General features: G+C 45.9%; 4 protein-coding genes across 4 annotated transcripts; 1 reads left to right on the top strand and 3 right to left on the bottom strand.

Moving 5' to 3' along the window:
* Positions 1–34,006: 34,006 nt before the first annotated feature.
* On the top strand, positions 34,007–36,165 carry LOC124689699 (leucine-rich repeat extensin-like protein 4). Its single transcript, XM_047223186.1, has one exon. It carries the CDS (start codon positions 34,066–34,068, stop codon positions 36,163–36,165), a length of 2,100 nt encoding a protein of 699 aa, XP_047079142.1. The 5' UTR covers positions 34,007–34,065.
* Positions 36,166–39,052: 2,887 nt separating this feature from the next.
* Positions 39,053–42,824, bottom strand: LOC124686397 (delta-aminolevulinic acid dehydratase, chloroplastic-like). Its single transcript, XM_047220347.1, has 11 exons — positions 42,567–42,824; positions 42,272–42,457; positions 41,907–41,975; positions 41,737–41,820; positions 41,579–41,648; positions 40,808–40,863; positions 40,600–40,721; positions 40,413–40,484; positions 40,232–40,313; positions 40,058–40,135; positions 39,053–39,404 (listed from the first exon to the last, which is right to left on the bottom strand). The coding sequence occupies exons 1-11, from the start codon at positions 42,822–42,824 to the stop codon at positions 39,231–39,233; spliced, it is 1,251 nt and encodes a 416-aa protein (XP_047076303.1). The 3' UTR covers positions 39,053–39,230.
* A 171-nt stretch (positions 42,825–42,995) lies between these two features.
* On the bottom strand, positions 42,996–47,621 carry LOC124686396 (guanine nucleotide-binding protein subunit gamma 2-like). Its single transcript, XM_047220346.1, has 4 exons — positions 47,269–47,621; positions 43,692–43,744; positions 43,559–43,603; positions 42,996–43,460 (listed from the first exon to the last, which is right to left on the bottom strand). The coding sequence occupies exons 1-4, from the start codon at positions 47,473–47,475 to the stop codon at positions 43,358–43,360; spliced, it is 408 nt and encodes a 135-aa protein (XP_047076302.1). The 5' UTR covers positions 47,476–47,621; the 3' UTR covers positions 42,996–43,357.
* Positions 47,622–55,706: 8,085 nt separating this feature from the next.
* Positions 55,707–57,080, bottom strand: LOC124689698. The gene has a single exon (XM_047223185.1). The coding sequence runs from the start codon at positions 57,078–57,080 to the stop codon at positions 55,707–55,709; it is 1,374 nt and encodes a 457-aa protein (XP_047079141.1).
* Positions 57,081–72,089: the final 15,009 nt, after the last annotated feature.

Genomic DNA, 72,089 nt, shown 5'->3' with positions numbered 1-72,089 from the left:
CAAACACATTGCAATCATAAAGAGATATAAATAAGCACCTCACTATGCCATTCAACAGTGAATAAGTATTCCGTGAAATATAGCCTAAGAGACCCACACGGTGCACACACTTGTCACCTTTACACACGTGGGACAAGGAGTCTCCGGAGATCACATAAGTAAAACTCACTTGACTAGCATAGTGACATCTAGATTACAAGCATCATCATATGAATCTCAATCATGTAAGGCAGCTCATGAGATTATTGTATTGAAGTACATAGGAGAGAGATGAACCACATAGCTACCGGTACAGCCCCGAGCCTCGATGGAGAACTACTCCCTCCTCATGGAAGCAGCAGCGGTGATGAAGATGGCGGTGGAGATGGCAGCGGTGTCGATGGAGAAGCCTTCCGGGGGCACTTCCCCGCTCCGGCAGGGTGCCGGAACAGAGACTCCTGTCCCCCAGATCTTGGCTTCGCGATGGCGGCGGCTCTGGAAGGTTTTCCGTATCGTGGTTCTTCGCATCAGGGTTTTCGATCCAGGGGCTTTATATAGGCGAAGAGGCGGCGCAGGAGGGTCGAAGGGGTGGCCACACCATAGGGCGGCGCGGCCGGGGCCTCGGGCCGCGCCGGCCTATGGTCCGGGGGCCCGATGCCCCCCTCCGGTCCTTCCGGGTGTTCCGGATGCTTCCGGTGAAAATAGGAACCCGGGTCTTGATTTCGTCCGATTCCGAGAATATTTCGTTACTAGGATTTCGAAACCAAAAACAGCAGAAAACGAGAACCGGCACTTCGGCATCTTGTTAATAGGTTAGTTCCGAAAAATGCACGAATATGACATAAAGTGTGCATAAAACATGTAGGTATCATCAATAATATGGCATGGAACATAAGAAATTATCGATACGTCGGAGACGTATCAAGCATCCCCAAGCTTAGTTCTGCTCGTCCCGAGCATGTAAAACGATAACAAAGATAATTTCTGAAGTGACATGCCATCATAAACTTGATCATATTGTAAACATATGTAATGAATGCAGCGATCAAAACAATGGTAATGACATGAGTAAACAACTGAATCATAAAGCAATTACTTTTCATGAATATCACTTTCAAGACAGGCATCAATAAGTCTTGCATAAGAGTTAACTCATAAAGCAATAATTTAAAGTAAAGATATTGAAGCAACACAATGGAAGATAAAGTTTCAGCAATTGCTTTCAACTTGTAACATGTATATCTCAATGATAGTTTGTCAACATAGAGTAATATAACAAGTGCAATATGCAAGTATGCAGGAATCAATGCACAGTTCACACAAGTGTTTGCTTCTTGAGGTGGAGAGAGATAGGTGAATTGACTCAACATAAAAAGTAAAAGAAAGGTCCTTCAAAGAGGAAAAGCATCGATTGCTATATTTGTGCTAGAGCTTTGGCTTTTGAAAACATAAAGAGAGCATAAAAGTAAAGTTTTGAGAGGTGTTTGTTGTTGTCAACGAATGGTAGTGGGCACTCTAACTACCTCATCAACCAGACTTTCAAGAGCGGCTCCCATGAAGGACGTTATCTCTACCAGCAAGGTAGATCATCCCTCTTCTCTTTTGTTTACACATGTACTTTAGTTTAGTTTTTCTTTATTTATGGATGACACTCCTCCCAACCTTTTGCTTACACAAGCCATGGCTAACCGAATCCTCGGGTGCCTTCCAACAATCACATACCATGAAGGAGTGTCTATTTGGAAAATTAAGTTGCTTACTGATGAATCAGAGCAAAACATGTGAAGAGAATTATTAATGCAAGTTAATTAATCGGGGCTGGGAACCCCATTGCCGGCTCTTTTTGCAAAATTATTGGATAAGCGGATGTGCCACTAGTCCATTGTGAAAGTCTCGTCGAAGTAAATGACAAGATCGAAAGATAAAACACCACATACTTCCTCATGAGCTATAAAACATTGACACAAATCAGAGGTGATAAATTTTGAATTATTTAAAGGTAGCACTCAAGCAATTTACTTTGGAATGGCGGAGAAATACCATGTAGTAGGTAGGTATGGTGGACACAAATGGCATAGTAGTTGGCTCAAGGATTTTGGATGCATGAGAAGTATTCCCTCTCGATACAAGGCTTAGGCTAGCAAGGTTATTTGAAACAAACACAAGGATGAACCGGTTCAGCAAAACTCACATAAAAGACATATTGTAAACATTATAAGACTCTACACCGTTTTCCTTGTTGTTCAAAACTCAATACTAGAAATTATCTAGACTTTAGAGAGACCAATTATGCAAACCAAATTTTAGCAAGCTCTATGTATTTCTTCATTAATAGGTGCAAAGTATATGATGCAAGAGCTTAAACATGAGCACAACAATTGCCAAGTATCACATTACCCAAGACATTATAGCAAATTACTACATGTATCATTTTCCAATTCCAACCATATAACAATTTAACAAAGAGGAAACTTCGCCATGAATATTATGAGCTAAGAACACATGTGTTCATATGAACCAGCGGAGCGTGTCTCTCTCCCACACAAGCATGATGTAATCCAATTTATTCAAACACAAACAAAAATAGAAACAAATAAACAGACGCTCCAAGTAAAGTACATAAGATGTGACGGAATAAAAATATAGTTTCGGGGAGGAACTCGATAATGTTGTCGATGAAGAAGGGGATGCCTTGGGCATCCCCAAGCTTACACGCTTGAGTCTTCTTGAAATATGCAGGGGTGAACCACCGGGGCATCCCCAAGCTTAGAGCTTTCACTCTCCTTGATCATAGTATATCATTCTCCTCTCTTGACCCTTGAAAACTTATTCCACACCAAACTTTAAGCAAACTCATTAGAGGGTTAGTGCATAATCAAAAACTCACATGTTCAGAGGTGACACAATCATTCTTAACACTTCCGGACATTGCTCAAAGCTACTCGGAAGGTAATGGAACAAAGAAATCCACCCAACACAGCGAAAGAAGCAATGCGAAATAAAAGGCAGAATCTGTCAAAACGAACAGTCCGTAAAGACGAATTTTAAAAGGGCACCAGACTTGCTCAAATGGAAAAACTCAAAACTAATGAAAGTTGCGTACATATCCGAGGATCACTCACGTAAATTGGCATAATTTTCTGAGTTACCTACAGAGAATTAGACCCAGATTCGTGACAGACAAGCAATGTCTGTTTCTGCGCAGCAATCCAAATCTAGCATCAACTTTACCATAGAGACTTTACTTGGCACAAAAACATGATAAGGAGAGGTTGCTACAGTAGTAAACAACTTCCAAGACACAAATATAAAACAAAGTACTGTAGCAAAATAAACACATGGGTTATCTCCCAAGAAGTTCTTTTCTTTATAGCCATTAAGATGGGCTCAGCAGTTTTAATGATGCACTCGCAAGAGATAGTATGTGAAGCAAAAGAAAGCTTCAAGAGGCAAATTCAAAACACATTTAAGTCTAACATGCTTCCTATGAAGAGGAATCTTGTACACAAATGAATTCATGAAGAACAAAGTGATAAGCATAAGAGGATAAAACACGAGTAACTTCAAGATTCTCAACATATAGAGGGGAAACTTAATATTATTAAGATGCATATAACCATATTTCCCTCTCTCATAATAACTTTCAGTAGCATCATTGATGAAATCCACAATATACCCATCACTTAAAACATTCTTATCATGGTTCATATGCATAGAAGTATCATTAAATTTGGCATAAGAAGAGTTATTCTCATTAATAGTAATTGGAGTAAGATTATTATCAAGAATTTGAACATGGTAAACAAGTTGCATATTAAGGAAATTGTTTTTGGTAAGCCTATCATAACCATGACAAGTTTCATAAGGATAATTGTAACATGTGTCATATCCATCTCTATAGCGATTATCTAGACCAGAATATGTGATATCATTATTTTCACTAAAAGTAGAGGTCTCAAGTATAGGATCTTCGAGCACAACATCCCCAAGCTTAGAGCTTTCAATATCATCGTTTGAGGGGACATGAATAATGCTATCATCATTACTTTCATAATCAGTACCAAAGAGGTTTCCAACATCAAAGTTAGTGTGCTCTTCCAAATCATGATCACTAATATGGGTAAAGGGTATAGGAAGATCATCGTACTCAGATTCATTATCACAATAATCATCAGGAGCAACATACTTACGGTTACCTATCGTTATCTCATATACGCGGGGATATGTTGTTACCTCTTTCTTTTTATTCCCCTTATTCTTCTTCTTCTTCTTCTTCGTTCCCTTCTTCTTCTTCTCCTCCTCCTTTTCCTCGTTCCCTTCTTTAGGAGGGAGAGGCTTGAAGGGTGGCTTGTCCGCATAACCTGATTTACTTTCGAAACAATAGAAGAAACTTGGGAGGATCCCTCCTTTTCATTAATTAGTTGAAAACACACAACGGTCCTATCATATTTTGGCAAGGTGTCATCTTCTAAAATATTTTGTATGTAAGTATTTGTATGGCTATTATCAATGCAATAAGAAAAACACCCATGCAGGACATCATCAACATCAAGATCACTCATATGTAACAAAAAGATTTTTCTCGACAGTTCTTCACACGCCAAAAATAAAGTAAGTTCATCATGCTGATTAGGAGTAATTTCATCATCACAATACAAATTTACAGCACTCATTGGGTTCAAATTATCATTGGAGGAGCATTGAAAATTAAAATGACCCACTTCATGGCAAACTTCACAAATAAAAGGATAGAGGGCACAAACTTTTTTACCAAGATCATCTAGAGCCCTAAACCACTTTCTAGTTTTTTCATTAGCATGATGGATACAATATTCATCTTTGATTTGATTAATTCCACAAGGTCTATGTATTCCACAAAAATTAACATGCTTATAGGAAATAACATTCTTAGGAGTTTGAGCATGCTCATTACAATAATTAACAACAATTTCATTCTTCATGCAAGCCTCTTTAAAAGGTTCATGATACTTATCAAAATTCTTTTTAGGCAATTCAAAATGAGAAGCAAAGGCTTTATAAAGATTTGCAGCAACTTGAGAGTCAAGACCATAAGTAGCACTCATATTTCGAAATTTATCGGTATCCATAAAAGTTTCAATGCATTCATAATCATAATTTATACCCGACTCTTTACCTTTGTCGTTCTCCCAATCTTCGAGCGTTCTCCTTAATCCGATCAAGAAGGTCCCTTTTAAACTCTTCTTTGTTGCGCGTGAATGATCCAGAACAAGTAGCATCCAGCAAGGTCTTATCTTGAAAAGAAAGTCTTGCATAGAAATTATCAATGATGATATTACCTGGAAGCTCATGATTGGGGCATTTGAGCATTAAAGACTTCAATCTCTCCCATGCTTGGGCAATACTCTCTCCATCATGAGGCCAGGAATTATATATTCGGTTTCGGTATTTGTGAATTTCACTTGGAGGATAGAATTTAGAATAAAATAGATGCACAATATCCTTCCAATCAAGAGAATGCTCATCCTTCAGCAGTTTATGCCAATGCGCCGCTTTACCAGACAACGACATAGAGAATAATTTCTTCTTCACTTCATCCATAGAGATACCTGCACACTTGAATAACCCGCATAATTCATGCAAAAACGAGTAAATGATCTCCAGGATGCACAGTTCCATCCCCTTCATAGCGGTTATCCATAACACGTTCAATAATTTTCATAGGTATTTTATATGGAGTACTTTCGGTAGGTGCATTTAAAATATCACAAGCATCATTAGAGTTATCGCATATGGGAGATAAAGTATTATCGGAGCAAATTTTCTCCCCTAAAGATGGGAAGCTAAAAAGATCATGAAAACCAGCTTCCCCAAGCTTAGACTTCTCCATAGCATTAGCGAGTAATTGCATTCATACTAATAACATCGCTACTAGCATGCGAATAAGGTTCCATTGGTTTTTTAATGTTTGCACCAAACAATTCTAAATCAGGAAAAAGATTAAAAAGCTCACTAAATTTTTTGTTGTTTTCCATTATGCCTAACTAGTGTAAACAAGAAACAAAAAGATGCAATTGCAGGATCTAAAGGAAATAGCTTCGAGCACACACACAACGGCGCCAGAAAAATACTTTACCTGGGACCGGAGTATGAGAGCCTTTTACCTTTCCTCCCGGCAACGGCGCCAGAAAAGTGCTTGATGTCTACGGGAGCTTCTATTCTTGTAGACAGTGGTGGGCCTCCAAGAGCAGAGGTTTGTAGAACAGCAGCAAGTTTCCCTTAAGTGGATACCCAAGGTTTATCGAACTCAGGGAGGAAGAGGTCAAAGATATCCCTCTCATGCAACCCTGCAACCACAAAGCAAGAAGTCTCTTGTGTCCCCAACACACCTAATAGGTGCACTAGTTCGGCAAAGAGATAGTGAAATACAGGTGGTATGAATAAGTAGTAGCAACGACACCAGAAAAGTGCTTTGCCCAGGACGAGTAAACAAGCAGTAGTAATGCAGCAGTAGTAACGCGATAAAATAGTAAACAAGCAGCGATAGCGATATTTAGGAACAAGGCCTAGGGAATAGACTTTCACTAGTGGACACTCTCAACATTGATCACATAACAGAATAGATAAATGCATACTCTACACTTTTGTTGGATGATGAACACATTGCGTAGGATTACACGAACCCTCAATGCCGGAGTTAACAAGCTCCACAATAATGCTCATATTTTAGTAACCTTTAGTGTAAGATAGATCAAAAGACTAAACCAAGTACTAGCATAGCATGCACACTTCGTCACCTTCATGCATATGTAGGAGGAATAGATCACATCAATATTATCATAACAATAGTTAACTTCGCAATCTACAAGAGATCATGATCATAGCATAAACCAAGTACTAACACGGTGCACACACTCGTCACCTTTGCACACGTGCAGGGAGGAATAAAACTACTTTAATAACATTGCTAGAGTAGCACATAGATAAATTGTGATACAAACACATTGCAATCATAAAGAGATATAAATAAGCACCTCACTATGCCATTCAACGGTGAATAAGTATTCCGTGAAATATAGCCTAAGAGACCCACACGGTGCACACACTTGCCACCTTTACACACGTGGGACAAGGAGTCTCCGGAGATCACATAAGTAAAACTCACTTGACTAGCATAGTGACATCTAGATTACAAGCATCATCATATGAATCTCAATCATGTAAGGCAGCTCATGAGATTATTGTATTGAAGTACATAGGAGAGAGATGAACCACATAGCTACCGGTACAGCCCCGAGCCTCGATGGAGAACTACTCCCTCCTCATGGAAGCGAGCAGCGGTGATGAAGATGGCGGTGGAGATGGCAGCGGTGTCGATGGAGAAGCCTTCCGGGGCACTTCCCCGCTCCGGCAGGGTGCCGGAACGGAGACTCCTGTCCCCCGGATCTTGGCTTCGCGATGGCGGCGGCTGCGGAAGGTTTTCCGTATCGTGGTTCTTCGCATCGGGGTTTTCGATCCGGGGGCTTTATATAGGCGAAGAGGCGGCACGGGAGGGTCGAAGGGGTGGCCACACCATAGGGCGGCGCGGCCGGGGCCCGGGCTGCGCCGGCCTATGGTCCGGGGGCCCGAGTGCCCCCCTCCGGTCCTTCCCGGGTGTTCTGGATGCTTCCGGTGAAAATAGGAACCCGGGTCTTGATTTCGTCCGATTCCGAGAATATTTCGTTACTAGGATTTACGAAACCAAAAACAGCGAGAAAACGAGAACTGGCACTTCGGCATCTTGTTAATAGGTTAGTTCCAGAAAATGCACGAATATGACATAAAGTGTGCATAAAACATGTAGGTATCATCAATAATATGGCATGGAACATAAGAAATTATCGATACGTCGGAGACGTATCACATAGCACCACCTCAAACTGATTTTCCTAGATTCGATGGTGAAAACCTTCGTCTCTGGCAGAAAGCTGCGGAGAAATACTTTCGCCTCTTTACTGTGGATCCTACCCAGCAAGTAGAATATGCCACTATGCATTTTATTGGAAACGCTGCTATGTGGTTACAGGGGATAGAGGATCAGTTAGATAAATTCACTTGGGAAAAACTATGTGAAAAACTGAGCAAACATTTTGATAGAGATAAGTATCAGATGTTGTATAGGCAGGCTTTCAAAATGAAACAAACGAGTATCTATTATCGAGTATGTAGAGAGGTTCAATAATCTCAGGCATCATATGATAGCTTATAAACCTGATTTAGACCCTACCTTCTTTGTCACACGCTTTGTGGAAGGATTGGTGAAAGAAATTCGAGCTGTTGTCATGATTCAGCGTCCCAACGACCTCGATACTGTTGTTTCTTTGGCATTATTGCAGGAGGAGATCGAAGCTGATAGCCCCAAATCTCAACAGAAGAATATGGGTTCAAGACAATTTTCAAAGCAGAATTTCTCTCAAGCATATAGGCCATCAGCACCTCAAACGCTTGATAATAGAAACAACAATGTTCAAGCTAAACTAGCAGCGTTGAAGGCTCTGAGGAAAGCTCGTGGTGAGTGTTTCACTTGTGGTGAGAAATGGGCTCCGGGGCATAAATGTAGTGCAACGGTAAAACTACAATTTGTGGAGGAATTGCTGGCGATGTTGCCTGGTTCTGATACTGAAGGGGATAGCAGCCCAGAAAATGAGGTATTTGTGGATGCTCTTGCTGATACAAAAGAGGTGTTCTATTCCATTAGTAAACAAGCTACCCAAGGTGCTGAGCATGCGAGGTCTATGAGACTGTTAGGGCACATCCAAGGGCAGGATGTCCTCATCCTCATTGATTCGGGAGCCTCCAACAACTTTATCAGTGCCAAAATGGCCTCTAACCTGTCAGGAGTTCAAGCATTGTCAAAACCTGTTCAAGTTAAAGTGGTCAGGGGTGGTATTTTGTAAGGTACAGCAGAAATGCCTGATTGTGAATGGACATGTCAGGGGTATTCCTTCAATGCGTCGTTCAAAGTGCTTCCTCTGCAGGGCTATGATGTGATACTCGGAATGCCGTGGCTGGAACAGTTGGGTCTCATGCAAACACATTGGGCAGAGAGGTGGTTCCAGTTTGAAATGAATGGGGTCCAATGCAGACTGCAGGGAATAATAGCTAACACATAGCAGTGTGATGTGATCTCAGAGGAGGAATTGCAACAGATGGTGCAACAAAATTCCATATACTATGCTGTCGAAGTGTATTTTGAACTGGATGAACACACAAAGAAAATGGTTCCCCATATAATTGGTATGGTTCTGGATACTTATGCAGCGGTGTTTGAGGAGCCTAAGGGGTTGCCACCACATAGAAAAAGTGATCACACCATTCCATTGTTACCAGGGGCATCACCTGTGAACTTGAGACCGTATCGATATAGCCCATTCCAGAAAAATGAAATTGAAAAACAAGTCCGTGAACTGCTGGCTCAAGGTGTGATTCGCCACAGCTCTAGCCCTTTTGCCTCTCCAGTTTTGTTAGTGGGCAAAAAGGATCTATCGTGGAGACTGTGTGTCGATTTCAGACATCTGAATGCACTCACAGTTAAAAACAAGTATCCCCTGCCGGTTATCGATGAACTTCTTGATGAATTAGCCGGTTCTAAATGGTTTACAAGCTTGGATCTGCGAGCAGGCTATCACCAAATACGGATGGCTGAAGGAGACGAGTACAAAACAGCCTTCCAAACACACCATGGTCACTTCGAATACGAGTGATGCCGTATGGAGTGAGTAGGGGACCGGCAACATTCCAAAGTGTCATGAATGATATCCTAGCTCCCTTCTTAAGGAAATTTGTGCTAGTGTTTGTGGACGACATCTTAATATACAGTAAGTCCTTGCAAGACCATGCGAGGCATTTGGAGGCGGTACTGGAAGTGTTACTCCAACAAGATCTAAAAGTCAAGAAGTCCAAATGCGCGTTTGCGCGTCAGGAGATCCTTTATCTGGGGCATGTGATCAGTGATAAAGGAGTGTCCGCGGATCAAACAAAAATTGCACCAATTTTGAAGTGGAAGGCGCCACAGAATATCAAAGAATTGTGAAGCTTTTTGGGTATGGCAGGGTACTATAGAAAATTTATCAAGGGTTATGGAGTAATCAGCAGAACTATGATAGATCTGTTGAAGAAAGGTGTCCCTTACGTTTGGAACTCCGAAAAGGAAGCAGCATTTCAAGCATTGAAACAAGCTCTGAGTTCTACACCGGTGCTGGCATTACCTGATTTTTCCCAGCCTTTTGTCCTTGAAACAGATGCATGTAGCAAAGGAATTGGGGCAGTGTTGCTCCAAAATGGACACCCCATTGCATTCCTGAGCAGAGCCTTAGGACCCAAGCTACAGGGTTTATCAACATATGAGAAGGAGTGCCTAGCCATTCTCATGGCGGTGGACAAATGGAGGCCATATTTGCAGCATGCCGAATTTATTATTAGAACAGATCAAAGGAGTTTGGTGCACCTAGATGATAAAAGACTATCTACACCATGGCAACACAAGGCGCTAACAAAACTGTCGGGCCTCACTTATAAGATTGTCTATAAGAAAGGAGCTGATAACCGTGTGGCTGACGCTCTGTCTAGGCACATACATGACGACACGGAAGAATTATTGGCAGTTTCTCAATGCAAAGCAGATTGGCTTGAGGAGGTGGCAAAAGGTTATCAAATGGACCCGGTGGCAGTAGACAAATTAGAGCAGCTGGCGACAAAAACACACCAAGGGAATTATACTTTCAGGCAAGGTCTCATCAGGTATAAAGGGCGATTGTGGATTGGTAACAATGATAAAATGCAGCAAGAAATTTTACATGCCTTGCACTCTAGTCCAGTGGGTGGGCATTATGGGGTACATGCCACTTATCATCGTGTCAAACAAACATTCTCTTGGCCAGGGCTTAAGAAGCATGTGCAAACATATGTGGCACAGTGTCAAATCTGCCAACATGCAAAATCTGAAAGGGTTCCTTACCCAGGGCTGCTAGAACCTCTCAAAACACCAGAAGGAGCTTGGCAGGTTGTGACTATGGACTTCATCACCGGGTTGCCTAAGTCCTCAGGGTTTGATTGCATTCTAGTTGTGGTGGATAAATTCTCTAGGTATGCTCATTTCTTGCCTCTCAAGCACCCTTTTACGGCAATGTCAGTGGCCACTCTGTATGTTAAAGAGGTGTACATACTACATGGCATGCCCCTGGCGATTGTCTCGGACAGAGATCCTATTTTCACAAGTACTCTGTGGAAGGAGCTATTTAGACTAACACAAACTGAGCTGCGCATGAGTTCTGCTCGACATCCAGAGACGGATGGCCAAACGGAAAGAGTGAACCAGTGCTTGGAGGGATTCCTGCGTTGCTTTGTCAGTTCTTGTCAAAAGCAATGGATCCAGTGGGTGCCGCTGGCTGAGTTTTGGTACAATACTACACTGCATTCCAGCATGGGCAAAACTCCTTTTGAGGTTTTGTATGGACATGCGCCACGCCATTTCGGAGTGGATATTGTGGAGGCATGTGCTATCCCTGATTTGCAGCAGTGGTTGCGTGATCGAGCTGACATGACAGAGCTTCTTCGGCAACATTTGGACAGGCAAAACTTGCGCATGAAAAATCAGTCAGACAAACACAGGACTGAAAGGCATTTTTCAGCTGGAGACTGGGTTTATCTCAAGCTGCATCCGTATGTGCAAAAATCTGTTGCTAACCAAGGCACTCGCAAGTTGGCTTTTCGTTTTTATGGCCCTTTTCAGGTGCTGGAGAAAATCGGCAAGGTGGCATACAGATTGGACTTACCATTACATTCCCAAATTCATCCAGTTATCCACGTCTCGCAATTGAAGAAAGCGGTGAAGAAGGACACCCAGGTGAGCGCAACCTTGCCGGAACCCACACATGAAGCTGCCATTCCGGACATGGTTCTGGGGACAAGATGGAGGAGTGTCAATGCGCAGAAACGATGTCAACTGTTGGTACGTTGGAAGGGACTACCAGATGCACTTGCAACCTGGGAAGACAAAGAAGAGTTGGTGCTCCGTTTCCCGGGACATCCAGCTTGGGGACAAGCTGGTTCCAAAGGAGGAGGTAATGTCATGGAGCCAATAGAGGATGTGGCCAGATCACCATCAGGGAAGCAAAGGAGAAGGTTGAGGCGTGCAGGTAGAAGGCCAGCCAAGATCAACGGTCCAGAGTGGACTCAGTGAAGACCAATCCAAGGCTGACATCTGGCGCTGGTGACGAGACAGGGTACAAAACGTTTGGGCCACGGCTGTGTTGGGTTGTCGATTGACCAGAGACTAAATGACTCTGTATTCCCCTCCCCTCGTTTCCTTCCTCTCCAGATCGCTTCCCTTCCCCAAATTCCCCTTCCTGTGTTGAATCCTTGTACCCAGACATAAGAAGGTGTATCTGAATTCGAGTCTTGTGTGATGAAGATGCACTCCTGTGTGTGGTAGAGTAGTTTCTTAACAGGTATCAACTGTCGAGCACCATGAGCTGAGATACACACAGCTGGGTGGTTGGTTAGTACGTAATAGGATGCAGTACGCTCACATGCAGCACCAGTGATCCGCGTGCTTGCTTGCTTGGTCCGGTAGCTGCTGCTTGCATTGCAGCTCACTCTTCCGCACGGGCAGGGACAGGCAGTGGTATGATGAACACGGTGGCGTCAGTGGCGATCGATCGCACAACATCACAGCGAAAAGATTCAGGAAGACGGCATCAGAACGTCACAGGCATTTCCATAAATCGGAGGGAGCAGCATTTTTACGATACCTTATTTTGGATGAATTTATATTTAAGATCGTAGTTCGGTACTACTGCTGTCTCCGCTTCGAATTAATGGGCACGCGCGCTACTGATTTCATATGAACTAGCTTCTGTCAGTTCGGCCCTCTCTGCTCTCGCGTATCGTCGTCAAGAGAAGGCAATCATCGATACTATATCTTTGCACAAGTCACTGTTTTTACCGTGCTGATTGGATCGGATCGAATATACACGTACCACATCGACCATTCTTTGCGACAAAGAAGACACACATTTTTATTACACGCCACCATCTTAGAGCATCTCCAACATTGTCGCCGGCCGGCCCGTGATGCATGGATATATCGACACATCCATCAATTGTCGTAGCTAGCTAGTAGATAGGTAAGGATTTTTTTTTTTTTTTGAGATCAGATAGGTAAGGAGTTGATAGTCAGCGTAGTCACGAGAAGTGTGATCGATCTGGTAAGGCCATCTTCAGCGGCGCGACGCAAACGGTCGCTGACCGTTTTCGTCCGGCGTGACCGGAAATGCGTTTAACACCACCTCCAACGGGGCGACGTAAAGTGACCGGGCCGTCCGCGGAGACGCAAACTTGGCCCAAATATGCGTCTGGGATGCGTCTCCGCGGACGGGAAGGTGTCCGCTCGCGTCTGGCGGACGTTTTGTCTGCCTCACCAGGCAGTGACGCAGCGTCGATGCGTCTTCTCCGCCAGTACTGGCATCGAGACGTCGTTTTGGTAGTCTGCGGCCGCGTAAATGGCGATGCCTCGCGTGGCGCGCGGCCATCGCCTACCTCTGCGCACATAGTAATGGCGATGCCACGCGTGACGCAGCCGTCGCCCTGCCTCCGACCTATATAAACAGGGGCGTGAGCATCTCATCTCCTCCCCACTAAACCCTAGCCGCCGCTGCCGTAGCGCCGCTTCCGCTCAGCCTCCAGCAGATCCACCATGAGCAGCGCCGGACGCGGCCAGGCTGCCGCGCCTCCAATTTCACCTCCCACTCCACCTCCCCCGGCCTCGAGCTCCGACGAGGAGTTCGACTCCGAAGACAGCACCGACCTCCTCCACCCGGTCAGGCAGGGCCGGCTCTGGCCCAGGGCAAGAAGTGCGACGGCCCGGGGCCCAGCGAAACAAGGGGCCCATATCTGGATGTATACGTATATAGGACACGGTAGAAAAAGGCCCATCTATTTACGGTATACGAACAGGCAGGCAAGCCTCGCACCACATATGGTCGACTGAAGCACGCAGAGGCCCTGATAACGGCTCGTTTTCTCTCATCAGCACATGACGCTTCGTTCTCTCTGGATAATGTCACGCACGGGCCCTGAAGCCCTCGCCTTGCCCAGATCTGATCACGGCATCACGCACGCAGAGTTGGAGACGGAGGGATGGGAGCAGCCGCTGCTACGGCCATACAATAAAATGGGGAGACAGATTAACAGAAGACAGGTTAGTTTCGGATCAAAAACTCTACTATGTAAAAATGAGTAGATCTGACTGGCTCCACTTATTTGTCTTCCTCTGCTGAATTGCAGCTGCTTTGGTTCACTAGCTATCATTGTTCGTAGTTCACTCAGTCGATTTGTGCAGAATATAACCAGTCATTCATATAGCCGGTATTGGAGGCTTTGAGTTTTGCTAATCCGCTGCAACGAGTAGGTCTCAATCATCTCTCCTTTTCTTGCTGACTAATCACTTTGCGCAAATTAAAGAGTGCATAATGGTCTCATTTAACATGATTTACCAGAAACTTGTCGCTTGGACGTTTGTTAGCATGGTATTTCTCTGATCTCAAAAGAAAAAGCATGGCATTTCTCTCTTTTTTACATGCTTGCAGATTGTAGTCTGATACGTGGTTTAGAACAGAGGAAAAAAAGAGACTAGATATTCGTTTGTTATCTATTCATACATATGTTTTCAAGGTCTGTTGCGCCCATTGATGAAGTTCGCCCCGGGGCCTCTGAAATCTTAGAGCCGGTCCTGCGGTCAGGGACGCCGCGACCCTGGCTGAAGCGGAGAAGGAAGCAGAGGAGGAGCGGGCGCCCATGCGGCGGTCGACACCGAGCTGGAACAGCGGGCGGCCGACGCAGCCGCAGAGGACTCCGACTCCGAGATATCTTGGTCTTCCGATGACCCTGATGCGCCTACGCCTGAGGAGAGGGCGGCGGAGCAGAGGGCTATCGTCGAGTCTTTCGAGACGCTCAAGGACGACGCCGCGAGCGCGAGGCTGGAGCAGTGCCTGCAAGAGGACGCGGCGGCGCACCGAGCCATAGCAGCCGCACGGGAGGCGGCAGAGAAGCAGGCAATGGAGCGACGCAACGATGGTGCCGGCCCGTCCGGAAGCAAGTAGTCTAGTCTTCTAGATCTACATTGTATAGTTTTTATGCATTAAAATGTATTACTTTTATATTTTTAAATGTGTTGCAAATCTAAAAATGGATCGCCCCGGTGAACGCACACCCAGACGCAAACGGATACTCGAACAAAATATATCCGCGGGGCGACGTAAACGAAACGCTCGCGACCACTTTTGGGTGTCTGAAATGCGTCGCTCCGTTGGAGATGATGTAAGAGGCAATCAAGCATGAACCAGGCAAACACTAGCCTATGTTGGCGCAAGTACGCTAGCTTTTCCATCGCTATTCTTGAAGCTCGCGATAGTATGCCATCATGCCATGCCAAGTGTTGGTTGGAACATTCGCATATGGACGCACATGTGTGTATTGCGGTGGAACATGCATGCCCTCTGTGCTACACAATGAAGCCAACAGCTTTGATCGAGTACCGGAGTATGCGTCTATATTACATGAGCGTGATTGGTTGCTCATATATATAAAAAGTTTTGGCCCACTGGATGCTGCATGAGAAAAAATGGAGTTTAGACCAGTTTGAGCACTACTTTTGGTTGATATATAACGATGTCACAAGCGGCATTAGGGCTGACAATGGCGATGACCGAAATATTTTAAGGTAGACGGAACTCTAAAAAAATGGTGTAAGGAACAATAATTCGGAGACATTAGCGATCATATAGTAGTATATGGTTCGTGCACAATCATCTACACAATAAAAATATAAACATATTTGATTATAATAGAACATTAGAACGTACAAACATATCAATAATGCCGTGCCAGCTCAATGGCAAAGTTTTACCTTTCAAAAAAAATATTTTGTAATTTTATGGATCAAAATTTTGAATATCTCTCGGCCCATTCAAAACTCGGTCTTGATGATATATGTCGCGAAGAAAACTGATTTTGATTGTTGTCTTTGCCAGTGATACAAGTAATGTCAACTCAATGGGGTGATAATACCGTTGGCGGAAGGTAAATTGCTTTCTCTGACCCCCCCCCCCCCCCCCCCCCCCCCCGCGTCGCCCTCCTCTGGCGACAAGTGGGGAACCCTAGCCGCTGCATGTAGCCCCCCAACCTCTCCTCCCTACTTCGCCGCCACCGGAGGGGCCCGGCAAAGCCACGCGCACACCGCGGAAGGTGGCGGCGGGGAAGTTTCTTCCCCTCCTGCGTCCCCTGGCGAGAGGGAGCTCATCGGCCACAGCGCAGGGCTGCGGGGGCTAGGGGCCGGCGGCGCCGCGGGCGATCGTGGTTCCGCGCGGACGGGGCACGACGGTTGTGCAGTGGAGCGGGCGAGGCGGGGCATGGCGGCGCGCGCATGGGCCCAGATGGGCTCCTGCGGGCCTGCACGGGATTGCCCCAGGTCGCGCTGGCTCAGCCTATGGATGCCGAGGCAGAGGCGGTGCCCTCCTTCCCGGTCTACACCAACGAGGTTGCATGGGCAGGACCGGTGCTGGATGGGAGGCGGCGGCCCTGTGCGTGTGCTCTAGGTGGCTTGGCGGCCACTGTGACTACGAGGGCGGCATGGCGGCTGGACCGGGGAGCTCGCGCTGCTGCAGCTGACGGCTTGGACTTTGACCCCCCGTGTTGGCGTCAGTCGAACCTCCCTCTCTGTGGCGGTTGGCGGCGCCCGCGGAGCTCTTCTCGGTGAGCTTGGTCGGTAGTAATGGTGCAACTCGGCTCTTCAACCCCACGCGGTGCGGGTGGTGGCAACGGAGCTCGCAGAGCTCCTTGGTATTGTTGTGGTGGCGGTGGTGGCTTGTGTGCGGCGGTGGCGCCGCTTCTGCACATGAGGTGTGTCTGCGGACTGCGGGCTGGTAGCATTTTTTCGGTCTTCGTCTCGCTGTCCGTCCGCGTGAGGGTGTGGTGGTTCGTTTGCTCCGGGCGAAAGCCTGACCGTGCGGCGTCTGTGGATGGCGATGTCCTTCTTGAGGGGGAGGGGGGCAGTCGTGGAGCTCTCCGGCCTTCGATGCTTCGGGTTCACGTCTTCGGGTGAAAGCCTAGATCCCGCGGGATCGGACGACGGCGTAGATTCTTCGTCGTGTCCCATCTTGAGGGAGTCGTCTTGAAGTTGGTGATCCCCTTGCACACTCCGGTGGGCTGGGCACATAGGGGTTCTGGGTTGGCAGGAGATCAACCGGAGGTGCGGGTGTTCCCGGTGGAGTCTTGTGAGGCAACGGTGATGGTGGTGGCCAAGGTTTGGTTGCGGCAAGGTCATGTTTGTTGGCTCCGTTCCGGCGTGTCCGAATGTATTCGTGGTGATCTCCTGTTGTTGTGAAGTCAAAGTTGTCCTTGGGCGGTGTACGATGACCTTTAAGGAACGGTCCGGTGAAGGTCCGATTTTGCGCTTGTCTTGCGCATCTCCTCTCCAAGGCTCGTCTTCAGAATCGAAGCTGCCGGTCTCTCCTCGAAGAGCCATCTGTTTGGCATAGGCCGACTTGAGCTTCTTCTGTAGCTTTTGTGGATAGCCAGAATGGCTAGGTGTGCCCCTTGTGGCGGCGTGGGTGTGGTTGTGGGTGCGCTTTGGCACTGTTGTTGTTGGTTTTCACCCGGTTTTCTCCTAAAAACCGGGCACCTTCAGCTTAATGAATGGGTGAGGCAAAGTTTGCCTCTCTTTCAAAAAAAAAATATACCGTTGGAGTGAAGTGATAGATGGATTGCGAAACTCCCAGCTCTTCACAACATGAACAAAATTGAGCGGGCATTCTTATGGGCGGCTGCCAACAAGGTTGCCGGTGGTCAATGCAAGGTGAATTGGGACACGGTGTGTAGACCAAAAAATCTTGGGGGCCTTGGGGTGCTCAAAATCCATTTTTCGCAAGAGCACTTCGTTTGAGATGGCCATGGCTAGAGTGGAAAGACCCGTGGAAGATTTGGGTCGGTTTGGGAACCCATGCAATGAGATGGACATGGACCTCTTCTATGCCACCACCACCATTACCTTGGGGAATGGAGAAAAGACTCCCTTTTGGGAGGCGCCGTGGCTTAATGGCGTTAAGACAATTGATATTGCTCCGCTCATATTCAACATCCCCACAAGGAAGCATTGGAATTTCAATAAAGCTTTGCACAATAATGATTGGATCTCCAAGATCAACATGGCCGCGGACTTCACTATTGAGCACATCCGCCAATACATTTCCCTATGGGCCAATCTTAGGGACATTACACTTCAAGAGGGACTACCGGACGAGATCATTTGGAACCTCACCGTTAATGACCAACATTCCTATAAATCCGCGTACAAGGCCCAGTTCTTTGGTGCTACTTCGTATCCCGTTAGCTCTTCGGTTTGGAGGATTTGGGCCCCTCCCAAAATTAAGTTCTTTGCTTGGCTTGCGGTACAAAATAGGCTTCGAACGACCTCTTGGAAAAGAGAGGTTGGCCGAATTGCGGGAATTGCCCCCTTTGCAATACGGTGATGGAGTCGGTGGACCACTTTTTTGTCAATTGTAGGTACACCATTCGACTTTGGGGCTCATCAAGGATTGGCTTGGCTTACATCTTCTTGACCTCCATGCTTGTTAAACCCAATCTATCCACGCATGGTGGGATAATATGACGAAGCGAAAGGATTTGGGCCTCTGTCACTCTTCTAGTTTCTTGGGAGCTTTGGAATGAAAGAAATGCTCAGTTATTCAAGAACAAGCAAGCACCACCTTCGGTAATCTTTCAAAAGATCAAACAAGAGTCTAAGCTTTGGGTCCTAGCGGGCGCCAAGCGCATGGGTAACTGGATGTTGGGAGAGTAAAGTTTGTTTTTGTAATATGGTTATGCTTGTTGTAATTTGGTAACACTCCTTTCTTAATTAAAGGAATAGGGAAAATCTTTTGCCCTTTTTTCAACAAGAAAATCATTGGAGAAACATGATGTGCCTTTCAAAAATCAAGAAATCTCTGAAGTCTCTAGTTCTCCGCATATTAATAATGAATAGCTCAAGGTTATCTTTTATATAGTAAGAGATACGATAAATTTTGCCGCATCTCGCCTACGTGGACACCGGGGATGAGCACACCCCATTTTTGTTCGTTAGTGGGCACGAAGGCGTTTCGGCCTCAACGCCACCTCGGGATCATGCTAAGACGGGGAAAAGCATACACACAGCACACACGAGCATTTTTAACCAGGTTCAGGCAGCGCTTTGCCTAACAATCCTACGTCCTGCTTTGGTGAATCTTGGATGAATATTGTACAAGATGATGAACTCTCAGGTGCCGGGAGAACGCTTTCTTTAGCTCCTACGTCTCCCAGGCTCCCTCTTTCTTTTGCTCTCTCTTTCTCTCTTCCTATTCAGCTAGATCATGCTAGTCCGAATCTGACTCTCTCTGTCTTGGATCTTTGCCTTGACGTTGTCAAGCGTGTTGCTCGTCTTGGTCGATCGGTTGGCCGAGTGGTGGGTTGGTTTTGCTCGGCCTGCTTTGGTCTGGTCTACCTCGGAATGGACTGGATTCAGCCCGTTGGATTGGGTCAGATTGGCTCAGATTGGATCTGATCGGGTCTGATTGGATTTCTCTCTGCTAGTTGATTCCTTGCTTTTATACCTCATGGGATGGTCATAACGGCTAGTCCGAGCACCGCCCAAGAGCATTCCCAGGCTCAATCGGATGTAGCCACGCGGACGAAGGGCAGGTGGGTGGTGCCAGTGGCCAATGGACGGCCACGGGCGGTGTGACGACGTACTTGATGGTGGCGTGACAGCTCGGGCAGCGAGTTGTCACTCCTGTCCGCGGCGCATGCCTCTGCCGGTCCACGCCATGATGACACGCAGGGGTGCATGCGCCTCGCCTGTTCCCCACGCAAGTCCTGACACGTATAGTCATCCTCAGCTGGCCCGCGCTCCCTGGCCCCGCCTGGCCAAGGAGAGGTGGTTCCCAAGTCCTTCCCGAGGCAGTCTGGACCACGCCTAGTTGCCGCTACCCGCTTCTTCGTAGTCAGCCCCTCTTCAGGGGGCATCCCCGGAAGGAGACCATGGGCAGCTCCTTGCGCATCTTGTCATGTTCGCCTTAACTTGTCCATTTATCCTGGTTAGCCTTTGCTTGTCCGCTACTGGGTGCCTACGTTAAAAGGTAATTCTTAGCGTAGTTACACATGTTTCACCGTGGTACGTACCTGACTTGCTCATTGTGATCGTGACTGGGGCGCCATGGGCTGGAGTCCGCGCGCTGCGGCGTAATCGTGGGGACCCTTGATCCCATTATGCCTACAAATTTATGTAATAAAAACAATCTTATTCACATTGAACCTAGGAAATGAGCCTTGTTTTTGGCACATAGTCTTTTTTTTAAGTTTCATTCGGAGTTCGTTTTTTATGTATGTACACTCACATTGTTCAAAAGAAACATGTCCATCTGTATGTATTCACCAAAAATCAAGTTAGAACAGCTGCCATACCTTGCCCTATGGAACCTACTGTCCCTGAGGGCGGAATTATAGCCCAGATTGATTGGTTGGCCAGAAATCTATCAATTTTTTTAAGTTAGGCTGATGCAACGGACGATCTTTGAAAGTTTGGGTAAGACCATGGGCGGACCCAAGAAGGCTTGAGTGAGGGCATAGGCCCCCACTCAATTTTCTGAATTGCTACAAAATGTATAAAGATTTATATGAAAAATCCTTAAATCATTCAAAATTATTAGAAAGGTGCCTCCACTCACAGATTTGGCCCCCACTCGGATTTTCTTCTAGATCCGCCCCTGGATAAGGCTATTACATTCGATCACACAAGATTAGGACCGTAGCAAATACATGATCCAGATCACCAGGACGATGATGATGAAGTTCTTCACCATGACCTGCGATCTTGGGAGCTTCATGAATTTTGTTCTTGGGAGGTACATAGAAGGCGGTATGTTGTGCTAAGAAGTGGAAGTAAGCTTCTTTTGCCTTCTCCCTAGTCGTATACCCTTTGTGGAAGTTTTTCTCGTTCCCCGTCACAAGGGACACGACCTCCTCCCGTGAATTGTAGACTCCTCGAACTATCTTGTAGTATACCACATACCAGTTATACTTCTACCAAAACAAAGCATAAGAAACATTAAGAATGAAAGATAGAAAGTGCAGTTCAGAACAAAAGCTAAGCAACATAAGCATGCATGATTATATAGGCAAAAACTTCACAAAAGCATCACAAAATTTTAAATGTGAGTAAATTACTTAAATTTAAGAAAATATCGGCAGGTATTTCCTTATACATGTGGTACCGAGAAAATCGAAGAGATCTCAAAAATATCGCCAGAGAAAAAAAGCCCTGGCATCAATCGTATAAAATGGTCATAGCCATAGCATAGCTCTACAATGGCGAAATTGTACAGTGTGTACGTTTACACAGAAAATGCGTCGTGTGATACAGCCACAAAGTAAAAATGGAGGAAAGCGGAGAGCACAATACGCGTTTAATTTCTTTCTCTCGTACATACAGGATACATCTACGTGTTGGCGGTGGAAATGTTTGGGCTTTCGCTGTAGCTGCAAAGGAATTCATCATACGGCGTACGTGTACGCACTGTCCATGAACCCAAATGCCAACCAATCTATTTTTTCCATCATAAATAAGTATACATGTGGGTTTTTTAAAGATAAATTATGAAGTGAAGTGTAAAATGTATTGGGAAGATGCATCTCTCCTCTTTAATTAGCTAAGTGCTTGTAGAAAACAAGAAGAATATATGTTCAATATTATTGGGTTTAATTTTCGTGCGATGAGAGAGAAACAATTAAAATATATTATGAAGATATGAATACACTCTTTTGAGAACAAAATTTAGAGTTAGATGTCCACTTATTTATGAACAGAGTAGTATCATACTACTAGCTGTATTAGTATATTTCTTCATTAAATAATGTTGGAGAAATCATGCATGAGCTATTGAATGTGCCGAAAATGTAGAGCCCGAAGACCAAGCAAACTATTCCCCTCCTTGATCCTCTCCCACTGTGTAGCGGAGCTGGATCCTCTAACGTTGAGGAGGCAAGTCAGGAAAAAGAAAGAAGCAAAGTCAGGAAATTGTAGCTTAATTACCCTATTAGTTAATTACTGTAGGTAATTACTGTAGATATAAAAAGATAAACTAAGTTTTGTTACACCATAATTTTGCTTCTATGTAATTACTCTAAATACATAACATAAATTTATATTATGTAATTGTATTTTAGTTATTTTGGCTTAAACTATATAGTTTGAAAGAAGGAAAGTTAGGGGAATGTAGCTTATCTAACTTTGCTTCTTCAAGTTAGAGGATCCAGTCCCCTGTGTAGCTGCATGCATGGATCTCTAATTCAATACCGCCCCGAAACAGCTGAAACTGTTTGTATACAGGGAACCTTATAAAAAAGTATGTTTGCACATAAAAGATGAAGCTGCCCTTCAATTCTTTAGTTCCTTCAATTGTAGTATGCACCAACAAATGCATGGTTCGCAAAAAAAATCCAAGTACCGAAGAAATGTGGAAAATATATTTTAGCCCTCTCTCAGACACATACTATTTCTCCTTGAGAAAACAAGGGCTGTAAATTTAGTTTAAAAATATCAAAACTTACATAGTTTGGCCCAGAATAAACAAGCAAATAACAACATTTACAATGTCAAGTAATGTACTACCAATACGTACTTTACCTTGGGCCTGTTGAAATTGATTGTATTGTGTCTGTACATAGTCTTGTCCATAAAACTTGGCTAAACTTAGAAAATCTTTGACTTTTGGTTAAATAAGTCATGTTGTTTGAAATGGAGGTAGTAGTGAGTATGATCCCCCGTATCCACACCAAGGCACGCGATTGATGTAATATAATACAATTTATCTTAGTATGTTGGGCGGTTAGTATAGTAAAATATACTATCTCCGTTCTAATGAATTAGGTTATATCTTTTTTTAAACAAACCATGTAAAGTTTCACCAAGTATTTACAAAAAAAATAACTTGCAAAATATAAAATCAATATTATTAGATACATCGTAAAATATATTATCATATGATATTTATAGGATATCATATTTTTTGATAGATTTTTCTAAAAGTTTAGTAGATTGACTATTAAAAAGATGCCTTATTCATTGGAACGGATCAGTTAGTATGCAACAACTAGTTTACTCCAAAGCTAAATATATTGAGAATAAGCCGACAACACATATGTCAAGAAGATATTCTTTGACTAAGAGACTTCACGAAAAAAGGCATATAATTTTGGTTAATGCAGGTATATGCTTGATTGCACTAAGATAAAATAAAAGGAGGATTTAATGTTGGAGGGAAGATCAAATGAATATTAGAAGAAAACAAGTTAAATCATGCAGAGCAAATACTACAGGAAACATAATCTATTGACGAGAGCCACAAGCCGTCGGCAAAGGGCACAAAGCCCTTGGCATACCACTATGACACCGGTGGCCCTCTGCATATAGTTGTCGGCAACTGCTCCACCGGCACACAACACATGGTCGACGGCATAGGCCGTCGGCATATTCACATATGACTAGAGTTTAGCGCGGTTGTCGACAATGAATAACCATCGTGGTGTGCTATCCGTTTGACGGTGTCGGAGACTATGCCCCCTCGTCATACCCTACGCCTCAGGGCTACCGGACAATTTGCCAACAATCTTTGTTTGTCAACGATTTTCCTAGGGTCATAAGAAACTCGAGGCTCGAGGTAAATGCCGACGATCCTGATAAATAGCCGTCAGCATATTGAATGGCTGCAACATGAGGTTTTCCTGTAGCACCAGAATGATAACCGTTGAACCTAGAGAGTCTTTACTTCTGTAATTCTCGCATTTTCCTATAAATTTTGAATGTGATTTTTGTGAGGTCGAGTGCACTAGTGTATATCGATGGAACTAATGCATTTTTATGCCTCCACTACATTACCAATTCAGGATTCAAAATGGAGTACTCCGTATCATCTTCGAAGCAGTTAGTTTAGTTTATGTTTCGCTAGTAAATTACTGACACACCCTACGATCTGCCTCGAGATGTGTGCCATCCGAGAATGTGACCGGGCCGGCTGCTTGAACCTCTACATACAAAGTACAATGTGATTGGCTAAATTCAAAAGTTTGACGCTCCTAGATTATTTTTAAGCTCTCTGCTTGGAACCCACGAGCTGATCAGTACGGAGCACATCACGAGGCCCTGTGAATTAGTGGGGCAGACGTATATATTATACTCCTCTCGCCATCACGTTAGTCTGGATCTGGCTCTCATTAATTTAATTGTACTTCCTACGGCATTGCAAAAATGAATCGGAGTATCACTCCACTAGTGCTACACCAGCATAGTAGTGCAACGGTAGGTAAGAAACAGGAACAGTCCATGGTCAGAGAGGATGGTCGGTGGCTAACAACTTTACTACTACGTTGGTCTAGATCAGGCTTCCAAATGATTTGGTTTTTAATTCCGTTTTGCTTGATTGTTTTCGGTTGAGTTTTGTGGCAAGTCTTTTTCTTGATGTTGGATCGGAGAAGTTCCATTAGAAAATCTGCCGGCTCATGAGTTCCATGCTTCCATGCATGTGTTGCTTAGGTGGCCACCAATCAATCAAATTTCGGTCTAGGACCGGTGTCGCCAGAGTATCATGAGAGCGTACGTGCTTAATTTGGTTGTGATTGATTGTGAATCGCCTGGTATACGCTCCTTGGTACCACCACTCCATGTTCTTGGTTGGAGAGGAACAGTATGGTGTGAGTTAATTAACAATGTATGTCATTGCTGCATACTTAACTGCTCTCTCCGTTCCAAAGTACTACCATCGTCCAAAATTAAGGGTGCTACGAAAAAACTCTGGAAACGGAAGATTTATGTTTTCCTGAATTAGAATACAGTTAAGTTTGAAACTCGCACAGCTCTCTGAAAACCTAGCAGCTGATTACTCCACCATATGCCGGTTCTCCCTCCTGAAAGGACACGGATGCTGAATAGGGGGGGGGGGGGTGAATAGGTGGTTTAGAATTGTTACGATATTATCTTGAATAAATACGGAATAAAAGTACCGTTTAATTTGTCAAGCACAAAATCTATATATTACTACGGTTTACCTCTGTGCATTAACAACTTATGCTAAGAAAGACAAACAAATATGTGATACAAGATATATATAACTTCAAGCAGGAAGACTATCACAAAATAAACTGCATAACTAAAGAACTCGGATATAAAAATAACCGAGACACATGGAGACGGTGATGTATCCCCAAGTTCACACTCTTGCGAGTGCAACTTTCCTTTGGAGCGGTGTGGAGGCACAAAGCTCCCCAAACGCTACGGAGGCATCACCATATTCTCCCCGAGCCTTCCCACAAAAAAGAAAGTCCTCGATCCACTACGGAACCTTGAGGGTGGTCACCGAACCTGCACAAAAATTTGGGCAATCTCCACAACTGAATTGGGGGTTCCGAAGAAATCGCTAGAAAGGCCTCATGATGAAGGAATCTCTATAATTTAATTGGAGGCTCCAAGAACACCACAAAGATCACCAAGCCATCTAGGGCCCAAAGACCCAAGAGAAACAAACTCCAAGTACAAACACCCGAGAGAAATATCTCACGAACTTTTACCTCCACGTTTCACCGCGGAGAACTCAAACTGATGCACCACCAAATCCAGTGGCAAGTCCCACACTCTCAAACTTCAACAAAGCTACAAAATATATAGCGGGAATAATAGAGGAAGGTAAGAACACTAAATTTCTCCAAGATCTAGATCTAGTGGATTCCCCTCACAAAGAGAAGGATTTGATTGGTGAATACGTAGATCTAGATCTTCTCTATCTTTCTCTCAAATAGATGCAAGAATCATGGGAGGGCGAGGGAGATAGAAAGCTCGAATGAAGGTCAACAGTGGAGGAGAAACGAGCTAGAAGGGTTAGGGAACCTTTGGGGAAGAAGGCTCCTTTAGATAGCCCCCTCCCCAATCCAACCGTTGGGGCAAAAACGCACTGCAGGAAAAGTCTGGCTTGGCATTTGACTTGAGCTAGATGATGATGATCTTGACCTCAACAAGGTTGAACGCCTTTCTTAATCGTGTTTGCTTGATGAAGTCGTGCATATTTCTCCCCTATAATTCACTATGGAAGAGCTTCTTCTTCGACACATCTTCACCTATCCATGAACACCATATGGATGGCATGCTTCAAGCATATGACCTCTTCGAGATAGCACATCTTGAACTTGCACTACATTTCTTCTTTCTTCATCTTGTTGATGTCTTGAAGATACAAATGAGAGCTCTAAAACTTCTTCTTCAAGACGTACTTGTGAGTTGATTTTCTTCATTTTCTTCTTCTTGCAACCTTGAACCAACATATGGTTCAGGCATTGCATATGACAAATCCCATAAATACATAACTCAATGCAACTATTATTTTATTGGGGTTGTCATCAATTATCAAAACCATACATGGAGGCTCCATACACTTTCACCTCCCCCCAACTGGGCTTGCTAGCATTTGGAGGGGTGGCAAACCTGATCTATGAGTGAACCAAGTTGTTATGTTACTTTATTCTGAAATACAGGTGTTGGTACACTTGCTGATGGTTTTTTAGTGGCTATGTCGTGTGGGTACCTTGGCATTGTGGATCAAAATTACGGGACAGCCATCATTGATATTTACAGGTGCACGGTTTACATGATCTATTTCACTTTTCCTATGACTACCTTCAGAAAAGCAATATATAAAATTGTTTATTGGAAGAAGATATAGTTTGAAGCCCACAAAAATTACTCGTTTCTTGTATACTTTATTTTATAATTGCTGGAGACACCTCATGTATCACTACCTCGTCCTATTCGGTGCTCTAAATATCTCATCGTATTGATTGTCAAAGAAACATTCTATAAGTTTGAATTAAAGGAAAATACATCAATATCTACAATGTCGAATCTATATAGTACAATAATATGTTGCAATATAATAAAGTTAAATTGATATATTTTTCCACAGACTTGATGAAAATTAAAATGGTCAACAAAACCTAGAAACTTCAATTATTTGTATGGGAGGGAGTAATTCTATCGATGCCCATTTGAAACACCTCAATGTTTATTTCCTCAACGTTCTTACATATACATATCAATTTCTTGGATCAGAGCTGAACAAGGGAACCCTATATCGCGCCCCCAGCAACCCGCCTCCTCCCCTGCATCGTCGCTGATAGGGGGTACCGCCGGGAGAATCTTGTTGGGCGGTGTCAGCGGGGCGTCTCTTCTCCCCTCCCCACGGTGATGGCGGCGCGCGCGGTAACAACGCTTGGGTGTGAAGCTAGGCAGGAGGAGTGGCGGAATAGCCGCTCTCCGGTGATGTGGTGGCTTTGCGGGCTCATGGTGGACTGTGGACGCCGATGCGATGGCCTCGGGTGGTGAGGCGCCGGCGTACCTAGCTTTGGGGCAATCAGCGCGTAGGTTCTGGCCTTCTCATTGGCCGTGTGGACGGCGAGGAGACCACGGGTGCCGGCCGTGGGAGCTCGGGCTACTCGTCAGCTCCTGCTCTAGAACTGAAGTGGACGCCTTCTCTGGATGCGCACTTCCTGTTGCTGTTGTCCTCATGTGGCCTCTGATTGCCGAATCTCTCGCACAACTAGGTGTTGGAGCTTGGGACAAGTACTGGGAGAAATCCCTGGCTGCTGGCTGGTTTCCGGTTGTAACTATGGCGAAACCCGTGGACGCCATTTCCCTCCCTGGAGGTGTTGTTGAGGTACTTTCCCTTCCCTCCCGCTCCTCTCCTTACCAAGGAGAAATCGCAAATCCTGTGGATTTTGTGGTAGCAGCGTCATGGGACTTGTCACTTCCGTGAAGGTGTTGCTTTGGGTGAGAGGGGTGTGGGCTTGTTCAGGTTCTGGTTGTTCAGCGTTAACGTTGGAGCCATGTTGTTAGCTAGAAGCCCTTCTTCTTTGCAACTTCTTCATCAACGATGTCACCAAGCAACTTCTCTCATCGTGGGTGAATTCATGTTCATGGCAAAGCATCTATAGGGGGCGGTGCAGTGAAGTGGGAAGGTTGGCATCTGGTTCTTGTGGTAGCCTGGTACCTAGTCCAAGTCCTTTGATCTAGGGTGAGCATCTCCATGGCTAACGGTTCGGCGGCCTTCGAGCCACGGCGAGGGGGTAGTAGTGGCCTTTTGGTCATGGAAGAGGATGATCAGGCGATAGCTCAACTCCTCGAGCAGATGAAGTATCTTTTCACCTCACTGGTAGCTTCACCCAAAGATTGGCGGCAACGCTACCATGGTCCTCCGTTCGCGGTTGAGAGCATCGACGACTTCAAGTTGTTCTCTCTTGTTTTTTTATCTTTAGTTTGTTGTTTGTTCATTGTGTTGTAAGCTATTCACATCATCTGGCATCCATTTGTGGTGGCGTTGTGTACTTCCTGGCCAGTTGATGGCTTCATTATTTCAAGTTTTGGCTCATCGCCATCCTACTGTTTCAAAATTTCTCGGATCATGGCGAAGCTGAGGAATAGCTGTTTCCCATGAAGTTTCTAAAAAATTAATTCAATGCAAAGTCAAGCTTGGCCTTTCCCATCACATCAACCATCCATATGCAAATGGGAGGTAACCTTTTGCGGATAGCTCTCCTCTCACAAAAATAGAGCATCGTCGGGGCCTCAGATCCCGGCGACCCAGGTCCTCCCCCACATCCCTCACCCCCTCTCCGCCATCGAGGGGGACAGCCAGGCAAAGAAGAGGTTGTGCCGGCGGTGGCGAGGTCTCCTCCCACGGGTGGTGGTCCATCTCTGTATCTCGTGGAGGTGCTAGGGTTTAGCGGTGTAGCGTTGTGGGCCTCTGATGGCGATTCAGCATTATGACGACATGAATGGTGGCTTCCTCCATCCAACAATGTTGATGTAAGGGTACATTTCCCCTAAGTGTGTTTTTTGTAATTAATGACAATCCTTATGGACTAATGTTTTCATTGAGATTATATGTAGGAATACTCCCTATGTATTTCTATACGGTGGGCGCCAACTGTCGTTGCCTACTCGACAATACCCCGGAGGAGGGATACTCACAGAGGGGGAAGAAGTAGGGGCCATAGGGCGGAGAGCACTCGGGACGGTGGTACGCGATTTACCCAGATTTAGAACACCTGCTCGAGGACAGGGCCTACTGCTGCTTGTCTGGAATTATCTGGGCGTTTTCGTGTTGTTACAATGAGTTGTGGTTGTGCCTCTAGGGCTCCCAAGATCCATGTTATAAAGGCGTCAGGATCTAGGGTTTCTATGGAGAGTCCTAGCCGGAGTACAAGATGCCTAACTACGGAATATACATTGTCATGCACGTCAAGAATCCACCTAGATCTAACTTGTCGTCATGGATCCAGATACTTCATGGGCCTTCATGGATCCGCCTACTTGCATAGGTTGGTTGGGATTCGGCTCCTGTTCCTGGGCTGGACTTCATCCATCTTCTATCAACAGCAGCTGGGCCGCCCGATGGGCCATAAGCCACCACCACCATCTGTGGCCACCCGGGCTTTCTGGATCTAGACCATGTCGTTGGCATACCCATAAAGTATATACCCACAACAACTATGATTTAGAGCATGCAATCAAATGACAAATTCCCTATATAGCTCAAGATGTTATGAAAGAGCATGAGGAGATACAAGGTTGACTAAGACTAAGAGCGGAGATTGAATTCAAGTTGGTCAACACATGAAGCATAAAGATTGTACCACTTTGGATCATGTGATCTTGTGGATGGTAAGCCTTTTCAATTATGCTTGATGAGATAGGCCACTATATATGTGTGTTTGTGTTGTCTATATGGGTTAGGTATCTCGAGAACTTATGCTTGAAGTTTGTCATCCATTTCATGATAATGGACTTGTGAAGATGTTCCTAAAGGTAGCTTTCCCATAGTGGTGTATGTGGGAGCAATCATGAGTCTTCACGAGCAACAATGATAGAGTGAGGCATTCCGGTTTGAATAGAGCTTGAAGCGTTGTCATCAAGATCAAGCGGAATGCGCAAGACAAAGATATGGCCTTGCTAGGTTTTCCTTTTACCAGTCTCAAGGTAGTTGTTGGGAGACCGGGTTATAGGATAGATAGATGCACTATCAAGAGGGGTTTTTTGGTTGGGTAACTTGATCGCATCGTCTTAGGGATCTCAATATTTGCATACTTTGCACCCATATATTCTTGTTGCTTCTTGGTGTTTCTCTATGTGAGGTTCTTGAGCTTGTTGCTAGCTTTTCAACAAGCCCAAGTTCATCAAAAATGGAATTTTTATGTATCTTCTATTGCGTTTTAGAGTTTGGACGTCTTTACCATTCTGTTGGGGTTTTATTCATCGTTATATTTCCAACAAAATTGGTTCCATCTTAATCGAAGTTTAGGAACTTTATCAAAGTTAAGTTCTTTCAAGAAAAATGCGTTTGAGAGGTTTCTGGCCAAACCGGCTGGGCCGGCCCCTACGCCAGTTTGACAGACCTGGAGCCGGGTTCCACGCCGGTGACCGCTGGATGCCTATACTGCACAGCTTTTAGGCTGCGGGTCGGTAGCCTCCCGGTTCGTCCGGCCCACGACACGGCATGCCGGTCCTGCTGTCGGTTCGTCCGGCCTGCGATCCAGTGCTGCTAAATTTGCTGCCGGTTTGCCTCGCAGGAAACCTCCCCCAAACGGCTAGTTTTCCACCTTGGACTAGAAATGGTCTTTCTTCATCCTTGAGGATGAGGCAAGGTCAAAATTTGCTCTCTCTCTCTCTCTCTCTCTCTCTCTCTCTCTCTCTCTCTCTCTCCTGCTCCATTTTTGAACCTCAGAAGCTTGCTTCCTCTCCATTCGCTCACATGATTCTTGCATCTTCTTGCGAGATTTGAATGAGGAGATCTAGATCTACAATCTCCACCAATCAATTCCTCCTCTAAGTGAGTGAACTCTTGGGATCTAGATCTTGGATTCATTTGTTGATTCCCTCCATTATTTTCCTCTCTAATTTCTCCAAAGCATTTGTTGCTTTGGTGGGATTTGAGTGTGAAGGATTTGAGCACCCTTGGTGCTCTTCTTTTGCATCTTTGCATAAGTGTTGAGCTCTACATTACGATTAGTTCGAGTGAGAGAGCGTGAGCTTGTACTCTTGGAGGTGTTAACTCCTAGTTGGCTTAGCGGTTGGTGCTCCAGTGATATCTTCGTGGAAGATTGTGAAGAGGCCTGGGCTTCTCTTTCGTGGAGGTTATGAAGTGATTGTGGAGCTTGCCATCTCCGGAGTGGATGAAAAGCTAGCCATAAGGGAAAGGCCTTTGCCTTCATGATATTGGCTTGGAAAAGTAGATAAGCTTTCATGGCATTCAAGAGACTTTCGTGGTAGCCCGCATCTCTCCATTGTGACGTATCTCACTTCTTGTGGGGGAACACAGGATTACCTCTTCGTCTCTGCATGCCTCGGTTATCTCATTCCCGAGTATATTTTCCTTGTGATAGCCATCGTGCTTGAAGTATTTATATCTTGTTATCTCTTGTGTTCATATATCTTGTGCCTATATTGTTTAGCTTTAGTTGTTGTTGCACTTAGTTGAGCCTAGCATATGTAGGTTTTGTGCTTGTAAAATAAACCTTAGTTTAATTTTGCATTCTTACAAGCCAAATCTGTAATAGTTTTTACAATGCAAATTCACCCCTTCTCTAGGAGACATCTCATCCTTTCAGTTGCCCCTGCAGCCGCAGCCAGGTTCGTGCTTGTCGTCTCCTCGGGGCAGGCTTGCAGGGACGAGTCATTGGAGGCAGCTTGGCGTGGTGGCATCCATCCGCAGTGCCGCCTGGCATCGAGGTGGTGCCGACCTAAGTGGGTTATGCGGTAGTGGTAGCGGTGATGCTGATGGTGGTTGATGCCCTTCGCCAACAACGGTGTTCCACTCCTTTCAACGATGGTGGCTAAAGCCGCAAACATTCATCCTCGTCCATCACCTCTAGTCTAGGTCCGGTGCCATCTGCATCGCAGTGTATGGCCGGGGAGAAATTCCTGCTCGGCGGCGGCTTTAGGTAACCACGGTGTTACCAGCATGCGGTGTTCCCTTCCTGGAGGTAAGGATGGCCCCATGGGTAGTACCCATACCCTGCCCGCTAATTCATGGGTAGGGCACAGGTACAATCTCGTAACTCGCGGGTATACCCATACCCTGCCCGTTAATTATCAACTTCTTATGTGACACATCTAATTTTGTTGACTTATGAGTTAAAATATGAGAATTTGCTTTTTATATTTTGTTATTTTGTTATGTACGCAACTACCTGTTATTGAGTTGAGATAATTCATTTTTTAATCAAATTTGTTGTCGAGAAATGTAAAATTGCGAGTGAGTTGTATACAATTTGACCTACCCACCGAGTACCCAATAGGTAAGGGTATCCGCCAGGTATGGGTATGGGTAAAGTTTTATACCCGTGGGTAAGGGTATGGGTAGAAGTTTGTACCCATTGACTATACGTGCATGGGTATGGTATTGCTCTACCCTGCCAATACCCTACCCATTGCCATCCTTACTTTGGAGGCATGTGCAAGGCTTACATCGTGCTTTAAATCCGTCCTCTCAGATGTTGTTGGAACCAGGCAGTGGCGGCACCACAATGTCATTATCTTCTTGAAGACATCGTCTAAGCCATTTGGGGAGAGGCCAATGCAACAACCGGAGGTTGGTGCAAGGTGAAGCATTGATGGTTGGCTGCTTCCCAAAGCTTGGACTTTCCCAGCACAATTTACGCCATGATAGATGCAAACCTAGGTCGGCGTCTTCCCCGAGTCAGCGTCCTTCTCGCCGACTCCTCTAAGCGCTTGAGGGCGGAACGGCGGATGCCGAGCCTGGTGGATGGAGTCGCCGAGTCGCAGCGCAGTGAACTCGTTGCCATATCATCAATGGATCTGTTCAATTCGTTATACTGTCAAAGTACTAACAATTTAGTAAAGACTTCAGAAGCGCAACTCGGCCTAGCACCGCATGAGAAGGCGGAACGGCGGATGCCGAGCCTGGTGGATGGAGTCGCCGAGTCGCAGCGCAGTGAACTCGTTGCCATATCATCAATGGATCTCTTCAATTCGTTATACTGTCAAAGTACTAACAATTTAGTAAAGACTTCAGAAGCGAAGTATCAATCAATTTGGGTTGGTATTTACCTTGTCAGAACTCATTGGATGAGCTGAACCATCAATAGAAAGCCAGACTGGGTTGCCTTGCTTGGTTCGTCACACGGTCTTGAAACCTTGTGCTTCTTCTCCTCGCCATTCTCTTGTTGGATGTTAGGTAAGATGGGCCGATTATTATTGGGTTTGTAGAGGGTGCGTTGTTTGCCACTTGGTTGTGGTGTGTTTATGGAGTTGTAGGCTTCTTGGCGTCGCATCTGTCATCATGGTTTTTTTTATATGATTATGGACGTGACTATTTCTCAGTCGACTGATAACTATAACAACTTTGTGCTCAGTCAAATGATGTTACCAAATCTCAGTTGCAACTCATGTTTAACTCATAACTATCACGAATCACGATGCAAATTAACTGAGCACGAAGTTGAGAACTAGCAACTCCTTGAGTAATACATCTTTTAAGATGTACTTTCCAAAAGAAATAAGCAAAAAGCCCCTGTTTGAAAAATAAGTAAACAAATGGCCCATCCATGAGTCCCCGTCACATCCCCATGAAGTGCAAAATAAAAGCAGAAAAGAGTACCTGTACTACTCTAGTAGTGAGCAAAATCGGCGAAACCCCACACAATAAATTGCCACGCTCTCCCTCCTCGCCGACGCCGGGCCAGCCAGCCAGCCGTCGTCCACGAGCCGCGTCGTCGCGTCCCTGTACATCATAGTGCGCTCGCCCATGTGAGCTCCTCCCCCGTCCCATGTGACCACTCTCAATGCCACTGCCCTCACACCTAGTCATCACCACGCTCCCCACTTGATCCCGAGCTCACTGACCTCTCCTCCCACCATTGCTCGCTCGCATCACAGCTCCATTCTCCATTCTTCCTAGATCACAGCTCAACGCAAGCATGATCCCGCGCGGCATGGCGCCGCTGCTCGCGCTCCTGCTGCTCGGACTGCTATCTGCAGCGACGGCGCAGCAGGAGGGCAATGTGGCTGAGCAGTTGGCGGCCTCACTCGCCACCCGCTTCGACGCGCCGCCGTCCTGGCCGTTCCCGAACCCGCGCCTCCGGGCCGCCTACGCCGCGCTGCAGGCCTGGAAGCAGACGGCCATCTTCTCCGACCCATCCAACTTCACCGCCAACTGGCTCGGCCCCAACGTCTGCGCCTACACCGGCGTCTACTGCGCCGCCGACCCCTCCGCCTACGGCCTCCTCACGGTGGCCGGGATCGACCTCAACCACGCCGACATCGCCGGCTTCCTGCCCGCCTTCCTCCCGCTCGGCCTCCCGGACCTGGCCCTCCTCCACCTCAACTCCAACCGCCTCTGCGGCATCATCCCGGACACCTTCAAGCGCCTGCGCCTCCTCCACGAGCTCGACCTCAGCAACAACCGCTTCGTCGGCGCCTTCCCGGAGGTCGTCCTCACCCTCCCTTCCCTCAAGTACCTCGACCTCCGCTTCAACGACTTCGAGGGCGCCATCCCGCCCGCGCTCTTCGACCGCCCGCTCGACGCCATCTTCCTCAACTCCAACCGCCTCCGCAACCCCATCCCCGCCAACCTCGGCAACTCCCCCGCCTCCGTCGTCGTGCTCGCGCACAACAAGCTCGGCGGCTGCATCCCGCCCTCCATCGGCAACATGGCCGACACGCTCGACGAGATCGTGCTCATTGACGACCAGCTCGTCGGCTGCGTCCCGCCGCAGGTCGGCCTGCTCAAGAAGGTCACCGTGTTCGATGTCAGCGACAACAGGCTCCAGGGCGCCATCCCGGCCGCCGTTGGCGGGATGGCGGCGGTGGAGCAGCTCGATTTCGCGGGGAACGTGTTCGAGGGCGCCGTGCCGGCTGGCGTGTGCGGCCTCGCTGGGCTCAAGAACTTCACATACACCAACAACTTCATCGTCTCGCGGCCGGGGTGCGCGCAGGCCACCGCCGACGGCGCGTGGAATTGTATCCCTGGTGCGCCGGCACAGCGGCCGCCCGCGCAGTGCGCCTACGCTGCGGCGCACCCGTTCGACTGCAGCAAGTCCCAATGCCAGGCCGGGGCGGGGTACACTCCTTCGCCAACTCCCACGCCCACGCCAGGTGGTGGTGGACACAGCGGAGGTGGCCAGCCTTCGACGAGCCCCTCGTACCCGTCGCCGCCGTCAAGTGGCACCACTCCGTCGTCGCACTCGCCCCCGTCGAGTGGCACTACACCTTCGTACCCGTCGCCGCCGTCGAGTGGCACCACGCCTTCGTACCCATCGCCGCCGTCGAGTGACACCACGCCTTCGTACCCATCTCCGCCGTCGAGTGACACCACACCGTCGTCCCACTCGCCACCCGATGGATCCACCACGCCGTCACCACCCAAGGGCTCGACCACGCCGACCTACCCGACGCCGCCATCAAGCTCCAGCACCCCGTCGTACCACTCGCCGCCCCAAGGACACACCACCCCGTCGTACCCGTCGCCATCCCACGGCGGCTCGACCACGCCGTCGTACCCGACGCCGCCGTCAAGCTCCAGCACCCCGTCGTACCACTCGCCGCCGCAGAGCACGCCGACGACACCATCTCCGCCGTCTGGCTCCACGACGCCGGTAGGAGGCCACGCGCCGCCTTCCCCGACCTCGTACAACAAGCCGGACGGGCGGTACGCGCCGCCGCCGGGCTCGTACGGCCCCAACCCGTCAACGCCCCCGTCGTCCACACCGTCGTCCGGCTCTCCGCCACACTCCTCCGGCAGCCACCCCACGCCGTCGCCGCCCACAGAGTACCCGGGCTACGCGGCGCCGGGGACGCCAACCACGACGCCTCCATCATCCACGCACCCCGGCACCCCGTCGTCGCCGTCAGGAACACCAACAACGCCGTCCTCGCCAGAGCATTGCGCGCCGCCATCGCATGGCGGCGGCACCGGTGGTCACCCGACGCCCACGCCGTCCGGCGCGAACCTGCCGTTCCCGCCGGTCTACGGCGTGTCGTACGGATCACCGCCGCCCCCAGTGAAGCCGCACTACTAGTTCTCCATGGCCGGAGCACCCATTGTCAGCTTGTCACCACTTACACTCACCAGTATAATACCTCATCTTCCACCTGCCATTAGTATTTTTTACATCTTGGCTTCATTTCTTCTTCTTGTTTGTTGCGAGCATTGGATCGAGATCGGTCTACAGAGACTGCCCCTCCTATATATGTATTCTTTCTCACTTGGATTGGATGCCCAGATTTATTAAATTAATTTGGATGTGCCGTGTAATCTTGAGCTTACATGAACAAACGAGTGACAGTAAAACATCCCGATCTGGCCCATACATGAATGAACAAATTTGAAAATTCCGGCATGGGGTTGGTTTGCTCTTATAGGAGATGCAGAACGCAGCAACTATGAAAGCAGCAATGAAATCGAGACGGGGAATGTTCGCGCAGAACATCAATTCCTCATTCGATCTTGTTCTACCTTTCTGATGATGCGTTGCCGAATCCGATCGAAATGGGGTGTTTTGGGGGAGCAGGCGCAGATGCACAGATTGGTTCATTGGTCCCTCCATCCTTCGCAACCAGAACTTCACATGAAAAGCTCTGATTTTTTCCCCGATCTCACGCAGATGCAGCTGGGTGATGGTGCTCCGTTCATGGGGGGCCGACCGGCCATCATGCATGGACGGCAACGCGCCAAGAGGTAGGCTGCCGGGTTGAGGGCGAGACGTGTCGCTGTCGGCGCCGATCGATGGGATCCACACCGGAGAAGATGAAGAAGGAGACAAGAGCGACTGAGGAGGGAGCGTTGGCGCACTGTGGCTGGTCGGTGGCGGACATCCATTCTCTGCGCTTTGTGAGGGACAGCGAGGGCACCGTCGTGGGGCGGCTATTCACGGCTTCGATCGGCTGCAGATCCAAGAAAAGGCAAACACTGAGTTGTACGGAGTGGTTATAAACAACCACCCAGCAATGTGTTTCGGTAGATGTTTTTAGGAACATGTAAACATGAACAGATTACAAAAGTTCATGTATATTTTATACTTACACACACGGGTATGGGCATGAATGCGTTCTGTACCATTGATTTATTTCTTGAGATTTCCGCTTGAATTGGTAGATGGAAAGATTCATTAATCTCTCCTCATTTTATCCAAAATATTAAAGCAAAATGGACGGTGATCGAAACACCGCCACCCACGCATGTTAGTACAAAAGTATTTCCCCTCATATTTTGGTGAACAAAAAACAGTGACCAAGCAAGAACAAGGATCTTGGGGTCAACTAGGTTTTCTTCAACAACTATTGACATGTCCATGGTCTCATGATCCGATCTAATTGTTGAGCGTATTAACGCAAATGATAGCCCTCTTCGAGGCTTCGGGTACATGTTATGTTATATAGATGGGAAAAGCCCCTACCGTGTCAATACAAAGTGGTATGCACGTTGGGGTAGAGTACTGCTTAGGCCTAACATAGAGAGGTATAGTACATGTTCAACACCCCTTAATCTAAACCTGTAGAGCGGTGGAGATCCAAAATAATTCAGCGGCCAGGGCCTTGTATTGAGCCTCAGTGCTAGAGGGTGACACAATGGCTTGTTTCCTATTACTGCACGATCCGATTTGGACAAAAAAAAAAGATCGCAAAACCTCATCCGGAGCATCTAACATATCTAGACAACCTGCCCAGTCTGAGAAGAGTCGAATGAGATTTTTTAGAAGTAAGACCAACTTTGTGTGTGCCTTGAATATATGTGAGAATATTTTTACAGTTGTCCAATAAGCAGTAGTTGGCGCATGAACAAACAAAATATGTTCACAAAAAAAAAAGTCTAGTATCAATGTCAAATATTGTAAGGAACTAACAATTCTTCTATAATTCGTGCTATCCTATGGACCAAGGGGAGATCCTACAGTAAATGACAAGACAAAGGAGTAGGACATTCCTGCAATTGTTCTGGCCAACTTTAGAAAGTAAATTCACAACATATTTTTCCAAAACGAGCCCAATAGATGACCGCTTCACCTCAATGCCCAAAAAGAAGTGGAAGTCACCAAGATCCTTTAGTGCAAAATACACACTCAAATTTTTAGGTAATGCTGAAATAGCTTGATCACAAGAACTAGTCACAATAATGTCATCAATATAAATTAACACAAATATCGTGATACCCGACTTGTTGTAGAGAAACAGAGAAGTGTCATCTGTGGAAGGAACAAAACCAAGAGCTTGTAGCTTCGATGAATGGAGATCGGCTAGGGTTCGTGGTGGAGGCTAGACGTAGGTGGAAGAGCCTCGCTCTAATACCATGTCGAGTGTTGTGGCAGAAACTATAGCCCTGTTCGGGGCATCTGGTACATGTTACCCCATCATGGCAATACAAGGAGGTATCCGTATTAGGGTATATTACTACTACATGTCCAATACGGAGAGGTATAGTACACTTCAACACTAACGAGCGTCTAGCGATGTGCATGCAGGTCCGGGTTAACCAAACCCACGTGAAGAAAAGGACTACTCCCTCCATCTAAAAATATGTGCATTTTAATTAGAGATACATATGTATCTACATAAAGTTAAGACGGCTATTTTTAGATGGAGAGAGTAATAAAATTGTCAAACACAAGACAAATATATGAATTAAGATATTCTCTTTTGCGAGGGAAGCGTAACATGTATGGCAGTAATACATGTGGCGGTGTTGGTGATGGTCTGGATGTGCTGTTGTGCAGGTGCAGGGGTGTGCGTTTGTCTGAACCCCCGGGAGATTATGAAAGCAGATCATCAGTGGGAGCAGAGTGGCGGTGCTCCCGGTCGCGTGCAATTCAAAAATCCGGTGGCGTCACCAGGACGTCAAGCTGACCCGTGCGTGCAGCCCTCGCAGACAGCCCTGACGGGCCAAGCAAGCCAGAGGCCATGAGCATCGTCTTATTGCAAACCTCTCATCATCAATAACTAATTAATTACACCAAAGCGAAGCTCTGTAAAACTCCATGTCTCGGAGTGAGAACAATGGTCGTGACTGCTGCACCACGTACCTGCAGAAGCTTCCTCCGCGCACTGCAGTGCTAGTGCCATGGTTGGATGGAGCAGGACTTTTTATCAGCTACGTCCTAGGCTTGGTACCGCAGAGGACGTTGGCGGCCTGGCGGGCGAAGTAGGTGAGGATGATGTCGGCGCCGGCGCGCCGCAGGCACAGCAGCGACTCCATCATCACCTTCTCCTCGTCCACCATCTTCAGCACGCCACCGGCCTTGATCATCGAGTACTCGCCCGAAACCTGAAGGCAGTATGATTCATGGGGTTACAAACAAGGCATTGTAAACTTGTAATAAGTGGCATTGATCTCTTTAACAGAAAACCACATCTCAAATGATCATGGTCGTCTGGAATATCCAGGCTGGGGCCTGGCGATACGTATCAGCACTGTGCGAATTAACGAATTCGAGAGGATTTCTCCAGAGCTTCGTATTCGAGATCAGATACAGGGTTGGCGTACTACATAGACAGGATTCAAGGGAAGGCCAGGCTATTTTTGAGTAAACTGCATCGAAAATGCCTGTTTTGCTTATATTGTTGAAATTATCCGGCTGCTAGTGCTTTTGTTCAACATCAACGTGTATATGCTTCTTCTTACAGAGAGAAAAACAAGATGTATGTTTGTACGCAAGCCATTGCCCATTGGCAGCCAAAATAGTGTTGCTGGAGATAATTTGGCTGCTATTTCATTTGTTAAACTAAACGTAAATCTGATTTTGGCTAAAGGGAGAAAAACATGTATGCCTGTGTGTGGCAGTTGGAAGATTCTGTTATGTGGTAATAATGCGATTGACTTGATTAAAACCATTGTGCTTAAAGTTAACAAAATAATTTCTGATTTAGGTGAAATACGGAAGAAAAGAAACGGTTGCGCGCAAAAGCTTGCAATCTAACCTGGTATGCAGCAATCGGCAAGGCTGAATTATCCCGTAGAAGTCGGATAATATCCAAGTATGGTAATCCAGGTTTCACCTGACAAAGATTAACATAGTTTTTAATACATGACATGAGCAAACAAAGGCCTTTGAGAATGTAATGTGGCACTTTGTGTTCATAGAACCAAATTACCAGAAGGATGTCTGCTCCTTCTGCCTCATCTGATGCAGTTTCTATAAGGGCTTCTCTGTAATTGGCTGGGTTCATCTGATAGCTTCACAATTGAAAGTGTACACTAGTCATTTACATATGGAGATTTTGAATTATACACTAAATGAAATCATGAAACAACAGGTTAGTGTTAGGTACATACGTCTTCTTGTCACCGAATCGTGGATTTGAATCCAAAGCTTCACGGAATGGACCATAAAATGAACTAGCATACCTGTACAAACGTATCACACCCATCATACATGCCATCCATGTTAGCATATAGAAGCAAGGATAGCAGATAGTATAATGTATTGATCAGTGGCTTCTATTTTAGAACAGGTATGTACTTTGCAGTGTAGGACATGATGGAAACATCATGGAAACCCTCCGCATCGAGAGCAGACCGGATTGCTCCAATACGACCATCCATCATGTCACTAGGACTAACAACATCAGCACCAGCTCGGGCCTATTTAGGGGCAGTAACATTTCTGGTAATTATGCTTTTGAGGAAATATTAAGCCATGACTAAAAGGCAGATTCAAGAAAATATACCTGGGAAACTGCTTGCTTGCAAAGCTGATGGACTGTTTCATCATTCATAATAACTCCTGTCATGGATAACAAGTCAACAAACAGTACTTTGACTTGTTTTTTATAAATATATAAAATGACACAGTAGGGGCCTTCCCTACTGTTTTTTTGTGTCAAAAAAAAAATTTAGGTGGTAGTATCGATAGTAATAAATACCGTCACTGAAGAAAAAACATCTGTCAATGTACATTTTGCAGGAAATACTGAAATACAATGCACATCCAAGTGACTTGGCATGCAAAAAGATTCGTTCTAGAATTTTATCATATGTAAATGGATGGAAAACTAATATTGATGAAAGTTTGGTCTGAATGGTATTCTCATTTATCATTCCAGAAAATATAAGTCATTACTAATCCCTCGAACTACGATCGAAATCTGATGCCTCCAATAATATCATCCAAATAAAAACTCTGTTGCGGAAGTAGTGAACAGGTACATTACTCTAACTAGTGAAATTCACTCATGATCTAACAATGCAAGGAACCGGTATGCCTGCAATGCTGGATAACATCGTTTTCAGTCATTCTTCTAATTTCAGGTACGATTATTGAGCGAATAGAAAACTACACTACATGCTACTGAAATTTGGTCAAGCAGTACGCAGTAGGAGTACACATTTTTACATACGCCGTCAAATTTTCTCAGAATAGAACATGCAAGTGACAGATGAAAGTGAAGTTCATATATTATCACACAGAGAGCAAATCTGTAAGCACAATAAATCCTAACCATCTTCTCTCACAATGCCATCGTGCCCATCAGAAGAATAAGGATCCAAAGCAACATCAGTGTAAATAACCTAAATAAGTAGTGAGCAGCAAACATGTTAGCTTTTAACAGGAATGATGTAATGCTATGACGGATATCAAATCAAACATGTGACTCACAATGTCAGGGTACTTATCCTTGAGCAGACGGATTGTTCGGGGTACTAAACCATTATCATTATAAGCCTCGTCTCCCGTTTGTGTCTGATGGAGAAAGAAGGTCTATATTATTCTATATGGTCAATGCAATTTCAATTAGATGGAATAAAAACTTATAATCTTGGCAACACCTTTAATCCATCAGGAACCTTTGGGAATAGCACAAAGCTGTTAACACCAACATCACGTGACTTGTACACCTGCGAATAATAGCAGTTCAACATAACTTTATCTTCAGTCACCCCTGAAGACGAAAATATAACTAGTAGATACTATAACCAGCCAACCAGACATGTCACATCAGTTGCTTATCTTTCAGCACATCATTAACTTTTGTTGTGGTAATAAGATACTACAAATGAACCTAACTGTATCCACTTGGTACATGCTGAAGTATCAGGTGTATAGCAGCAATGGCCTTAAACATGAAAATCACCTAATGTTGTATCATAATCCATGGCGCTGAATCGTGTAAATTGCGGTCAGAGGTCGGTACCTCTTCTAGAAGCCCATGCCTCCAGCCAAGCCTGAAGCACCCGGGCATAGCTCCAATGGGAGTGTCCTCTTCACCTTCGTGGATGAATAGAGGGAGGACAAGGTTCGCGGGGGTAATGCTGGTCTCCTGGAACGCTGCCCGGAGCGCGGGCGACCTTCGGTTCCGGCGAGGGCGCTTCGCCATGTCCTGCACACACAGCAATCGAACACCCACAACGCCACAATTCAGCACTGCAAGTCTGCAACTGGAATTTGAAATAGCTGCTCAGCTGCCGGGACAAGGGGATGTCACGTACGAGGGGCCTGATCTCCGGGGTGCCGCTGGGCGCCTGCGGCCTGTTCGGCGGCGGCGCCGCGGGGAACTTCCCGTCGACGGCGTCCGCCTCGCACTCATCGATGGTCCTCCCCGACCTCGCCTGGACGACCTGCTCGGAGCTGGACCTCGCGGCCACGGGCCTGGCTCTCTGGACGGGCCGTGGCAAAGAAGTCCTCCGAGAGCGCTGTACATTGGCTCCAACGGCGACGGCCGGTGAGAAGGCGACGGTGGAGGCCATGGCGGGCTGAGAGCTGTAACAACTGACGAACTGGATGTGGAATTGTGGATGGTGTACATGATCCAAGTAGACTCCTGCAGACGGGCGGGCCCCACCCCACACGGCAGTGAGATAGGGATCAGGCACATAAACATTTCAGATTTTCAGACATCCATATTTGGAAACAGCATATATGAGTAAATAGATTCATTTTTCTCGCCACATCACATGAAATCCACGCGAACTTTGCGACAAAAAATCGATGCCGTGTAGCAAGTTTTGCTCCAAGGTCAACAAGGTTGTTTCAATTTTTACAAGACAGCAAGAATCAAACATAGCTAGCCGTGATGATGATTTCCAGGACTATTTTCTGAACAACAATCAATGCTGATCAGGAGGTTACAGCTTCATTCATGTTCTTGTTAGGGCTTACATACACAACAATGCTGACGAAAACCAGGCCATGTCCTGTTGCAACTTGCAAGTGCCATCGATGGACTGCACAGTTTGGGGCGATTTAATCTGCACACAGCTTTGTCTTGGCTCCATGAAAGTTAGGCAAAATCAGAGCCTTTGGATTGCCACCATTTGTTGCTGCGAGAGCTTCGCACACGCTGAAACCATCTGTCCCATGAGGAGTCCTCTGGGCTACTTGTGCTGCGGAAAACATGATGGCATCATGTTTACAGGTGTGCTTACCAGCGACATGATTTGCAGAGTGATGTATAGCAAGAACAAGACACTGTGGCACTTACATTGGAAGAAGTGGGTCAGGTTTTCCTTCAGTACTTGTGATCACCCTGGCTTACTCAAGAGGGAAACACAATCATGAACTGGAAAGCATACAAGTGCAAGTAGAAACACATGATATACTCAAAAGTTACTTACTCCTTGCATGCCGCAGATGCAGATTCCATGGTTTCAAGCTCATCCAGTTCATCCTGCATCAACACAACACAATATACATCAGACATAATTTATTTCAACCTTTTTCCCCAAGTACGTAATTTGTATGATGTGTTAATAACGTGGTTTCATGCTGGTAACAGAACCTTGGGTGGGGCACTTTCCCTCTAAAAATAATTATTTATTTAAACTTGTGGCATAGTATGTTGTATTGATCAAATTCCTAAAGGAACATGGTCAGAATGCTAGAGCCAGTTAGCATGGTTAGTAATTTTAGTCTAATATCTAAAGTAAACTGGCAGGAAACAGCAAAAAGGAAATGAACGGAAAGAGTGTGCGTGAGCCCTCTCTCACTGTCATGCGGGACCGGCGTGCTTTTCTTTTCAATTGATATACATTGTTATGGAACATGCTAAGGACAATGTGAAAAACAGACCTGATTGATCACAATTTGTTGGATGTTGTTACAAAGCCATTCTGGTTACTAGATCACTAAAATGTGGGAAACATAGCACCAGTTCGCTTAAAGAGATTTCTATAGCCAACCATTGATATGACACACCACAGCATGGCATAATTCCTAGAATAGTCCAGGACTGAAGAGAAAACTGGTAAGTTTTCCCACAATATACCTATGATATATCTAGAGGAGCTGAATGAACTATATACTTGTATATCTAGCACTCCCTTGACAACCCCTATTTTCAATTATCTTTACTGCATAAGAATGAAAAAGATGTGGCAAATTAAATTCACATTAATAATTTACTACTTTGAAACATCCCCTAATATCCTTAGATCAAAAATATCAAATGCATGATGCAGTTACTTGTCCTAACCATTAAGATTCATCTTCGTGATAATGCCAGTAAAGAGAGGAAATAACTTTCTGGCCAGACATTTATTATCTTTTTCATAACAAGGGAGAGTATATACAAGACAAGGAAACAAATAGATTCCCTCTATACTAGATATAGAAACTGAGAGATCAGATAACAGAGAGGGAAATCGTAGAAAACACTTGTAGACAACCCAAGAATTTTTCAAAGCCTGGGCGCGTCGTAAGGTAACTAAATTTTTTCTCAGACAAATATACCCATTGAATGGAGAAAATCGTATTTTCACAATATTTGTAATGCAAAAACACCAGATACAATACATTGCATGTTCACTACACATTTCAATGTTCAAAAATTCACAACACATTTGAATGTTATTCGTTGATTTGTTTTCTAAGAGCGAAATCATACAATATTTCATCAAGAATAAATATATCATCCGCCTCATGCTTCTCTCCTTTTCATTTGCCACATTTGTTTGTAGCGGCGGTTGTTGTGCGCTTCTTGTATCAACCAAAAATCTTCAATTTCTTTCATCAATGATTAATCAACACTCCAAGCCATTAGAGTTAACTATTTAAAAACTTAAAAGGAAATACAATTCAACTCAGGTTGAGAAATTCATTTCCTAAATTGAGTACACTAATCAAAACTTGACTAAAACCGAGCAATATCAAAACTAGGAAATACAATACAAAATACAAAAAATATGGATGTACACCTGGATATGCTTATGTTCAAACAAAAAAAATTGTGGGATAAAGACATTTTTATTGGTTGTGTAAAAAGACAAAAAAAAAATCTTCGGAGAAGCTATTTTTGTGCACCAAAAATTGTCTTTTTTTGCACAAGTCACAATAAATGTCATTTTTCGCAAGACTTTGTGTGTGGACATAGAATATCCAGATGTACATATAGAATTTTCTCTAGATTTTTAACATTTTAAAATATGTTTTTTGTGCAAGTGTGTCTACACGACTACACCTAGTATGAGCTAAAATGGATTTCTGAACCGATTGAGTAGTGCCCTTCTGTTCCTGGACTGTCGCTCATGGACTGATCGTTATGGCCTTATGGGCTGCTTGTTTGCGGGCAATACTTCACAAAAGAAGGCTATCTCAAAAAGCACAAAGGAATTGTGTACGTATGATGTGTGCCCATTGACCAGCACCGGTTTCCTTCATGGATATGCACTTCCGCCTGAAGCGATCGCGGACCAAGCCCGGGCACGTGCCCGGGGCACAGGGGCGCTGCGTCCGCCCCATGTCTATCCTATCAGTTTCTTAGAAGTCTCACTAGCATCTTTCTTGGAAAAGCATCAGTAACAAATTCCAGATAATCCTTCATCCACTAGATTTGTTTTCCATGTTTCTGTGTCAGAGGACGAAAATGAAGGCAAGCTGGAGGAACCAGCTGAGAATGAGTGGCTCATGATGGCAAGTGCGGTGTCCACAGCCGGTCAATGAGTCAAGTATTTTTTTACCTTTGTGAAACAAGATTTGTAGTACTCTTCGTCCTAAAAAAAGATGTGTCAACGTTATCTAGATAGGTAGTATGTATCTACATATTAAAACTCATTTAGATACATAGCTATCTAGATAAAATTGAGACATCCTTTTAGGACAGAGGGAGAAAGCACTAAGCAGATACTCTGTTTTTTCTTTGTCATAAAGGGAGAATAAGTTACAACCCAAAATAAGAAGAAATGCAACGTTTTTCCAACATTTCCCTTCGCTGTTAGCGATTTAGATCTGCTCATGCATCTTCGCCGTTTCGCACCAACATGAGAGTATTGAGATCAAAGCATTGCTTGACTATGGTCACAATCGACATGAAATACGATGGAGTAGGAAACGGCGGACGACCGACATATCTTCCAGCTTCTCGTCAAGACAGTGAATCCCGTTGACCATTGTGGCGAGGCAAACGCGCTCACGTACACGTCAGTGCCACTGGCACAAAGTATTGCGTGTTACTTGGGGGGAGAGGGGGGGGGGGGCACAACACTAAAATCATTGAAAAGGCCGAGTGAGTTAAGCGATGCAATATGTACTAATAAAACCTTTGGTACTATACTTATTAATGTATCACGAAGGACAAAAACATCTGTGAAGTACTTCACATAATTATGCAGAACCCTGTTGTGCAGACAGCACAAATTGTCAATCCTGACAGATTAGGGAAAAGATCAGGGAACACAGGACATGCACTGTGCTATATATATTTAACAAACATTCTCCTAAAACATCACATCCTTGCTACTTCTGTTCTCCCAAACACAATGCAAATGTTCCCAAACCGCTTTTTTTTGCTAAAAAAACAAAGATGGTAAACTATGTCTGGCTAAGAATGGACACTCTTGAAGCTAACATTGCCCTGGAGCATCACTTCTACCCTAGTAGTACTAATCAGCGACAGACGATGTGAGCACCTTAGTTCAAGCTCCAACCAAAGAATACGCAACCGACAGGTAAAAAAGAACGAGCATTTCTTTCCCGAGTTGGGGTGGCACTGGCACGCGAAGGAGGAATCCCATGGCAATAGGAGGAGACAAGATCCAGATCGCGTTTTCTTCAACTGCCGAGCCGTTGTACTACGAAATACCATCATCCAGAACCAGGTTCGAGATTCAGTCAGGGTGCGAGAGCTATCAATCGATGCATCCATTGTCGGAACGGTAGATGACCGGGAGGAGAGCGTAGCAGGGTCGGTGGTGGTACCTGGAGTGACTGCAGCTCCTGGTCGAGGCGCTGGATGGCGGCGGAGAGGCGGTGCTTCCCGACGTACCCGACGTTCCTCGGCGCCACCGCCTCCGGCTGCTGCTGCCGCCCCGAGGAAGGCCTGGCCGCCTGCTCTTGCTGCTGTGGCTGCTCCTCCTCCTCCTCGCCCCGCAGCCGCCGGTCCCCTCCGTTGGCTTCGCCCCTCATCTCTGCCCGCCGTATACCCGCACCACAGATCTGCCTCTGCTTCTTGCCTCTACCAGCACACCACCTACCAACCTCTGTGTGTGCGCTTGCGCGGAGTAGGAACCGAGGGGGAGGGGCGGAGGATGCGTCGATCAGAGCGGGAGGCGCTGTGGGGTTCGCACGCTCGCCTTCCTCGCGTCGTCGCCGTCGGGACCGGGGCGGCAGGTGGGCGGCGACAGAGTGGGAACAGGGCGGCCGGGGATAAGAGGACGTGGGAGAAGACGACGACGGAGTAAAAACGAAGTGGGAAGGCAGCCAATTTGACTGGTCTTCGCAACACAGCCAGTCAAAGGATGGGACTTACTGCCTCAAGGTCAGGAACCCAGTATCAGGGGCCCACTCACAATGAGGAAGATAACTTCTTTTTTGAACACAGTACATGCATGCCTTCATAGGCTCAGCCCTGAACTGTGGCACACCCTACTTGTCAGGACGGGAACGGGCCGGCCCGGACCTGGCCCTGGCCTCGGCCCTGTTGGCCCCAGGGCCAATTTGAGAGGCCACGGGTCGACCCATTCAAGTTAATAGCCCTGCTGGTCCAATGGGTATTTTGGGTCGACCCAAATTTTGCTTCATATACTTTTTTTTATAGATTATGCTGTTCGAGTGAAGCAATGTTTTGGTGTAGTCTGATTAGTCAGTAATTATGTGTCTTAATTCTACTAGATTAGCTACACTAAAGATATATATACATGCAGGAACGCTCTATAATCTGTACCATTTTTTGTTGAAGTGTTACGAGAGGTTTGATACGGGAGGTTCAGAGATACTTTCTCGAGTTTCCTTGTGTTTGCATATGTGAGTTGCTACGGTAGGAAAACAGTCTAGCACTAGCTCGCAATATGTATATCTATAAAAAATCGTTCAACCTGCTTATACCTTCTACGCATGTATCTTGCCAAGTTCACCTCCCTGATCGATCAGCTCTCAAGTAAGGCCAACATACCTTACGGATATACATTTCACTAAAATATATTGAAACTAAACGAAAAAAATGTTATAGGTGGGTCGGCCCTCCTGGCCCAATGGGTCACCAGGCCGGCTCCATTGGCCCGATTCTTATATGAGGCCAACCCGGCTGGCACAACGGCCCTGTTTTTTTGGGTCAGGTCAGGACCCGGCCCATTCCCATCCTGGCCTACTTGTATAAACATTTTTGCCTTGAGCCGATGGATCGAGTCTGGAGATTAACGGAATCATCACAGTTTGTTATCGATGAAAGAATACTCTATTTTTATGAGAGGCAAAGTGTTAAATCTCAAATAAAAAATTTGGTGAGTTAGGGCTACAACCATCCTCCTAACCATCCAACGTTAAAATGGAATGAAATGGTAGAGATAAAACTAAAAATTATCATTTTGCTCCTATACCAACATTGCCACCTCCCTCAATTTTTTTTTGTTGGCACCTCCATATTCAATCTACACACCGCGGCACCTTCGGGCACCACTCCAGTGTCGTGGGCCATGGATAACACGAGTAAGCACGGGCGGACCTTAGTGGAAGCCAAAAGGGCCATGCCCCCCTCCCCCAACTCAATTGAAATTTACACAATACCACTTAATATTTATCTTTTTTAACCATACAAAGCATAAAATACTTCAAGTTTGCCCCTTCAGCTCCCATCTAACGAATTTTTGCTCCTCCAACAATCACGATCAAGGTCCGCCACTGCAAGTAAGTGTAGCTAACCAATCAAGGATTCTACTTATGGACTTATACAATCAATCCAGTCAGGTTAGATCGTAAAGTCTATAATATAATCAGGATTCTGACTACATTGGCTAGAGTTAATACTCAAAAACTCGCGAGCTACGCATCGAGTAGCTCGTAACTTGGCTTGGCTTGGCTTGGCTCGGGTCGAACTTGGTGTTGATCAAATAGGGCTCGAAATCTTAAAACTAGTAGGGTAGACTTTTCTATGAATCTACAGGTGAAACCTCTTAACACGAAGAACTAGGAAAAACTTCAATATAAAAAATGCAACAAGTATTGTATGTGAAATTTGTTTTCGGTGAACTAGACCTTGTTATGAGAATAATCACAAGGTGAAAGATCGAGATGTCGCCTAGAGGGGGGGGGGGTGAATAGGCAATTACAAACTCTTGCGGATTTGTCTTGTATGAATGCGGAATTAAACTATCGTTTAGTTTACAAGCACAAACCCTAAATATGCTAAGCTCAACTAAGTGTAACAATAGCAACTAGAGCTAAGCAAGATAGGCACAAGATATATGTAGCACAAGTGATAGCAAGATATATGAACTTCAAGCACGATGGCTATCACAAGGAAAGAGAGCTCGGGTATAGAAATAACCGAGGCACGCGGAGACGAGGATGTATTCCCGTGTTCCCTTGCTTTGCAACAAGGTACGTCACGTTTGGAGGGGTGGAGGTCCCACGAAGGATTCCCCACGCCACGAAGGCTCACCCTATTCTCCGAACCACACCCACGAAGGATAATGGCCCTTTCCTTATGGTTAGCTTTTCCTCCGCTCCGGAGATGGCAAGCTCCACAACCACTTCACAAGCTCCACGAAGGAGAAGCCCGGGCCTCTTCACAATCTTCTTGAAGAGATCACCGAAGCACCAATCACCAAGCCAACTAGGAGGTCACCCTCCAAGAGTAACAAGCTCACGGTCTCTCACTCGAACTAATCGTGGTGGAGAGCTCAACACTATGCAATGATGCAAAGCAAGAACACCGGAGGTGTTCAAGTCCTTCACACTCAAATCCCACCAAAGCAACGAAAGCTAGAATGAGATTGGAGAGGAAGAACAAGGGGGAAAGTCAACCAAAGACTCCAAGATCTAGATCCCAAGAGATTCCCTCACTTAGAGAAGAATTGGTTTGGTGGAAGTGTAGATCTAGATCTCCTCTCTCAAATCCTCAAATATGAGCAAGAATCATGGGAGGGAACAAGAGAGAGAGCAACTTCTTCAAATGCAACAATGGAGGTGAGAGAATGGGGAAGAAGTAGTTGCTCAAGGTGGAAGAAGGGCTATTTATAGTCTAGGGAGAAAAATAACCGTTGGGGAAAAAGAAGGGTGAAAATCGCATTAAAATCGGGCAAGAAAAGCAGCCCAGCCGGCCAGCAGGCCGGCCGACCGGATCCTGGGCCGGAGAGGCCGGTGGCCTGTCCGGTCGGACCGGCCCACCGACCGGGCGGAGCAAGTGGCGCGCTGGGCGGCGAGAAGGGCTTCAGCCGCGCGGGGAAGCCAGGCCGCATGGGCCAGGCGGTGCAGAGGCGGCCCAGTGGGATTCCCGGTCGGGCTGGGGAGAGATCCGGGCAGGCCGGTTGTGAACTAGGCCCAAGGCCGGTCACAGGCCGGCGGGGGAGCTCGGCCCGGTGCGGGATCCGGTCAGGCCGGGGAGGTGACCGGGCCAGGCCGGCGCGTGGGCCGGTGGCCGCCCGGTCGACCGGGTGGGCCGGCGTGAGGGCCGGCAGGCCGGGCGGCAACCGGGGCCTTCCCCTTTTTTTCTTTTCTTTTCCTTTTTCTTCTTTTACCTTTTCTTTAATAACTATTGCTCCCGAACTCCGATTAACATGAAACCAATTTTGTTGGAAAGATAACGACGAATAGAACCCCAACAAAAACTGGAAATATGGAGACTCCTCACAGAACATTTTAGATGATTTTTAGAGAGGGAGTCTCCCACCGTCAAGAAACGGTGAAGACGTCCAAACTCGAAAACGCAATAGAAGATGCATGCGGATTCCGTTTTCGATGAACTTGGGCTTGTTGTAAAGCTAGCAACAAGCTCAAGAACCTCACACAGAGAAACACCAAGAAGCAATAAGGATATGCAAAGTATGCAAAGGATTGAGCTCCCTAAGACGATGTGATCAAGTTACTTAACCGAAAGCCCCTCTTAATAGTGCGGCTATCTATCCTATAATCCGGTCTCCCAACATCCACCTTGAGACCGGTAAAAGGAAAACCTATCAAGGTTATACCTTTGCCTTGCGCACCCCGCTTGATCTTGATGATAGCTCTTCAAGCTCCATACAAGCCGGTATGCCTCAACTTGATCATCGTTGCTTCGTGAAGACTCACAAATGCTCCCCCATACACCATGATGGGAAAGCTCCATAGATGTACATCTTCACATGTCCATTATCACCAATGGACGGCAAGCTTCAAGCATGTGATCCACTTGAGATGCTCATCTTGAACTTGCCCAAATCAACCTTGTATCTTCTCATACTCACTTAAGATAGAGCATGGCTAATATTGAGTTCCACATAAGAACTCCATCTTCATTTCTTCTTATTGATCATATCACATATATATATCTTCATGAATCCAACACATGGAGAGCAAGTAGTACCTATGGAATATTCCTTCATATAAACTCAATGAGAACATTAGTCCATAGGGGTTGTCATTAATTACCAAAACCACACATAGGGGCAATGTACCCTTACACAAGGTATAAGACACCATATAGATAAAATCCAAATAACAACCAAAAAATATGATGCAATGATGCAAAGATTTGAGCGCTCATCGATCGATACAATCAAGTTACTCACTCGAGAGCCCTCTTGATAGTACGGTAATTATCTTATAGACCATCTCATAACTGTGTCAAGACACCGGTAAGAAAGAAACCCTATGAAGAACAGACTTTAACCTTTTGCATTCCACTTGAGCTACATGATGATGATCTTGACCGTAACAAGATGTAAAGCTTTCTTGATTGTGCTTACTTGACGAAGTCTTGCGGATTGATCATAATCCACTATGGAAGAGTTTCTTCTTTGCCCCATCTTTACACAACTATGACCACCATATGAACGACAAGCTTCAACTCACGATCTCTTCGGGATGGCTCATCTTGAACTTGCACACTATTTCTTTATTCTTCTTTATGTTGATTTCTTGAAGACACACTTGAGGCCTCACTCCATCTTCTTAAAAACATGCTTGTCACTTGATCCTCATCCTTTGCTTCTTCTTGCAACTTTGAAGCCAACATATGGTTTATGAATTGTCTACGGATAAATTATATAAGTGGAACTCAATACAAATATTAGTCCATAGGAATTGTCATTAATTACCGAAACCACACATGGAGCTCCATGAACGTTCAGTCAAACCGTTAGCAACCACGCGGACGTCGGCGGAGCACCAAAGGAATGCAGACCCGGCTGAGACACCAACACCAAACCTATGACCCCTGCATAGTGCAACCAATGCCATGGACACATCACAGTCCACCGAAGCCTCAACTTCCGAAGGCAACGCCTCCAAGGGGGAGAACGGCGATGAAGCGTTGCCGCTACACGACAAGAGCCTAGATTTTCCACCTCGGAATTTAGTGGGAAGGGAGGGGTGGGGAAGACGAGATACCTCAAAGGAGCATTCACACGAAGGGAACGACGAGGAAGCGCCACCGTTGTCGTGGTCGAATAAACAACTAAGGGTTTCTCTCGGCCCTCGAAACCAGCCACCAAGCTACTCTCTTTCAACCAAAAGTCGAAGAAGAGGAGGTCTTCAGATCAGGTGCCATCCAACGGAGTCGCCAACCGCCATAGCTACCTCCGCGCCACCCAAGTAGCCATGGAGAGCAAGAATACCACCAATAGCAGTTACCCGCTAGCACGGTCGATGCCGCACACCATCCCAAGGCCGCCACCCACCATCCCAGGGCCGCCGCCCCGGCTTTCAAGCTCCCCCATGTCGTCACCTCGAAACAACTATTAGCCCCAAAACCTTGGACCACACTACAAGAAATATTCTAACTAATGACCTTTATCTTAAGGACCATGATAGTGTTGGTCATATATCTACGACCATCTCCAGCCAGTTGGTCAGAAGCCATAGCATTATGACCTTCTCTATCAGGAAGGACATAATTTTCCTAGACCAGTTGGTCATAACATATACAGAAGTAATCCACGACCTTAATTCCAGACTATTGCAACCAATTTAATTGGTCATGATCGCATGATCCAATAATAATGTCTTAAATTGTAATGTGTTGCCATGACTAAGCAGACACCTCAGCAATCTCGCCTATGTGTCACTGCCTATGTGTCTTTTTTTTTTGCTTACGTGTCACCATATAGACTTGCTTTGAACCCACTGACATGTGGGACCCTATTGACATGCTATATCTACTTATTGGGCCAATGTTTTTTTTCCACTGATTTATTTTCTGGGCTTTTTTTTTGAGGCTATATCCTCAACCGAATGGGCCAGCCCATACATGACAGCACAGGGAGGGTGGATTTTATTTTGCAAAAATAAGTGCGCGGAGCGGGGACTCGAACCCACGACCTGGCGCGTGACGCTGTGTAGTCCTACCACTGCGATAGGACGGTGTGTTTGATGTTTCAGCGTAAGGTAGGGATAATATAGGTTCTTTCTGCCTTCTAACATGTAGGGTTCGAATCCCCATCTCAGACCGCGACATGTAATTCGAATCCCCATCTCAGACCCACGACCGGCGGCGGCGGCGGTGGGCGTGGCATCGGGCGGCGGCGGTGGGCGTGGCGTCGGCCGGCGGAGGGGACGCCGGTGGTACTTCCGGCGCAGCGGTCGAGCAAGGTGCGCGTCGTCGTTCGCCTCGGCCACGGCAGGAGCCAGCGGCGGTCACGGCCACGGGAAGGACTCCTCGTTGTCATTCGCCTCGGCCACGGCAAGGACTCCTCTTCGTCGTTCGCCTCGGCTACCCCTCGAGGTCTGCACCCCTCTCCTGTCATCTCCTCTCTCCTCTCTCCCCTCTCATGGACATGAAAAAAATGTGCATTTTTGGATCGGGAACGATGGAACTGCATGGATATGTTATGATTTAGTTGTTACAAGAATATTTTAGGTACTATAAGATTTATGTAGATTTAATTGTCAGGTTTCTTCACTATCCCGTTGTTTTAGATTTCAGCCCATGTTCTTTAGTTTAGTGGCCTAGCTAGCTTGTTTGGTAGGAGCTGCAGGTTATTTTAGGAAGTTGCATAGATGAATCATACTCATGTTTGCTGGTTGTGGTGCCAGTCTGTGAGCAAAATTATACTACCATGTCAGTGCAAGCTTAGCTACTGAAGTTTCTGGTTTGGTTTGATTCTTAGTATCTTCGATTGAATCCTAACAATTTTCTGGTCCTTTGCATGCAGATGGACAGAAGCTGGATTACAAAAGGAGTTAGAAGGCTTTCCTATGAACACCTAAGGGGAGTGGATGAGTTCATAGTGTTTGCTCGCAGAAATGCTGCGGGGGCTGCTGAAATTCTTTGCCCTTGCCCCAGCTGTAATAACCGTACTCGACAAACTCTACAAGATGTACAGTCTCATCTGCTGTTGCGTGGGATGGCAGCCACCTACGATAGGTGGATCCATCATGGGGAGCCTTTACATGCTGAACCTGGACATCAACCTGATGCACACCATGCTGATGAAGGCGGCGAGCATCTAGAAGATGATCATGTTGTGCTAGAGAATTCTTTTAATTTGGTGGAGGAGGATGGGGATGAGGATGACAGGATCCCTGACCTGTTTAAGGATCTCTACGAGTCTGAACCACAAGGTGATGGACAGAATACAATCTATGCCGAGCTAATAGAGGAAGCGAAGCGGTCAGCTAGTGATGGTGGGACAATGTCCAGATTTGCTTTCACCGTGAGCATCCCTCTTGTCGGGTGTGGATCCAAGATCACCATGCAAGCATAGCAATGAGGGGGAGTGGAAGAGCCATCTCTACCTCCTGGTAGGGATCAAAACACCCATGTGCCGTCCTCTGAACCACATCTCCCCGCTCCAGAGCTTCCCGAGCTAGATGAATGCAAGGCCACTACCCTAGAGGTCGCCGAGCCATCCGTCTAGATCTAGGTCGCCTCATCGTCTGAGCTTCAGACGAGGGGGGGGGGGGGTGGCACGTCTAGCACACTTAGCCGTCACGCCACCGCCAATCGACAATGCATCTGCACGCTGCCGCCGCAACAGCCCGTGCCGCCACCCCCACGCGAGGAGGAGCACACAAATTTCTCTCCAATCATCCACGATATCTAACCAACGAATCAGGCTATATATGAAAAGTTCATCTCTCTTGTCTCTAACATAATGTTTGCGTACCTCTAAACTATAACCTCTAGTGACTAAGAAACATGTCTAATCTTAATCTTTCAATTTGAGCTCTACTTGATGGATCCGGTCAGAAGACACGATCACACGATGGGGAGCTTAAATCAGCTAGCCCAGCGGCGCCATGCTGGAGTGGTAGCAGAAGACGGCGCCAAAGTCGTCGTGTTTGTCCCTCCCGACCAGCTCCGCCACCACCGCGGTGGCTCCCGTGCTTATGTCGTAGCGCAGCAACTCCCGACGCCACACCACCTCCTCCTCCTCACCACCGGCGCCGTCGACGCCGTGCTGCTGCGTGTAACACCGCGGCCCGTGTGCCATCCGCACCGCCAGGCCCAGCGCCTTCTCCCCGCCGCCCTCCATGCCAGCCGGCACCACCGACAATGACCACATGAAGCACGACGCTGGGGGAGCCACGCCGGGGATCTCGTCCCAGCTTCTCCTGTGCACCATCTCCCACTGCGCCGGCGACGATGAGGATGATAGCGCCCATACGGCCAGCCCGGTGGCGAGGCCCGCAGACACTATCCCGATTCGCCCGTGCCACGCCACCAGCACTTTTCTGCCCTCCAGGCACAGTCCTTGTCCTCCCGGGATCAACGTCGGCTGCGGCAGAGCGCCCGCCGCATCAGCCATGGCGTCGTGCCACACCACGCCGCCCCGTTCGCAGAGCCAGTGCGCGCGCCCGCCCAAGTACAACGGCTTCGATACGACGAAGTCAGACGGCGTCAGGCGCACCTCCGCGCCTGACACACGCCAACCACCGCCGCTCGACGCTGCCGACGAGAAACTCCAGAACCTCCACAACTCCGATGTTACCTGGGCGGGGAGGACGATGTGGTATCCGTTATGGTGCACCATGGACGGATCGTACGCGAGACAGGGCATGAAGCGGCCGTCTCCGGAGTACGGGACGGCGCGGAACGCGCGGGTCGCCGGGTTGACGACGAAGATGGTGGCGCTGTCACGGCCACCGATCGCGTTGGCCATTAAGCACAAGAGGCCTCTCGTGACGGAGCAGAACCGGAGCTTCGCCTCCGCGTTGGCAACGACAACGGGGAGGAAGGAGAGCGATGCGTCTGGCGGGCCAACGGCGCCGGGGCTGAGGGCCTCGAGGCGTCCCCCGTGGTAGCGAGCGAGAACAGCGGAGGCCGGCGAGGGGCACTGCGCCTGCATGCCGGCAAAGGCGGGGTCGCCGAGGATGAGCTGGCGCCACGCCTTGCAGACGGCGGCGGCGCGGAGGAGCTGGCGGAAGGGGAGGCGGGGGAGGATGCTAAGGTAGATCAGATCGTCTGGGAGCTGCACCGCCGGAGACACGATCTGCAGGCCGGGAGAATCTTCCCGGAGCCGCCGCACCGTCCCGCCGCCGAGGATGTGATGGCGCCATGCCTTAACCGCGAGGCGGATGAACAGGCGGAAAGGGAGCCGGAGGAGGATGCCGCAGTAGATCAGAACGTTCGGGAGCTTCGCCGGCAACGACGCCATCTGCCGGCCTGGAGAGTCCTCGCGCAGCCGCGGCACCGTCGTGCTCCTGCCTCGTACGCAATCTGTTCTTCCAAGTTGTGATTAAGTAACATGGTGTGGCGTTGATTTGTAAACAACGCAGCTAGTCTGTCTCGTACGCAATCTGTTCTTCCAAGTTGTGATGAACTATGCGCTATACAAACAAAAAAAAACTATGCGCTATAGGGTTTTGGATGAGGAGAGTTTTTGTCACTTTTTTTATATAGATATATTTAGGTATGGAGCCCGTAGCTATTTTTCAAAAGTTGAAAATTGATATTTAAATGCTGCAATCATTCTTTTACATAGATACGTGAAAAACAAATCTATGGTGTGTCTTTTTGTTGGACGTACATTTCATTTTGGGATACACAAAAAAAAGTGTCGCTTGGGTCGTCCCCGCAGCGACCCATGGGCGAAACCCTAGCGCCCCAACCTCCCTCTCCGCCTTTTCCCTCCCTTCCTTGCCCCTCACTCTTCTGCCGTCGGCGACATGCGCCACCGGGCAAAGTCCGTGGGGTGCCGGTGGTGGTGGGTCTTCCCTTACCCGACGCGAGGCGGGTCATGCGGGGCGGTGGTCCTCCTTGGCAGTGGTGCATTTTTGCGAAGGTCGGCGGGGCCTGACGTGGCGGTGGATGGCGTGCTGCGCTAGGGGCATCCTCTCGCATGTGGAGGCGGCAGTGGATGGCGGCCTTGTCTACAGCGGCCCATGGCGGCGGCGGTGGTGCCCATGCAGTTGCTGCCTGGAGCTTCAGGCACGCTCAGCCCATCTGGGCCTATGCGGGCCGATGGTTCTGTGCTAGTGGTTGTAGGGAGGCGCGGTGGAGGCTGGCAGCGGCAGGCTGTATCCCACCATCCAGTCCCGTCTGTTGGTGGTCTTGGTGGGCGGTATTCAGTGCCTTTCCCTTCTCCGGTGATGTCTTCGGCTTGGCTCTCTGCGATGGTGTGTCCATATGTTGTGCACATCTGCGCGGTTCAGCGGGACATTGGGGTCAACGGTCGGGCTGGGAGAAATCCTTCTTTTTGCGGACTGATGTCTACGGGAGCTTCTATTCTTGTAGACAGTGTTGGGCCTCCAAGAGCAGAGGTTTGTAGAACAGCAGCAAGTTTCCCTTAAGTGGATTACCCAAGGTTTATCGATCTCAGGAGGAAGAGGTCAAAGATATCCCTCTCATGCAACCCTCGCAACCACAAAGCAAGAAGTCTCTTGTGTCCCCAACACACCCAATAGGTGCACTAGTTCGGCGAAGAGATAGTGAAATACAGGTGGTATGAATAAGTAGTAGCAACGGCACCAGAAAAGTGCTTTGCCCAGGATAGTAAACAAGCAGTAGTAACGCAGCAGTAGTAAAGCAGCAGTAGTAACGTAGTAAAACAGTAAACAAGCAGCGATAGCAGTATTTAGGAACAAGGCCTAGGGATTAGACTTTCACTAGTGGACACTCTCAACTTTGATCACATAACAGAATAGGTAAATGCATACTCTACACTCTTGTTGGATGATGAACATATTGCGTAGGATTACACGAACCCTCAATGCCGGAGTTAACAAGCTCCACAATAATGCTCATATTTTAGTAACCTTTAGTGTAAGATAGATCAAAAGACTAAACCAAGTACTAGCACAGCATGCACACTGGTCACCTTCATGCATATGTAGGAGGAATAGATCACATCAATATTATCATAGCAATAGTTAACTTCGCAATCTACAAGAGATCATGATCATAGCATAAACCAAGTACTAACACGGTGCACACACTCGTCACCTTTACACACGTGCGGGAGGAATAAACTACTTTAATAACACATCACTAGAGTAGCACATAGATAAATTGTGATACAAAACACATTGCAATCATAAAGAGATATAAATAAGCACTTCACTACGCCATTCATAACGGTGAGTAAGTATTCCGTGAAATATAGCCTAAGAGACCCACACGGTGCACACACTCGTCACCTTTACACACGTGGGACAAGGAGTCTCCGGAGATCACATAAGTAAAACTCACTTGACTAGCACAATGACATCTAGATTACAAGCATCATCATATGAATCTCAATCATGTAAGGCAGCTCATGAGATTATTGTATTGAAGTACATAGGAGAGAGATGAACCACATAGCTACCGGTACAGCCCCGAGCCTCGATGGAGAACTACTCCCTCCTCATGGGAGCAGCAGCGGTGATGAAGATGGCGGTGGAGATGGCAGCGGTGTCGATGGAGAAGCCTTCCGGGGCACTTCCCCGCTCCGGCAGGGTGCCGGAACAGAGACTCCTGTCCCCCAGATCTTGGCTTCGCGATGGCGGCGGCTCTGGAAGGTTTTCCGTATCGTGGTTTTTCGCATCAGGGGTTTCGCGACGAAGGCTTTAAGTAGGCGGAAGGGCAGAGTCGGAGGGGGCCTGGGGGGCCCACACCATAGGGCGGCGCGGCCCCCCCTCTGGCCGCGCCAGGGTGTGGTGTGGGGCCCCCAGGGCTTCCCTCTGGCGGCTCTCGGGTGTTCTGGATGGTTCCGGGAAAAATAGGAACATGGGTCTTGATTTCGTCCGATTCCGAGAATATTTCGTTACTAGGATTTCTGAAACCAAAAACAGCAGAAAACAAGCAATCGGCACTTCAAGCATCTTGTTAATAGGTTAGTTCCGTAAAATGCACGAATATGACATAAAGTGTGCATAAAACATGTAGATAACATCAATAATGTGGCATGGAACATAAGAAATTATCGATACGTCGGAGACGTATCAAGCATCCCCAAGCTTAGTTCTGCTCGTCCCGAGCAGGTAAAACGATAACAAAGATAATTTCTGAAGTGATATGCCATCATAACCTTGATCATACTATTTGTAAACATATGTAGTGGATGCAGCGATCAAAACAATGATAATGACATGAGTAAACAAGTGAATCATAAAGCAAATACTTTTCATGAATAGTACTTCAAGACAAGTATTAATAAGTCTTGCATAAGAGTTAACTCATAAAGCAATAATTCAAAGTAAAAGGTATTGAAGCAACATAAAGGAAGATTAAGTTTCAGCGGTTGCTTTCAACTTGTAACATGTATATCTCATGGATAATTGTCAACATAGAGTAATATAACAAGTACAATATGCAAGTATGTAGGAATCAATGCACAGTTCACACAAGTGTTTGCTTCTTGAGGTGGAGAGAGATAGGTGAACTGACTCAACATAAAAGTAAAGAGAATGTTCCTTCAAAGAGGAAAGCATCGATTGCTATATTTGTGCTAGAGCTTTTATTTTGAAAACATAAAGAGAGCATAAAAGTAAAATTTTGAGAGGTGTTTGTTGTTGTCAACGAATGGTAGTGGGCACTCTAACTACCTCATCAACCAGACTTTCAAGAGCGGCTCCCATGAAGGACGTTATCTCTACCGAGCAAGGTAGATCATCCCTCTTCTCTTTTGTTTACACATGTACTTTAGTTTAGTTTTTCTTTATTTATGGATGACACTCCTCCCAACCTTTTGCTTACACAAGCCATGGCTAACCGAATCCTCGGGTGCCTTCCAACAATCACATACCATGAAGGAGTGTCTATTTGCAAAATTAAGTTGCTTACCGATGAATCGAGCAAAACATGTGAAGAGAATTATTAATGCAAGTTAATTAATCGGAGCTGGGAACCCCATTGCCGGCTCTTTTTGCAAAATTATTGGATAAGCGGATGTGCCACTAGTCCATTGTGAAAGTCTCGTCGAAGTAAATGACAAGATCGAAAGATAAAACACCACATACTTCCTCATGAGCTATAAAACATTGACACAAATCAGAGGTGATAAATTTTGAATTATTTAAAGGTAGCACTCAAGCAATTTACTTTGGAATGGCGGAGAAATACCATGTAGTAGGTAGGTATGGTGGACACAAATGGCATAGTAGTTGGCTCAAGAATTTTGGATGCATGAGAAGTATTCCCTCTCGATACAAGGCTTAGGCTAGCAAGGTTATTTGAAACAAACACAAGGATGAACCGGTGCAGCAAAACTCACATAAAAGACATATTGTAAACATTATAAGATTCTACACCGTCTTCCTTGTTGTTCAAAACTCAATACTAGATATTATCTAGACTCTAGAGAAACCAAATATGCAAACCAAATTAGCAAGCTCTAAGTGTTTCTTCATTAATGGGTGCAAAGTATATGATGCAAGAGCTTAAACATGATCACAACAATTGCCAAGTATCACATTATCCAAGACATTATAGCATTTTACTACATGTATCATTTTCCAATTCCAACCATATAACAAATTAACGAAGAAGAAACTTCGCCATGAATACTATGAGTAAAGCCTAAGGACATATTTGTCCATATGCTACAACGGAGCGTGTCTCTCTCCCATAAAGTGAATGCTAGGATCCATTTTATTCAAACAAAACAAAAACAAAAACAAACCGACACTCCAAGCAAAGTACATAAGATGTGACGGAATAAAAATATAGTTTCAGGGGAGGAACCTGATAATGTTGTCGATGAAGAAGGGGATGCCTTGGGCATCCCCAAGCTTAGACGCTTGAGTCTTCTTAGAATATGCAGGGGTGAACCACCGGGGCATCCCCAAGCTTAGAGCTTTCACTCTCCTTGATCATATTGCATCATACTCCTCTCTTGATCCTTGAAAACTTCCTCCACACCAAACTCGAAACAACTCATTAGAGGGTTAGTGCATAATAAAAATTCACATGTTCAGCGGTGACACAATCATTCTTAACACTTCTGGACATTGCATAAAGCTACTGGACATTAATGGATCAAAGAAATTCATCCAACATAGCAAAAGAGGCAATGCGAAATAAAAGGCAGAATCTGTCAAAACAGAACAGTCCGTAAAGATGGATTTTATTAGGCCACCAGACTTGCTCAAATGAAAATGCTCAAATTGAATGAAAGTTGCGTACATATCTGAGGATCATGCACGTAAATTGGCTTAATTTTCTGAGCTACCTACAGGGAGATAGACCCAGATTCGTGACAGACAAAGAAATCTGGAACTGCGCAAGTAATCCAAATCTAGTACTTACTTTACTATCAAAGACTTTACTTGGCACAACAAAACACAAAACTAAGATAAGGAGAGGTTGCTACAGTAGTAAACAACTTCCAAGACACAAATATAAAACAAAGTACTGTAGCAAAATAACACATGGGTTATCTTCCAAGAAGTTCTTTCTTTATAGCCGTTAAGATGGGCTCAGCGAGTTTTAATGATGCACTCGCAAGAAATAGTATTTGAAGCAAAAGAGAGCATCAAGAGGCAAATTCAAAACAAATTTAAGTCTAACATGCTTCCTATGCATAGGAATCTTGTAAATAAACAAGTTCATGAAGAGCAAAGTAACAAGCATAGGAAGATAAAACAAGTGTAGCTTCAAAAATTTCAGCACATAGAGAGGCATTTTAGTAACATGAAAATTTCTACAACCATATTTTCCTCTCTCATAATAACTTTCAGTAGCATCATGAGCAAACTCAACAATATAACCATCACATAAAGCATTCTTATCATGAGTCTCATGCATAAAATTATTACTCTCCACATATGCATAGTCAATTTTATTAGTAATAGCGGGAGCAAATTCAACAAAGTAGCTATCATTATTATTCTCATCAAGTGTAGGAGGCATAGTATAATCACAATAAAATTTACTCTCCATAGTAGGTTGTACCAAAAGACCACTATCATTATCATCATCGAAATAGGAGGCAAAGTATCATCAAAGAAAATTTTCTCCTCAATGCTTGGGGGACTAAAAAGATCATGAAAACCAGCTTCCCCAAGCTTAGAACTTTCTACATTATTATCAACAATGGTGTTCAAAGCGTTCATACTAATATTACTACCAGCATGCAAATAAGATTCCATAGGTTTTTTAATTTTCGCATCAAACAATCCATGTTTTAAATCAGGAAATAGAATAAGAAGCTCATTGTTGTCCATTATGCCAAACTAGTGTAAACAAGAAACAAAAAGATGCAATTGCAGGATCTAAAGGAAATAGCTTCGAGCACAAACACAATGGCGCCGAAAAGTACTCGTTACACTGGAACCGGAGTATGAGTGCCTTTTTACCTTTCCTCCTCGAGCAACGGCGCCGGAAAAGTGCTTGATGTCTACGGGAGCTTCTATTCTTGTAGACAGTGTTGGGCCTCCAAGAGCGAGAGGTTTGTAGAACAGCAGCAAGTTTCCCTTAAGTGGATTACCCAAGGTTTATCGATCTCAGGGAGGAAGAGGTCAAAGATATCCCTCTCATGCAACCCTGCAACCACAAAGCAAGAAGTCTCTTGTGTCCCCAACACACCCAATAGGTGCACTAGTTCGGCGAAGAGATAGTGAAATACGGGTGGTATGAATAAGTAGTAGCAACGGCACCGGAAAAGTGCTTTGCCCAGGATAGTAAACAAGCGGTAGTAACGCAGCGGTAGTAAAGCGACGGTAGTAACGTAGTAAAACGAGTAAACAAGCGAGCGATAGCGATATTTAGGAACAAGGCCTAGGGATTAGACTTTCACTAGTGGACACTCTCAACATTGATCACATAACAGAATAGGTAAATGCATACTCTACACTCTTGTTGGATGATGAACACATTGCGTAGGATTACACGAACCCTCAATGCCGGAGTTAACAAGCTCCACAATAATGCTCATATTTTAGTAACCTTTAGTGTAAGATAGATCAAAAGACTAAACCAAGTACTAGCACGAGCATGCACACTTGTCACCTTCATGCATATGTAGGAGGAATAGATCACATCAATATTATCATAGCAATAGTTAACTTCGCAATCTACAAGAGATCATGATCATAGCATAAACCAAGTACTAACACGGTGCACACACTTGTCACCTTTACACACGTGCGGGAGGAACAAACTACTTTAATAACACATCACTAGAGTAGCACATAGATAAATTGTGATACAAAACACATTGCAATCATAAAGAGATATAAATAAGCACTTCACTACGCCATTCATAACGGTGAGTAAGTATTCGTGAAATATAGCCTAAGAGACCCACACGGTGCACACACTCGTCACCTTTACACACGTGGGACAAGGAGTCTCCGGAGATCACATAAGTAAAACTCACTTGACTAGCACAATGACATCTAGATTACAAGCATCATCATATGAATCTCAATCATGTAAGGCAGCTCATGAGATTATTGTATTGAAGTACATAGGAGAGAGATGAACCACATAGCTACCGGTACAGCCCCGAGCCTCGATGGAGAACTACTCCCTCCTCATGGGAGCAGCAGCGGTGATGAAGATGGCGGTGGAGATGGCAGCGGTGTCGATGGAGAAGCCTTCGGGGGCACTTCCCCGCTCCGGCGGGGTGCCGGAACAGAGACTCCTGTCCCCCAGATCTTGGCTTCGCGATGGCGGCGGCTCTGGAAGGTTTTCCGTATCGTGGTTTTTCGCATCAGGGGTTTCGCGACGGAGGCTTTAAGTAGGCGGAAGGGCAGAGTCGGAGGGGGCCTGGGGGGCCCACACCATAGGGCGGCGCGGCCCCCCTCTCGGCCGCGCCGGGGTGTGGTGTGGGGCCCCCGGGGCTTCCTCCGGCGGCTCTCGGGTGTTCCGGATGGTTCCGGGAAAAATAGGAACATGGGTCTTGATTTCGTCCGATTCCGAGAATATTTCGTTACTAGGATTTCGAAACCAAAAACAGCGAAAACAACGAAGCGGCACTTCGGCATCTTGTTAATAGGTTAGTTCCAGAAAATGCACGAATATGACATAAAGTGTGCATAAAACATGTAGATAACATCAATAATGTGGCATGGAACATAAGAAATTATCGATACGTCGGAGACGTATCACGGACGACGGTGACACGCGCGGGTGCCATCTTCCTCCTTGGAGGCATCGTCGCGGCCCTGATTTGTCTTCCTCACCTCGAGAATAGGGGAAAACCCTAGATCCGTTTGTCAGATTGGGTGACGACGGCACCATAGTGTCGCTTTCTTCTTGAAGGCGTCACCTTGGTTGATGTGCATTCCCTGTAACTGTGGGTGGTGTTGGCGTTGGCAGCTGCTTGGAGCATGGACCTCCGGACCCGAATGTACACAGTGGATGGTGCTTCTTCTTTGACGACTTCCTCTGGACTGACCAGGTCCTGCCGTTCACTCGCTGACTTCCTCTAGGCGCTTATGAGTGTACATTACGTTGATTCGGGCAACCCTAGTGTTGTCCTATCGAGGTCTCATCTTCGGGTGTGACGTGGTTCTGGGGCTCTATGCCCCGTCCCTCGCCATTCTTGGTGGGTGACGATGCAAGGCAAGCCTTCGTTGTCATGTGTGTTGGGGTTGGCGTTGTAAGCCGTGTATCGTGTGGTGTTGTGTAGAGTTGTAACCTTCCGTGGCATTGAGTGGAGTTGTAGCCATTCGTGGCATTGTATCGACCATCGTGGCCTCTCTTCTATGTGATTAATACAATTTTCGTGGTGTATTCTTGAAAAAAAAAGTGGCCTTTTTAAAGGAGTACGGTAGGGGAAGCCCCTACACTGATTTTTTTATAATAATAATCTAAATATGGGTCCCTTGAAACTTAACCTAGGTGACTGGGTTGTACATCCACTTTCCTAACCAATTGAGCTAGGTTCACTTCTTTAAAAAAATGTGGCTCTAAGTAGATTGAATTTTTTATTTTTCTTTTCATTTTTGTCTTCTTTTATAGGTCATGGATGAAGACATAATTCAAAAATTTATAGACATATGTATAAGGGGTGGAGTTGGAGCTCAAATCACCCTGATGCAATACATTACAATAGGCTAAATTTTTTGAGCTAGAAACTACTATGCAAATCCATAGTTGATAAATTGTAACATAGATAATATGACATAATAAAATAAAAAAAAATATATATATATATAAAGCAGCGGTATTAAAAAATGCACACTATATTGACGAAACGAAGGAAAAAGGTTAATTACTTGGAAAATGTGACTTGTAATTTCAAATACCAAAATATATCATCAAACGCCAAGGCTCAAGAACCTACAAGATAAAAAAAAGTGAACATAGTAAAATTTCCTACATTATAGTACTCAAAGTAGCTGAAATTTCCTACCATTTACTATTTTAGTATATCAAATTCTTCAAAGCCATGAAATAATTAACCACTTGACCATTGGTGACTTTCTTATTTCTTCCTTCTCCGCATAACAAATAACATCATCACCCAAGATGTCATCATTCGAGCTATTGTGTCACCAGTTTCATAGCTAAAAAGCACCGCTCAACTATAGCAGTGGCAGCGGACAACACAATGATACGTCCAAAACGTATCTACTTTTCCGAACACTTTTGCTATTGTTTGCCTCTAATTTGTGTATTTTGGATACAACTAACACGGACTAACGCTGTTTTCAGCAGAATTACTCTGGTGTCTCGTTTTTGTGCAGAAATTCAACTTTCAGGAAAATCCCCGGAATTAATGCCAGAGGGCTTATTTTTCCAGAAGATTCACGGAGCCAGAAGGGGAGGCCAGGGGGGGCCATGGCCCCCACACCATGGGCCGGTGCGGCCTAGGAGGGGGGCGCGCCGCCCTATGGTGAGGCCCCCTCGGCTGGCCTCCGACGCCCCTCTCTGGACTACTTAATGTCTTCGACCTAAAAACGCACGGGGGGTTAGACGAAATCGCCAGAAGACATCCAGAACACCGCCGCCATCGCGAAACTCCGTCTCGGGACCAGAAACTCCGTTCTGGCACTCCGTCGGGACGGGGAATTGGAGGAGATCATCGCCATCATCACCACCGACGCCTCTCCATCGACCAGCCATGTTTCCCCCATCCATGTGTGAGGAATTCCCCCGCTATAGGCTGAAGGGGATGGTAGGGATTGGATGAGATTGGTCATGTAATATCATAAGACTGTTAGGGCATAGTGCCTAGTGTCCGTAATTGGTACTTTTATGATATTGTTGCAACTTGTTATGCTTAATGCTTGTCACTAGGGCCCGAGTGCCATGATCTCAGATCTGAACATGTTATTATTTTATGATGATATGCATTGTTTTATGATCTTACCTGCAAGTTGTATACACATATTGCTGTCCGGAACCCGAGGCCCCAAAGTGACAAGAATTGGGACAACCGGAGGGGAAGGCGGTGATATGAGGATCACATGTGTTCACGGAGTGTTAATGCTTTACTCCGGTGCTCTATTAAAAGGAGTACCTTAATTTCCGAGTAGATTCCCTAGAGGCCCGGCTGCCACCGAGCTGGTAGGACAAAAGATGTGCAAGTTTCTCATTGCGAGCACGTACGACTAAATATGGAACACATGCCTATTGATTGATTAGTACTTGGATACCGCTTTATTATTATCTGCAAATGCCCTACCTTGATTGTTACATGAGTTTCTCTCATCCATGCAACGCCCGTTCATCCATCCCTGTGCCTACGGTATTTTAATCCTGTTGTTTACTATAATCACTACTGCTGTCTTTGTTACACTGCTGCTGATATTTCACCACTGCTACTGCTATAAAACTGTTACTACTGATAAACTCTTCGAGCAAGTCTGTTTCCAGGTGCAGCTGAATTGAAAACTCCGCTGTTAAGGCTTACAAGTATTCGTTGGCTCCCCTTGTGTCGAATCAATAAATTGGGTTTTAATTCCCACGAAGACTGTTGCGATCCCCTATACTTGTGGGTCATCAAGGCTATTTTCTGGCGCCGTTGCCGGGGAGCATAGCTTTATTTGCAAGTTCACTTGGATTGATATTGTTCGCTGCAAATTTCCCATCATGGGTAAACCTCGCGATACTAAAGTCGCCATATTACCATCCACTACAAGAAAAGGTACAATTCTGAGTACCTCTGTCGCTCTTGATTCACCATCTGTGATAAGTAAACTTGTTTCACCACCACAAGCTTCACATGTTGGTACTTCTGCTGAATCTGAAAATTCCTCTTATAATTTTGATGATGCTTCTGCTGTGCTTGATAATGATGGTTCATTAGGATCTTTTCTAGATGCTACAATTGCTAGGTCTAGACAAATTGAAAATACTGAAACTCTTAATGAAAATGCTGCTACACATGTTAATTCACCTAAGTCTGTTGAATACTTGATACGTCCCCGACGTATCCATAATTTCTATCGTTCCATGCTTGTTTTATGACAATACTTACATGTTTTGCTTGCACTTTATGATGATTTCATGCATTTTCCGGAACTAACCTAATAACAAGATGCCGCAGTGCCGGTTCTCGTTTTACTGTCTGTTTTTGGTTCCCGAAAGGCTGTTCGGGCAATATTCTCGGAATTCGACGAAACGAAGACCAAACCTCCTATTTTTCCCGGAAGCATCCGGAACACCGAAGAAGAGTCGGAGAGGGGCCGGAGGGCCACCACACCATAAGGCGGCGCGGCCCGGCCCGGGCCCGCGCCGGCTCGTGGTGTGGCGCCCCGAGGTGCCCCCCTGCGCTGCCTCTTCGCCTATAAAATCCCTTTCGACCTAAAAACACCGTAACACTTGACGAAACTCCAGAAAGACTCCAGGGGCGCCGCCACCATCGCGAAACTCCAATTCGGGGGACAGAAGTCTCTGTCCCGGCACCCTGCCGGGACGGGGAAGTGCCCCCGGAAGCCATCTCCATCAACGACATCGCCTCCATCATGCTCCGTGAGTAGTTCCCCCATGGACTACGGGTTCTAGCTGTAGCTAGTTGGTATTCTCTCCCCCATGTACTTCAATACAATGATCTCATGAGCTGCCTTACATGATTGAGATTCATCCGATGTAATCGGTGTTGTGTTTGTCGGGATCCGATGGATTGTTACATTATGATTGTCTATCTACAAAGTTTATGAAGTTATTGTTGCTCGCAATCTTGTTATGCTTAATGCTTGTCACTAGGGCCCGAGTGGCATGATCTTAGATTTGAGCTTTATATTATTGCTTAGATTGTATCTACAAGTTGTATGCACATGTCACTGTCCGGAACCAAAGGCCCCGAAGTGACGAAATCGGGACAACCGGAGGTGATGGCGATGATGTGAGGGACACATGTTTTCACGGAGTGTTAATGCTTTGCTCCGGTGCTCTATTAAAAGGAGTACCTTAATATCCAGTAGTTTCCCTTGAGGCCCGGCTGCCACCGGCTGGTAGGACAAAAGATGTTGTGCAAGTTTCTCATTGCGAGCACGTACAACTATTATTGGAAAACATGCCTACATGATTAATGATCTTGATATTCTGTCTTAATGCTATTTCAATCCTATCAATTGCCCGATCGTAATTTGTTCACCCAACACTTGTTATTGGAGAGTTGCCACTAGTGTAGATAGCTGGGAACCCCGGTCCATCTTTCATCATCATATACTTGTTCTACATGTCAATCTGTTTTCTGGTGCCATTGCTCTCATATCACTATTACTGCTGCCGTGTTATCTGTTACTATTGCTCTCATACCACTCGCTACTTTCACATCACCCCTGTTGCTAGTGCTTTTCCAGGTGCAGCTGAATTGACAACTCAGTTGTTAAGACTTATAAGTATTCTTTACCTCCCCTTGTGTCGAATCAATAAATTTGGATTTTACTTCCCTCGAAGACTGTTGCGATCCCCTATACTTGTGGGTCATCAAGACTAAATTTCTGGCGCCGTTGCCGGGGAGATCAAGACACGCTGCAAGGGGAGTCTCCACTTCTCAATCTCTTTACTTTGTTTTTGTCTTGCTTTATTTTATTTACTACTTTGTTTGCTGCATTATATCAAAACACAAAAAAATTAGTTGCTAGCTTTACTTTATTTACTGTCTTGCACTCTATATCAAAAACACAAAAAAAAAATTAGTTTACTTGCATTTACTTTACTTGATTCATCATGTTTCCTTTTAATTTTACCGCAAAAAAAACATACCGGTAGGACAAGGGTCTATAATTGGGAGGAACAATATAGAAGAATTTTTCACCCATGTTAGTACTGTTGAAGATTTTGAAGATAGACACTTGGTAGAACTTGCTCCTACTTATGAAATTGCTGCTGCTGCTTTAGTTCGCTTGTTGGAAACTAAATTTGTTAATCTCAATCCTATAATCCAACACATGTTTCTTACACTTGGTGATTTGGAAGAGGGGAAAAGAAAGATTTTGTTTTAGAAACCCTTCTTAGAGAATTTGGTGGTCTAGCAAGAGAGGCTAGAAAGGTCTTTGCTAAATTTAATATGCTTGGTTCTCATACTAATTTTGTTGGTCTCCTTGAAAAAATGGATATGGATAGGATAAGGTACACTAATAATGTTAATGATGGTGGGGAGATCAAAGCACCAATACCATGTAAACTCCTAGCTATGAATGATGCACTAGAACATAACTATGCTTGGCTTGTTCCTGAAAATTTGTTCGATGAGAGTAGCAAGCCCAAGACTAATGAGAAGGGAGACGCTGAAACTTATGTATCTAATATACTATGCATGATTGAGAAAACTCCAAATCCCGCTGTAGGTGCACCACCCTTCGATGTCACTTGAGATACACTTTCTGCGCCTAGCTGAAAGGCGTTAAAGAAAAGCGCTTATGGGAGACAACCCATGTTTTTACTCCAGTATTTTTGTTTTATATTTGTGTCTTGGAAGTTGTTTACTACTGTAGCAACCTCTCCTTATCTTAGTTTTGTGTTTTGTTGTGCCAAGTGAAGCCTCTAATCGAAGGTTGATACTAGATTTGGATTTCTGCGCAGAAACAGATTTCTCTCTGTCACGAATCTGGGCTGTTTTCCCTGTAGGTAACTCAGAAAAATATGCCAATTTACGTGCGTGTTCCTCAGATATTTACGCAACTTTCGTTAGTTTTGAGTTTTCTGATTTGAGCAACGGAAGTATTTTATTAAAATTCGTCTTTACTCGGCTGTTCTGTTTTGGCAGATTCTGTCTCTGTTTTTGCATTGTCTCTTGTGGACTTTAAGCGAGGTTTTCTAGACGTGCAGAGCTGTAGCTAATGTTTTATTGAGTTCTTGCAATGTGCCACTACAGGACCAAGGTGGATTCAAATTTTTTGAGTACTAACCCCTCTAATAAAGTTTATGAGAAGTTTGGTGTGAAGGAAGTTTTCAAGGGTCAAGAGAGGAGGATGATATATGATCAAGAAGAGTGAAAAGTCTAAGCTTGGGGATACCCCCGTGGTTCATCCCTGCATATTTCAAGAAGACTCAAGCGTCTAAGCTTGGGGATGCCCAAGGCATCCCCTTCTTCATCAACTTATCAGGTTTCCTCCCTGAAACTATATTTTTATTCGGTCACATCATATGTGCTTTACTTGGAGCGTCTTGTGTGTTTTTATTTTTGTTTTGTTTGAATAAATTCGGATCCTAGCAATCCTTGTGTGGGAGAGATACACGCTCCGCTTTTTCATATGAACACTTGTTCTTCGTTTTACTTTTAATGTTCAATGATAAAAGTTGGAAGCTACAATACTTATTTGGTTGGAAAAGGAAAATGCCTCATCATGTCTTGGATAATTTGACACTTGGCAATTGTTTTGAGCTCTCAAGTAGATCATGATTAAGTTTTTTCATGTAGCTTAAACCTATTAGTGGAGAACTACTGTAAAGCTTGTTGAAATTGGTTTGCATAATTGGTCTCTCTTAAGGTCTAGATATTTTCTGGTAAAAGTGTTTGAGCAACAAGGAAGACAGCGTAGGGTATTATAATGCTTGCAATATGTTCTTATGTGAGTTTTGCTGTACCGGTTCATACTTGTGTTTGCTTCAAACAACCTTGCTAGCCTAAGCCTTGTATCGAGAGGGATTACTTCTCATGCATCCAAAATACTTGAGCCAACCACTATGCTATTTGTGTCCACCATACCTACCTACTATGTGGTATTTCCTGCCATTCCAAAGTAAATTGCTTGAGTGCTACCTTTAAACAATTCAAAATTTATTACCTCTGATTTGTGTCAATGTTTTATAGCTCATGAGGAAGTATGTGGTGTTTATCTTT

This window comes from Lolium rigidum, chromosome 2 (genome assembly GCF_022539505.1).
Source record: "Lolium rigidum isolate FL_2022 chromosome 2, APGP_CSIRO_Lrig_0.1, whole genome shotgun sequence".
Lineage (NCBI taxonomy): Eukaryota > Viridiplantae > Streptophyta > Magnoliopsida > Poales > Poaceae > Lolium > Lolium rigidum.
This window is presented reverse-complemented; position numbering and strand designations above follow the sequence as displayed.

Bases quoted from the DNA above. Each gene is read 5' to 3' on its own strand.
- LOC124689699 (XM_047223186.1), top strand. From the start codon at position 34,066: ATGATCCCGCGCGGCATGGCGCCGCTGCTCGCGCTCCTGCTGCTCGGA.
- LOC124686397 (XM_047220347.1), bottom strand. From the start codon at position 42,824: ATGGCCTCCACCGTCGCCTTCTCACCGGCCGTCGCCGTTGGAGCCAAT. The intron at 40,864-41,578 runs GTTAGGATTTAT...TATCCATGACAG, and splicing joins TGGCATTGTGAGAGAAGATG to GAGTTATTATGAATGATGAA. The intron at 40,485-40,599 runs GTACATACCTGT...ACGTTTGTACAG, and splicing joins ATCATGTCCTACACTGCAAA to GTATGCTAGTTCATTTTATG.
- LOC124686396 (XM_047220346.1), bottom strand. From the start codon at position 47,475: ATGAGGGGCGAAGCCAACGGAGGGGACCGGCGGCTGCGGGGCGAGGAG. The intron at 43,604-43,691 runs GTAAGTAACTTT...TGAGTAAGCCAG, and splicing joins GCATCTGCGGCATGCAAGGA to GGTGATCACAAGTACTGAAG. The intron at 43,461-43,558 runs GTAAGTGCCACA...TGTTTTCCGCAG, and splicing joins CCTGACCCACTTCTTCCAAT to CACAAGTAGCCCAGAGGACT.
- LOC124689698 (XM_047223185.1), bottom strand. From the start codon at position 57,080: ATGGCGTCGTTGCCGGCGAAGCTCCCGAACGTTCTGATCTACTGCGGC.